At 45.7% G+C, this 72,089-nt stretch overlaps 1 protein-coding gene and 1 pseudogene across 1 annotated transcript; both read right to left on the bottom strand.

Moving 5' to 3' along the window:
* Positions 1–16,614: 16,614 nt before the first annotated feature.
* Positions 16,615–62,058, bottom strand: LOC114674803 (uncharacterized protein CXorf49-like; annotated as a pseudogene).
* A 2,419-nt stretch (positions 62,059–64,477) lies between these two features.
* Positions 64,478–68,116, bottom strand: LOC144338520 (uncharacterized protein CXorf49-like). Its single transcript, XM_077988409.1, has 6 exons — positions 66,743–68,116; positions 66,013–66,169; positions 65,394–65,470; positions 65,010–65,107; positions 64,719–64,822; positions 64,478–64,518 (listed from the first exon to the last, which is right to left on the bottom strand). The coding sequence occupies exons 1-6, from the start codon at positions 67,964–67,966 to the stop codon at positions 64,478–64,480; spliced, it is 1,701 nt and encodes a 566-aa protein (XP_077844535.1). The 5' UTR covers positions 67,967–68,116.
* Positions 68,117–72,089: the final 3,973 nt, after the last annotated feature.

The raw sequence follows: 72,089 nt of genomic DNA, 5'->3' as shown, positions 1-72,089 counted from the left end.
ATGGCATTGATCTGGGCAAAAATGTTTTGGCTATGACCCCAAAAGCATGAGCAACCAAAGAAAGAATAGAGAAATGGAATTATGTCAAACTGAAAGGCTTCTGCACAACAAAGGAAACGATCAACAGAGTGAAGAGACAACTATGTAGCAAGGGAAACTACAGCATGGGAGAAAATATTCACAAACTATACATCTGATAAGGAGTTAATATCCAAAATACATAAGGAACTCAACTCAATAACAAGAATACAAATCACCTGATTTTAAAATGTGCAAAGGATCTGAATAGACATTTCTCCAAAGAAGACATACGAATGGACAATAATTGTATGAAAATGCTCAACATCACTTATCATCAGGGAAATGTCACAATGAGCTATGACTTCACACCTGGTAAAATGGCTATTATCGGAAAGATAAAAGAGAACAAGTGTTGGCGAGGATGTGAAGAAAAGGGAACCCTCATACACTGTGGTGGGAATGGAAATTAGTACAGCCACCGTGCAAAACAGTATGGAGACTTCTCAAAACACTAAAAATAGAACCATCCAGCAATCCCACTACCGGGTATTTATCCAAAAGAAAGGAAATCGGTATATCAAAGAGATACCTATACCTCCATGTTTATTGCAGCACTCTTCACAATAGCCAAGTTATGGAATCAACCTAAGTGTCCATCAGTGGATGAATGGATAAAAAAAATGTGGTATATATACACAAGAGAATGTTATTCAGCCACAAAAGAGTGAAATCCTTTCATTTGCAGCAACATGGATGGAACTAGAGGTCATTATGTTAGGTGAAATAAGCCAGGCACGGAAAGACAAATACTGTACGTTCTCACTCATATGTGGGAGCTAAAAAAGTTCATCTCATAGAGGTAGAGAATAGAGTGATAGATATGAGATGCTGAGAAGGGTGTGGGGTTTGAGGGAGGTAGGGTTGGGAAGAAGAGAGGTTGGTTAATAGGTACAAACATACAGTTAAAAAGAAGGAATAATTACTAGTTACAAACATACAGATTATTCGTACAGTAATTGGTTCTTACAGTAATTGGTTAATAGGTACAAACATACAGTTAAAAAGAAGAAATAATTGCATGCCGGGCATGGTGGCTCATGCCTGTAATCCCAGCACTTTGGGAGGCCGAGGCGGGCAGATCACTTGAGCTCAGGAGTTCCAGACCGGCCGGGACAATATAGGGAGATCCTGTCTAAAAAAAAAAAAAGAAAAAAAATTAGCCCGACATGGTGGCATGTGCCCTTTGTCCCAGCTACTTGGTAGGCTGAGGTGGGAGAATTGCTTAAGCCTAGGAGCTTGAGGCTGCAGTGAGCTGTGATTGCACTGCTGCACTGTAGCCTGGGGTGACACAGTGAGACCCTATCTCAAAAAAAAAAAAAAAAAAAAAGAAAGAAAGAAAATTTCTAACGTTCAACACCAGAGTAGGGTGACTACAGTTAGCAGCAAAGTATTGTATATTTCAAAATAGCCAGGAGAGAGGACTTGAAATCTTCCCAATATATAGGAATGAAAAATATTCCCGGTGATGGTTACTCCAAATACCCTGACTTGATCTTCACACATCCTATGCTCGTAACAAAATATCACATGTACACCATAAATATGTGCAAATATTATGTATCCATTAAAAAGTAAAATTAAAAAATTATAAATGTTACTATCATTTCATTCAGCAATTCCACTACTGGATATGTGGCCAAAGGAAATGAAATCAGTATGTGAAAAATATCTGCACTAACATATTCATTGCAGCACAATTCGCAACAGCCGAAATGTGAAATCAACGTAAGTGCCCATTAATGGATGAATGGATAAAGCAAATGTGTATATGTACACACAAGAGAATACTGTTGAGCTTTTTAAAAAATAAGTAAATAAAAGGAAATCCTGTCATTTGTGGCAGCATGAGTGAATCTGGAACATATTATGTTAAGTAAAATAAGCCAGGCACAGCAAGACAAATACTGTATGATCTCATTGAGATGTGGAGTCTTAAAAAATCAAAATTTCTAGAAACAGAGAATAGAATGGCGGTTACCAGGGTCTGGGGCAGGCAAGGATTGGGGAGATATTGGTCAAAGAATGCAAAGTTTCATTTAAACAAGAAGTCTAAGTTAAAGAGATCTATTATAAACATGATGACAATAGTTAATAATAATGTATACTTGAAAATTGCTTATTTGGTAGATTTTAAGTGTCCTCACCACAAAAGATGAAAGGTGGCCAGGCACGGTGGCTCACGCCTGTAATCCCAGCACTTTACCAGGCTGTGGCGGGTGCATTACTTGAGGTCAGGAGTTTGAGACCAGCCTGGCCAACATAGTGAAACTCCATCTCTACTAAAAATACAAAAATTAGCCAGGTGCGGTGGCACACACCTGTAATACCAGCTACTGTGGAGCCTGAGACAGTAGAATCATTTGAAGCCGGGAGGCAGAGGTTGCAGTGAGCCAAGATAGTGCCACTGCACTCCAACCTGGGCAAGACTCTGTCTCGAAAAAAAAAAAAAACATGAAAGGTATGTGAGTTCATACATATTGTAGTTAGCCTAATTTAGCCATTGCACAATGTATACATATTTCAAAACATCATGTTATACACTTTAAAAATATACAGTTTTATCACTAAAAATAAACAAAAATAAAATACAAAAAATTGAAATCAATTCCATTTGTTCAATAAAACTGATGTGATCCTGGTGAAGATGTGCAGAAACTGGAAACTCTGTGCACTGTTGGTGGGAATGTAAAATGGCACAACTGCTGTGGAAAACCATGTGGCAGTTACTCAGAAAATTAAAAATAGAATTACCATATGATCCAGTAATTCCATTCTGTGTCTATATCCAAAAGAATCAGAGAAATCAGAGTCTCAAAGTGATGTTTGTACACCCCTGCTCATAGCAGCATTATGCATGAGAGCCAAGAGATGGAAGCAATCCAAGTGTTCACTGATGGATGAATAGAGAAACAAAGTATGGTACATTATTATTTGGCCTTTAAAATGAGTTATGATTTGGCCGGTAAATGGATGGAATTGTGATACATGCTACAATGTGGATAAAATTTTAGGACATTATGCTATGAAATGAGTCAGTCACAAAAGGACAAATACTACATGATTCCACCCTATATGAGGGATCTAAAATATTCAAACTCAGAAAAGGAAGGTAGAGTGGCGGTTTCCAGAGGCTAGGGGGCAGGGGAAAATGAGGAGTTGTTTAATGGGTATACATTTCAGTTTCGCAAATGAAGACATGCTGGAGATTGGCTGCACAGCAATGCAAATAAATTTAACACTACTGAACTGAACACTAAAAAATGCTGAAGATGGTAAATTTTATGTTATGTGTATTTTAACATAACTCAATAGAAAAGTGGTGTAATTTCTGTCTCTGGAGTGGACCCCGAAGAAAAATATCGATACTACGATGACTCCCATATGTATTTCTTCAGTCCAGAGCCAGGCCTTTGTCTAGTCAACATCTCTATGTGGATACCTAATAGGCATCTCAAATTTAAATATCTAAAGCCAAACTCCTGACCTTAAACACAAGAAGCAAAAAATATGAACATATTTTGTGATTCCACTAATATAAAAGTACATAACAGTCAACACCAAACCATATTATTAGTATTTCTTGAATTTAACTTTTAAGTTCAGGGCTACATGTACAGGTTTGTTACATAGGTAAACTTGTGTAATGGGGGTTTCTTGTAGAAATTATTCCATCACCCAGTGATTAAGCCTAGTACCCATTCGTTATTTTTCCTGGTCCTCTCCCTCCTCCCACTTTCCATTGTCCGATAAGCCCCAGTATGTGTTGTTCCCCTTCTTTGTGTCCCTGTGTTCTCATTATTTAACCTGCACTTGTAAGTGAGAACATGCTGTATTTGGTTTTCTTTTCCTGCATTAGTTTGCTAAAGATAATGGCTTCCAGCTCCAACCATGTTCCTGATTTCATTCTTTTTCATGGCTGCATAAAATTCCATCGTGTATATGTACCACCTTTTCTTTATCCAGCCTACCGTTGATGAACATTTACATTGATTCCATGTCTTTGCTATTGTGAGTAGTGATGCAATGAACATACACGTGCACTTGTCTTGATAATAGAATGATTTATATTCCTTTGGGTATATGCCCAGTAATGAGATTGCTGGGCCGAATGGTATTTCTGTCTTTAGGTCTTCGACGAATCACCACATTGTCTTCCACAACGGCTGTACTAATTTACACTGCCACCAACAGTGCGTAAGTGTTCCTTTTTTTCTGCAACCTCGCCAGTATCTGTTATTTTATTACTTTGTAATAATAGCCATTCTGATTGGTGTGAGATGGCATCTAATTGTGGTTTTGATTTGCATTTGTCTAATGGTCAGTGATGCTGAGCTTTCTTTCACGGGATTGTTGGTGGCATGTATGTCTTCTTTCGGAAAGTGTTCATGTCCTTTGCCCACATTTTAATGGGGTTGTTTGGTGTTTTTCTTGTAAACTTGTTTAAGTTCCTTATAGATGCTGGATATTAGACCTTTGTCAGATCCATAGATTGCAAAACTTTTCTCCCGTTCTGTAGGTTGTCTGTTCACTCTGCTGTTAGTTTCCTTTAGTGGGCAGAAGCTCTTTAGTTTAAGTAGATCCCATTTGTCAATTTTTGCTTTTGTTTTCATTGCTCTTGGTATCTTCGTCATGAAATCTTTGCCCATTCCTATGTCCAGAATATGATTGCCTAGGTTGTCTTCCAGGGTTTTTATAGTTTGGGGTTTTACATTTAAGTCTTTATTCTATCTTGAGTTAATTTTTGTATATGGTGTGATATAGTTTGGCTGTGTGCTCACCCAAATCTCATCTTGAACTATAGCTCTCAAAATCCCCACGTGTTATGGGAGGGATTCAGTGGGAGGTAATTGAATCATGGGGTGGATTTTCCCTGTGCGGTTCTCGTGATAGCTAATAAATCTCACAAGATCTCATGGTTTCATAAAGGGCAGTTCCCCTGCACATGCTGTCTTCCCTGCCACCATGTAAGACATGCCATTGCTCCTCCTCCACCTTCTGCCACGACTGTGAGGCCTCCCAAGGCATGTGGAACTGTGAGTCCATTAAACTTCTTTTCTTTATAAATCACCCAGTCTGGGGTATGTCTTTATTAGCAGCATGAGAACGGACTAGTTCCTGGTGTAAGAAAGGGGTCCAGTTTCAGTCTCCTGCATATAGCTAGCCAGTTATCCCAGCACTATTTGCTGAATAGGGAATCCTTTCCCCATTGCTTGCTTTCGTCAGGTTTGTCAAAGATCAGAGAGCTGTAGGTGTGCGGCCTTAGTTCTAGGTTCTCTATTCCGTTCAATTGGTCTCCATGTCTGTTTTTGTACCAGTACCATGCTGTTTTGGTTACTGTAGGCCTGTGGTATAGTTTGAAGTTGGGTAGTGTGATGCCTCCAGCATTGGTTTTTTGTTTGTTTGTTTGTTTTTGTTTTGTTTTGCTTAGGATTGCCTAGGTCATTCAGGCTCTTTTTCGGTTCCATATGAATTTAAAATAGTTTTTCTAGTTCTGTGAAGAATGTCAATGGTAACTTAATAGGAATCGCATTGAATCTGCAAATTGCTTTGGGCCGTATGGCCATTTTAATGATATTGTTTCTTCCTATCCATGAGCATGAATGTTTTTCCATTTGTTTGTGATGTGTCTGATTTCCTTGAGCAGTGTTTTGTAGTTCTTCTAGTAGAAATCTTTCACCTCCCTGGTGTGGTGTATTCCTGGGTATTTTGTGTGTCTGTGGCATTTATGAATGGGACTATGTTCCTGATTTGGCTCTCCGCTTGACTGTTGTTGGCATATAAGAATGTTAGCGATTTTTCACATTGATTTGGTATCCTGAGACTTTGCTGAAGTTGTTTATCAGCTTAAGGAGCTTTGGGGCTGAGACTGTGGAGTTTTCTAGATTTAGGAACATGTTGTCTGCAGGCATACTGTACTATTAAAAGAATGTAATATAGGACATGGGACCAAAAATTATAGAGAAAACTGAGGAAAGAATGATCACAAAAGTAAATGTGTCAGTTTCCTCTTGAAGGAGGAATGAGGCTGAGATGAGGCAGAGACACCCCAGGAACTTTGCAGAATGCTGGCGGTGTTCTCCCCTGTGACATGGGGGCATTTCTGTAGAGGTGCCCTTGATAATCACTATTAAACAACCCACACATATTGTGAAGTTCTCTCTATGTATGTTACATTTCAACATAAAGAATGGTGAAATTGCTAATAACAAATAACACGCATTTGTAGTTAAACACTTCTCACAATCCACAGACCGGAAATGACTGATCTGTTTTCTGAATGTGTAGTTTTCCAGTTTTAAGAATGTCCTACAAGTGGAATCATACATTATGTAGCATTTCATATTTGGTGTCCTTAGCACAATGAAATAAATGTAAGACCTCTAGAACTGCATTGGTACTCTTTCTTGACCTCGGTACTCAATAAGTGCTTTCATCACTTCACAATAGTTCATTCACAGTCTACTGGTTTTCTCAACTTGTATATATGTGTAGTATGCTTTATAGATATCATATGACATTTAACGTTATGTAATATGTTATGTCTTGGTAATGGACTTTTCTTAAAAACAGATAGTATCTATAAGAATACCCCATACATTTCCACTGCAAAAAAAAAAAAGGTATTTCATCATATGGATATACCACAATTAACTGATACAAACATGAAAGTAAATATTTGCATTGTTTCCCCTTAGTGTTATTGCCTTAACTCCTTTTTCTCAAGTCCTAAGTCCTCCACCTCTGAGAATAAGTGAATGGCAAGCTGACAAATCTCCCCTGAGAAATCACACCCAGTGCATAGGGTTCCAGCACAAAATCACAAATTCTGAATGAAAAATTACTACCCGAATATAAAATATTTACCAAAACATTGAAATTAGTATCACAATTATGTAAGCATCATTCCTATGAAGTTTAGTGAAATCTATGAGAATTTGAAATCAAGCTATCACTATCAAAAAATGATATTACTACTCTCTAGGAGATCTGCTATAAATAGAGAAAATAAATTTGGTTATCCTTCTGGTTATAAAATACTTACATGTTTAATGCAATGTTACTTCCCTTAGCACTATTTTTTCTCCACTTATGGTGGCAGGGAACTTACAGAAAGAAAACATCACAATCTATGTGCATAGTTTAATAAATGATTATCAAGTACACCTGTATTGGAATGTTCCCCTAGGTCCCAGAGGAAAACATTGCCAGCATCCCCCAAAGCCTAGGGTGTCCCTGCCTGATCTTAGCTCCACTCCTACTGTAAGGGGAAACCAACATCCTGACTTTTCTGATTGTCCTTTCCTTGCTTTTCTCTATGGTTTTATATACCCTAAGTATGCATTCTTCAACAAAGTAAGTTAATATTGCCTGTCATTTGAAGTTATAGGAATGGAATCATTAAACATGTCCATGTTGTTACTTGCTTCTTTCATTTGATGTTATCTTTGTAAGATTCACACCTATTATTTCGTTCTACTTTTCTGCTGTTGAAATAGTATACCATTATATGAACAGTATTGATCCCATCCCATGAAAGTTGCAATTTTCATTGTTTCCCATATTTGAGACTGGATGATTAAAAACATACTACTCATAAACCCTTGTTGGCACAAGTAAAGGAGTCCAGAGAGGGACGTGTAGGCTGCTAAAAGCACATATTTAAAAGAGTGTATTAGTCTGTTTTCACACTGCTGATAGACACGTACCTGAAACTGGGAAGAAAAAGAGGTTTAATTAAACTTACAGTTACACATGTTGGGGAAGGCCTCAGAATCATAACGGAGGTAAAAAGGCACTTCTTACATGTTGGCAGCAAGAGAAAAGGAGGAAGACCCAAAAGTGGAAACCCCTGATAAACCTGTAAGATCTCGTGAGACTTACTCACTATCACAGGAATAGCATGGGAAAGACTGGCCCCCATGATCAAATTTCCTCCCCCTGGATCCCTCCCACAACACGTGAGAATTCTGGGAGATATAATTCAAGTTGAGATTTGGGTGGGGACACAGCCAAACCATATCATTCTTCCCCTGGCCCCTCCAAATCTCATGTCCTCACATTTTGAAACCAATCATGCTTTCTCAACCATCCCCCAAAGTCTCAACTCATTTCAGCATTAACCCAGAAGTCCACAGTCCAAAGTCTCAGCTAAGACAAGGCAAATCCCTTCTATCTATGAGCCTGTAAAATACAAAGCAAGCTAGTTACTTCCTAGATACAGTGGGGGAACAGGTATTGGGTAAATACAGCCATTCCAAATGGGATAAATTAGCCAAAACAAAGGGGTTATGGGGCCCATAGAAGTCCAAAACCCAGCAGGGCAATCAAATTTTAAAGCTCCAAAATGATCTCCTTTGACCCCAGGTCTCACATCCAGGACATGCTGATGCAAGTGATGGGTTTCCATGGTCTTGGGCAGCTCCGCCCTGAGGCTTTGCAGGATACAGCCTACATCCCAGCAGCTTTAATGGGCTGGCGTTGAGTGTCTGAAGCTTTCCAGGCACACAGTGCAAGCTGTCGATGGATCTACCATTCTGGAGTCTGGAGAACAGTGTCCCTCTTCTCACAGCTCCACTAGGCAGGCCCCCAGTAAGGAATCTGCCTGGGGGCTTCGGCACCAGATTTCCCTTCTGCACTGCCTTAGCAGAGGTTCTCCATGACAGACCTGCCCTGCAGCAAACTTCTGCCTGGGTATCCAGGAATTTTCATACATCTTCTGAAATCTAGACAGGTTCCCAAAATTCCATTCTTGACTTCTGTGTGGCCACAGGCTCAATACCATGTGGAAGCCGCCACGGTTTAGGGCTTCCACCCTCTGAATCCACAGCCTGAGCTCTACATTGGCCCCTTTCAGCTATGACTGGAGTGGCTGGGACACAGGGCACCAAGTCTCTAGGCTGCACACTGCATGGGGACCCTGGGCCCGGCCCACAAAACCACTTTTTCATCCTGGGCCTCCAGGCCTGGGATGGAACGGGCTGCCGTGAAGGTCTCTGATACGGCCTGGAGACATTTTCCCCAGGGTCTTGGAGATTAACATTAGGCTCCTTGCTCCTTATGCAAATTTCTGCTGCCGGCTTGAATTTCTTCTCAAAAAATTGTTTTTTCTTTTCCACTCGATGGCCAGGCTGCAAATTTTCTGAACTTTTATGCTCCATTTAAAATGGAATGCTTTTAACAGCACCCAAGTCACCTTTTGAATCCTTTGCTGCTTAGAAATTTCTTCAGCCAGATACCCTAAATCATCTCTCTCAAGTTCAAAGTTCCACAAATCTCTAGGGCAGGGGCAAAATGACACCAGTCTCTTTGATAAAACATAACAACAGTCACCTTTCCTCCAGTTCCCAACAAGTTCCTCATCTCCATCTGAGACTACCTCAGCCTGGACCTTATTGTCCATATCACTATCAGCATTTTGTACAAAGCCACTCAACAATCTCTAGGAAGTTGCAAACATTCTCACATTTTCCTGTCTTCTTCTGAGGCCTCCAAACTGTTCCAGCCTCTGACTGTTACCCAGTTCCAAAGTTGCTTCCATATTTTCACGTATCTTTTCAGCAACGCCTCAGGCTACTGGTACCAACTTGCTGTATTAATCTGTTTTCACACTGCTGATGAAGACATGCCTGAGACCGGAAAGAAAAAGAGATTTAATAGGACTTACAGTTCCACATGGCTAGGGAGGCCTCAGAATCATGGTGAGAGGTGAAAGGCACTTCTTATGTGGTGGCGGCAAGAGAAAAATAGGAAGAAGCAAAAACAGAAATCCCTGATAAACCTATCAGATCTCATGAGACTTATTCATTATTATGAAAATAGCACGGGAAGACTGGCCCCCATGATTCAATTACCTCATACTAGATCCCTACCGCAACATGTGGGTATTCTTGGAGATACAATTGAAGTTGAGATTTAGGTGGGGACACAGCAAAACCATATAAAATAGGATAACAGACAATTAACGAGAAAAAGTTTGAAAAACAAGACCAATATAAGACCAAGGAAAGTAGGTGGAAGTCATCAACATAAAAGCAGAAATCAGTGAAAGTGGAAACAAGCATAAGGATCACAAAACCAGAAGTTGGGTGTTTGGAAGAGGAATGAAATTGGTAAAACTCTTGTGAGACTCGTCAAGAAAAAAAGGGAGAAGGGAACCGCTATCAGGAAAGAAAAGAGAGAGACAACCACAAACAATGATACGTCCACTCTCGTGTTGCTATATAGAAATATCCAAGACCGAGCCATTTATAAAGAAAAGAGCTCATGGTCCTGCAGGCTGTACAGGAAGCATAGAGGCTTCTGCTTCGAGGAGGATTCAGGAAGCTTGCAATCATGGCAGAAGGCAAAACAGGAGCAGGTACTTGTTACATGGTAGGAGCAGTAGCAAGAGAGAGAGCAGAGGGAGGTGTCACACACTTTTAATCAATCAGACTTATGACAACTCACTCGCGACCATGAGGACAGTACCAAGTAGATGCTGCTAAACCATTCCTGAGAGACAAAGCCTCATGATCCAGTCACCTCCCACCAGGCCCCACCTCCAACATTAGAAGTTACAGTTTGACATGAGACTTGGTGGGAACACAGATCCAAACCATATCATATGCAGACATCCAAAATATAGAAAGAGGATATTGTAGGGGAATTGGATATTCACAGAGTGCCCATGCAATAACAGCACATAGCTAATTAAATACAAAGAAAAGATGGTACCTTCACAATGGAGTAATTTGGAACAGTGCCCTGATCACATGGTCAAGATAAACATCGCTAGTCATAAGACAAATCAACATGGAGAATCCGCTGATGTCATGCACCAAGAAGAACAGCACATCTGCTATGCAAAAATGTTAATCCTACCTGAGTCTAATCACAAGGAAGTCATTCGACAAACTCAAGTTCAGGGGCTTCCTGACAACAACTGCACTGGTTTAAAGCACACTTTAAACACTGCTTTAAAGGACACTGAAGAGGCTTGACAGGCCGGGAACCATGGCTCACGCCCGTAATCTCAACACCTTGGGAGACCTAGGCAGGTGAATGACTTGAGCTCAGGAGTTGCAGACCAGCCTTGGCAACACGGTGAAAACTTGTCTCTACAAAAAATATGTTAAAAATTAGCCGGGCATGGTGGCACGTGCCTGTAGTCCAAGCTACTCCGGAAGCTGAGGCGGTAGGATGTCTTTTGACTGGAGGTCGAGGCTACAGTGAGCCGGGTTTGTGACACTGCACACCTGCCTGGGCTACAGAGGGAGACCCTGTCTCAAGAGACTCAACAACTAAATGCAAAGCATGATGTTTTGTTGGTAAGAGAATTTTGTTAGAAAGCAGTTATGAGGGATACTATGGGACTGTGGGGACAATTGAAAATGTCTCATGTGATCATACAGTAGAAAATTGTGTGGTCTCAATGTTACATTTCCTGAGTGTGATAATGGCATCAAGGTTTTGTGGGAGACCATGCTTTCTCATAGGTGATACATGCTGCAATATTTAGGGATGATGGATCTTAATGATTCAAATGAATCTCAAATGATTCCACAAAACTATGAAAAATATAATCACACACACATAGAGAGAGAGAAAGACAGGGGACAGGTTAGAGGGAGGGATGAAGCAAATGTGAGAAAATGGTAACAACTGGAGGATCCAGTAGAAGAATCCACGTATGAGTGCTCCTTGCGCTTTCTCTGCAACTCTTCCGTGGCTCCAAAATTTAAACAAATGCAATCTAGGATGAAGGGGTATATTATGGACCATTTTATTCCAGTCAGTTTGAAAACAAAGACAAAGGTCACCAATCGCTAGGAAACAAAACCCTCCAAAACTGACACAAGAAGGCACAGGCAACATGTACCGTTCCAGAATCATTACAGAAAGATACCAGTAGTCAAAGGCTTTCCAGGAATAAACTCCTGAATTCCCCACCACATTCTGACAAACATCTTAGGAATACATATCTTCCATTTGACACAAACTTGTGCAAAAAAATTGAAAGAAAAGAACAACCCTCCACTCACTGTATGAGCTTGGCATAACCTCGATACCAAATCCTGCAAGGACACTTGGAGAAATATTGCAGATCAACCACAGGCTCATGACATAGAAACAAAAATCAGAAACAGAATCTTAGCACATGTAAGCCTACAGGATATAAAAAGGAAAATACCTAACATGGCATGACTAATATTGGCTTCATCCCAGAAATACAAATTTAATTTCCCTTCAGAAAACACTGTGGTATAATTCTCCACATTAACAGATTTGGGGAGAGAAACATGCCTTTCGTAGTCACAAAGGGTATTGACTAAATGTCAATATCCATTCGAGATGTATTGTTGACATTTTTTTTCCTAAAAAGTTAGGACTATTGGGCTATAACTTACTCAGAGATCTATGGGATTTTGTAAATGCATACGGCTGTGGAAACACCAGCACATTATATATAGACATAGAGCATCAGCATCCCCCCCAGGTTCCCTCACGCCCTCTGGTAGTGAACTCCTGGTCTTAACCCTCAGACCCTGGCAACCACCAATCTGTTTTATGCTCCTAGAATTTTGCCTTTTCCAGAATGCCATATAAATGGAATCACACAGTACGTATCATGTGCATTTGGTTTCCTTCAGAGAAAGACATTCTGACCGCAACTCTCTAAAGGTTCAATGTACAGTTTCATGACCTGGGTAGTAGGTACCTGGCTTGATCACCTTATAACTGTTTATCAAATGACTGGCTTCTGAGTTCTCTCTCTGTGTGCATGTGTGTGCGAGTGTGTGTTTTTGCACGCACGTGTGTGTATTATGTTTCAAAAATATAATTTTACATTTAACTGCCTCTAACTTTTATATCTTGATGAGGGTTATTAACTGGGAATTATTAATCCTTTAAAAGAAAGTGAGTGATTATTTGAAAAGTCAGCAGAGTGATTACCTCTGGAGGAGTGTGCAAAGGGAGAAGTAGTGATCGGGGTGGGGCAAACAGGATGATTCTAACACCCTACCAACCTTCTGTTCCTTGCTCTGCGTGGTAGTGACCTGGACTTCAACATTGCACAACCACATGGGCGCCGTTCAGGCTGGATCATGTGAACGGGGCACCCTGGGATCCCGCAGACAGTGTTTCCACAGCCACCCTGGCGGCCACAGCCTAGGCGGCCGTACCTGTTAAACACCAGTGTTGACTTCCTCCTTTGAGGAAATGGATGATGAGAAAATATGTGGGGCAAAGGAGGAGTTCTTGGCATGGAGATTGAGGACAGATGGGCATATGGTTGTCCGAGTTCACCCAGGAGTGTGTTCCAGGGGGACTAAAGTTCATGGCTGTTACTCACCATGACCACTATGATCCTACGATTTCCATCTCACATCTCCGAGTACGGTGCAAGACCCTGAGCCTCTGCCATAGCCTGGACAGCCACCCTTCCAGACTCTGGCTGGCGGGATTATGAGGAGACTCACACACCATCGGCCTTAGCTGGATTCTGAAGAGGAGACGCTCTTTTCTGCCCACAGAATAAGAGGCCTCATATGGAAATGTACCTGTGGCAGCCCTGGCAGCGGATGTAGGTGGGATTCTGCTCAGGGCTCTGCCACTGTGGCTGCATCAAGGGCGAGCACGCAGCTCGGCAAACCTCCGGTGCCCTTCTGAGCTAAGTGGCAGGACAAGGCAGCAGGGGGCCTAAGGCTTTCCAGGCTGGGTCCCACATTCTTCTTGGTGGGAGAGGAGGCTTGAAGGAAAACAAAAGCTGGGTGCTGAATGCACTGAATGAGGGAGGGGCTCGACCTCCTCCTCTCCACTGGGGCCAGATGGATTCCTCTAATCTGAGGAGCTTCAGACTCTGCACTTATTTCCCCCAGAACCGGAAGGCTCCGCCGTAACTATGGCCTGGACTATACATGTTACAGCTCCATTATTGTGCGGGAGGTGGCCTGAATATGGAAATGTGGTGTGCTGAGAGATGGGGCTGGCAAATTCAGCCACCGAGGAATGGGTTCACGCCTTCCACGACTCCATCCACGGGCTTCTCCCCTTCCACACCCTGTCGACCACGGCCCATGCCCCCCTGCCCTGGGTAGTGCCTGGAGCTGGAATTCTCACCCTTCCAGAACCTGCATAGATGTCTCTGGTGGCAAAAACCCAAGCTAGAGAGTTCCTGACACAGGTCCTCCCCAGACACCAGCCCGCTGTGTTATCCCCACAAGAAACAACCATCAGGGTCAAAGCCTTGGCCCAAGGAATCAAGCCAACCCTCTCAGGCGAGGGGTTGGATTCGGATGGGATAGGTCCCCACCAACATTAGTTTCCAGGTCTGAGGCCTGTGATTGGTCCACCACATGTGTGATGGTGCCCCTCACTGAGCTCACACCACGGGCCTGGCAGGGATACACAGAGAGAGTATGGGGGAAGGCGCTACCGAGCCCGACCAATTGTCCCAGGGGAGTCCCTCTTTCTTGCTTTCCACCCTCATTGGGTCCGTCCTGCCCGTGTCTCTGTTAGCTGGCATTGGGGCACCCTTCCATGGGAGCTCTCCACTTCCTACATGAGGTACCAACCAGCGACTGAGGTGTTATCACTGCACCCACACAGGGGAGTGCTGAGACATCCCATCCATCCCGTGGAAGATCAGGAGCCTACTGTGGCACCTCCAGCATTCTGAGAGCCCCGACACTCGTCCCTGTGTTTGGGGACGTCCCATTCGTCCCACTCCACGCCCTCCTAGGTGTTAGAATTGAACAACACCTCTTGTAAAAAGTGGATCCCAGCCCCACTTTTGTGCATTCCATCCTTCAGGTATCCTTCACCACTGCCTCCACTCTGTCAATTAGCCCTTTCTCCCTCAAGGAAGAGCATCCCCGATTAATTTGATTCCCAAACAGGTGCATGCAGGGGCACGCACACACATACACACAATAACCTTGAATGGTATCTGCATTTCTATTGTCTTCGTTTGTTCAACGCCCAGTCTCTTGACGATGGGAGCTGGCAGAACCTACACACACCTCCTCATTGGAACCAGAATCTGTGCCCGAGTCCGGGGCCCGCCCAGCCCAGGATTCCAGCTGAAGGAAGTGGGTGACCCCAATTGTCAAGGAGGGTGAAGGCAGAACAGGGAGCTCAAGGAAATCTCGTGTGACCTCGAGAGGCGATCTAGAAGACTGAGCAGGAACATGGAAATATCATGTCCACAAAACCCTGCGGCCTTGGGGATGATTGAACGGTATTTGACGGAAACCCTCAAAGAACAGCCAGGCCTAGCATCCACATTTGCCCTAGAAGCAGCTGGCCATTTTCAAATCAAGGGTATGGAGTCGACTGGCTGCAGAAGGGGCTGTTGGCCACCTATAGCACACTAAGGAGGTGGAAGTCGTTTTCTGTGTAGCTGCCGGTGGGCAGTTTCCACCAAGTTGGCCCACAGGCATAAGAACAGAATCAGCATCCCCACCTCCAACGAAGAGTCCACCCCTCCCTTTTCTTCTGTGCTCCCTGTACCTTCCCTTTTGCTTGGCCACCCACCGGGATGTGGCTTCTGCCTCCACCTGACTACTGAAACTAAGGAGGAGTCCTGATGGGATTTGGCAACTGAGGTTCAAAAGTGAGGCCTAAGAGAGGAGCTGAGTATGCCAAGCGGGTTTCTGGTCCAGATGACCTGACTGTGTGTGTGATGGCACCTGAGGGACATAATGGCTCCAGAAAGAGGACTGGGCCCGTGAAGGGGAGGATGTGCTCCGTCATGTTCCTCAACAGCACGGAAATAACCATGCAGGTTATTTCCTGCATGAAATAACCTCCAGCATCAAGCCATGGGGGAGAGCAAGGAAGGTCATGAAGGAAAGGACAGTGACAGGGCAGAACCAGGACAGTGAACCGCAGGAGGAAAACAGACAGAAACTGGGGTTCTGGAAGGAGGGCATCAGTTCCTGCTGAAGTGGAGGGAGAATAGCGCTGAAGATGGGGACCTGTGAGACCCCAAAGTAGGAGGAGAAGAGGAGGGACCATGAGCAAGGTGTATAGGGGAAAGGCAGGAAATACTTCTGTGGCCAAGCAGAGCCCCAACAGCACCTAGACCCAGGGCACTATGGTGAGCCTGAGTGCAGGGGCTGCTGCTCAGAGGTCGGCCCAGGCGCCCCGCAGGGAGAGGCCCCACCACAGAGCATCAGGGGAACTGTTCTTCAAGCACCAGGAAACTGAGTAGCACCCCGCACCCCTCAACACTCCCAACAATCACAGAGAGGGCAGACAACAAACCATAGAGTATGAGAACGACTTTATCTGAAACTGTTGTGAACTGCATTGGGAAGGGGGCAAATGCAGCAGAAGAGAGGAAGCCCTGGCTGAAGAGGATACGGAGGGAACTCGCTTGGCTGCAGCTCCAGGGCTCCAAAGGTGGCAGCTGCTCGTCTTGTAGGAAGATGCTGGCTCCAACCTGTGAAACAGAGCAGGCTCAGGGACGGGCCCCCAGCCAGGGCCAGCCCACAGCCCTCCTAAGCTACCGGGACTGTGGGAAGGGGGATGGTGTGTGCAACACTCACTTCAAAGGTCCTGGAGCTTGTCAGTGAAGAACTGCATGGCCGCTGAAACAAGAGAGGCAGAACTGGGCACTCCAGACCCAGGGAAACAGAAACCCACCTCCCCCCTGTGGGGAACTGCGTAGCTCTGCAACCCAGAACCTCACCAGCCCTGGGACTGACTCACCCACCTGTCACCTGAGTTAAACGTGGAAATGCCTTCTAAGGGGGAAAGTGGTTCTCAGGTGTTGGGCCATCCCAGAACCGTTCATTCAGAACGTGTTTCAAAGACAGATAAGCCAGCCAGCAAGCAAAAACCGTACAAGCTGTACCAGGCGGGAGTTAAAGGAAAACACATGCAGTATCTCTAACCGTCCTAAGAGAAGGAGAGTTCTGGGACTCGTGGACAAAGTATACACAGAGTTCAGATGACACATTGCTGTCTGTGCACATCCCTAGCTGGAAAGACACAGAAGGCTCCAGGGTCAGGCCTGCTTGGTTCTCTTCCCCAGAGGAAATCAGTCCCAGTGACGCCACCTGTACCTGCAGCCAACCCCCACCCCCCACACCTGCAGAAAGACACTGCTGTCCATCCCTGCCCCAGCCAGGGCTCCGTCATACCTAGCTACTGTGTAAGTTCATCAATTTCCCTCTGCAGCAGGATGCACTAGACCAGCAGACACCGGGGAAAGATAAATGGTTAGTCAACTCTGGCCTCCTCTCTCCCTGGCCTCCCTCTCTCCCTCAGCCCTTATAGCCCCCATAGCCTGCAGCATGGTGGTGAGGTGGGCTGGCACAGAACCCTCGATGGAAAGGAGGCACCCACTCTCCATGGGGTATGGAAGGTGGAGAGGTCGGGGGTACACCGAAATCAGTTTAACCTGGACATGAATCCCACCATCTAGTGTGGACCTGGATTTCTAGGAGCCACACAAAGCATTATTCAAGGACAGCCCTGGGTTCCTGGGGGCTGCTGCTGCCTTTCCAGTCTTGGGGGATGGACAGGTGGCTGCTAGTCACCTGAAAGAGAACACATAATCCAGCTTCCAAGTCTCCCAATGAGGTGGAAAGGGCCTGGGCCCTTGAGCAGCAGTGGGGCGGGGGGGCAGGGGGATGAGCTCCCCTCAACAGCATGGAAATAAACTGCTGGCGTCAAGTCACGGGGGAAAGCAAGGATGCTCAACAGAAAGGACAGTGACAGGGCAGAACCAGGACAATGAACCCCAGGAGGAAAGAGGAGAGAGATCTGGGCTCTGGAAGGAGACTAAGGTGAGGCAGCATCACCCTCTGCTGGCAACACGTTGCCCCTGCTCTGTCCAGCAACTCCAACTCTCCCTCTGGGACTGTTTTCCCTGTTACCCAGTGTGAGCCCATCTTCACCTGTGGCCCCTATCACTGTGGCTCCGTGTTGGACGCCAGCAGCGGGGCAGCCACCGGCAGGCCCTGGGAGGGGCAGTGTGGCTGGGCAGGACTTAACAGAAAAGGGCTCAGTACCGCTGAAAGTCTCCTTCCAGAGTTGGAGTTTGGGGCACTGCTCCAAATCACCCCCCCCACCACACAAATCCCACTCAGAGAGGACAATGTGGCTTAAAGCCAGCCCTGTTGACACCCCGTTTCCTGTGGGACAGCTGCCCGGGTGGGCAGGGAAGCCTGGGAACAAGGCTGAGGCCCCAGAGGTGACAGAGCCAGAGGTTTCGCCCCCCACCCCTATTAAACCCTCAAGATCACTGGAGGGTGTGGGATGTCTGGGCACAAGGTGTCTCAGGTTCAAGGCCAAGTGCTGTGAGGTTCCTGAACTTGGGGAGCTCTGATATTGGGGTCAGCACTGCTGTACTCTCCATGACACACAGACAGGGAAATCAGCTCTGGTTTGTGTGTGGGAAGCTAAAACAGAAATTTCTGAGTCAGGCTGGCAGTGGGGGTGGATGGTGAGTACACATGGGGAGGGGCTGTGTTAAGGTGGAGACTCCAGAGTAATCTCATTAGCACTTTCTCCCTCAGTCAGCCCCAAGACAGGAGGGCTTGCTTAACAGCTAGGGAAGGAGGAATTGGGAAGCTGATGAGTCTACACACCCAAGCTTTGCACCCCACACATTAAGGAGTCCCCCAAACCAAACCAGCTGCCAGCCCTGCCTTCTATCCCAGCTCCTCTATGGGGGAGGGGGCAGGACAACTGCAGAGTGTCCAGAGTCAGGCCTGGCACACACAAAGTGCTCCTTTTAATGTGTGCCCCTAAGAGGAGGACCCCAATCTGGCATCCTAATGTCCCTGGGCTCCCGACGACAACCCTCGAGCAAGGGATAGAAAGGGCATGGGCAAAGAGGTGTGTGCTGGAAGAGAGGTGGGTTGGGGGAGACAGAGGAGAAAGAGGAGGAGGAGAGCAAGGAGGAAAAGGAGGAGAGCACGAAGAGAACCTACTTACTTGGGCCCTTGGGACCTCATCTCTATTTGGGTCATTATCTTCTCTGGCCACAGCCTGGGACTCCCTGGTTTTCCTTCCTGGAGGTTTCTTCCCAGGGCTGCTGTGCTTGGGCTCCTTGGATCTTGCGGAGTTCCCCAGGAGCCCCACACCAGACACTGGCGGGAAGCTGGCCGGATCAGGTGGAACTGCTGAGAGTCTCTGCCCCCAGGCAGGAAAGGCTCCCCCCAGGGCCAGTTTGGTTGCACCCCCTAGGAATTTCTTCTCCTGGGCCACCTTCCTTCCCAGAGGGCCCCGGGGTAGGGGCCCTGTAACTGCAGCTCCTGAGCAGCTGGGCCTGATCCCCACCTTTCCCCATACCATACTCTGCATTTTCTTCAAGGAAGACGTGTCCAGCTCTCCCACAGCCGGCCTCTCCATGGCTGGGGTGAGACTGCAGGGAGCAGAGGTCAGGAGAGGGCCTTAAACGTGAAAGTAACTCTCCTTGTGGTGCATACTTGGGCGTCTGCCAAGTGTCTGCTGGCTTCTCGGGACTTCCAGGCTTGGCCTGGCTTCCTTCTTTGGTGCGAATGATCACCGTAATCACAGGTAAGCCGCTGCTCTCATCTGCGGAATCAGAGTGGTGGGTAGACAGCCTGTCGGGGCCTTCCGCGGAGATCGCGGGGATCCGCCTTCAATCTGCTCTTCGAGCCCCTTTCCCGGTTCTACCAGGCTGGTCCTGACCCAGGGCTACTGAGGTGGAGAGGGCCGACGGAGTCCTGCTGCCATTCTCCCGGGCTGGGGCTCAGCGCGCCTCTCCCACTGGAACGGACCTCCAGGTCCACGCGGATGTCAGCGGACCCTTCAGCAGCGGAGCCTTCTGGGCACAGGTGTTCCTGGACGCTAGGCGGCAGCAGGATAGAGCAGGATAGAGGTTCGTCAGCCAGGTAGGACGAGTAGTCCACACTGTCCCCTTTGTCATGGACCGGGGTGCCAGGTCGGCCTTCCTGGCCCCAGAGCACCACTCTTCCCTGCTCTATCATTTCCCTCTCAGGCTCGAAGCTGAAGCCCTCGGGATCTGTAAACCCGCCCTTGCCCTCACAGCTGCGCTTCGTCCCCAAATGGAGGCATCGGCAGTGGCCTTGGCCACGTGGGGCTCTGAGGCTGGCGGTGTGGCGGCCGGCCTGCTTGCCACCCTCTGGGCGGAAACTAAGCCTCGCAAACGGACACCTCATCAGGGGAGCTCCTGGCGGCATTCCAGATAGCCTGGGCTGTGGGGAGACGGTCGTCCTGGTAGCCGAGGGAGGGGAGAGCCAAGCCCAGCCAAACCCAGCCGAGCGGGCCATGAGACAGGAACAGCGAGGCCTTTGGGCCACTGCCGCCCTCACCAAAGTCTGCTCACAATGTCCCTGACCACGCGTGGCTTCTGGGCACCCTCGAGGCCTACGCCTTGCCTTCTCACTGTCCCACGCCTTCTCATCGGTCCACCCACCACCAACCAGCATGCCCCTTGTTGGGAGAGGCCTCTGGGATTTACCCAATCATGAGACACACTCTTGGATTGCCCGGAGGCCTGTCATTTGACTGAGTGGGTGTGCTTGGGTCCTATCTTCGGGCCAGTGCCCACTGGAGCTCTCCATCCACCTCTTTCTTCCTGTCCTGCCACCTCTGGCTGGGCAGTGAGAGCCATGTCTCTGAGCCCCAGTGTCCCATTTGTAAGGTGGAGGTGGAGAGGAAAGCTGCCCCCAGCTCATCAGCTTGGGAGAGTAAATGTCATGATGCACGCAAAGCACCCAGAGCACAGAGGAGCTGCAAGCCTCCATTCCACACCAAGAGCCAGCCCCAATGGGAACATGGTCAGGGAGGCCCACAGACAAGAAGCAAGGGGTTTAGGGTTGTTTCTGCTAGTGCTGCAAAAATCACCATTGTCGTTTTCCTAGGAGCTCACTGTGCTGAACCTGTAACGGCTTGGGGTAGCACAGACGTGTTGACCATGCTTCCATCCATGAACGTGGGATGTGTCTCCATTTATTTGTCTTCTGTATATTTCATTAGTGTTTGATCAGTTTCAGTACGCACACCTTACACCTCCCTGGATAAGTGTGTTCCAAACAAAGTGTTTTGTTCTTGTCCTGGTATTCTAAATACGTTGGTTTCCCGGGTGTCTTTTCCGGATACTTTGTTGTTGGAGCATAGAAAAGTCAGTGATTTTCGCATGTTGCTTTTCCATTCTGCAAGTTTGCTGACTTTGTCTATTGGTTTTGATCGTTTTTTGGTGCAGTGTACATTAGGGTGTTCTCTATGTGAAATCATGTCATCTGCAAGCAGAGATAATTGAGCTTCTTACTTTCCAATTTAGACTCCTCTTATTCCTTTTTTTACACTACATGATTAAATCGGCATGTGGCTGTGAGTCCCACGTGTGTGTGTGTGCGTGTGTATGAGCGCGTGCGGGCTGGCACCCCTGTATGCCCCAACTTGGAAATCAAATTAATCAGGGGTGCTCTCCCTTGAGGGAGAAAGGCCTGATTCACGGAGTGAAGGCAGTGGTGAAGGATCCCTGAAGGCTCCAGTGCACAAAAGCAGGGCTGGGATCTACCTTAAACAACAGATGTTTTTCAGTTCTAAAACCTAGGAGGGCATGGAGTGGGACAAACTCTTAGAAATAAAAAACTCCAACCTGCCAAACCACCACACCCACGTGCCAATCAACCCTCGTGGGCACAGCCACTTGCCATTTGATCACCTATTCTAAGAAAAATAGGAAGCAAATTGGAAACAAAGAAGCTCAATTATCTCTGCCTGCAGATGACATGATCATACATGGAGAAAACACTAAGGTACACTGCACCCAAAAACGGCCAAAACCAATAAACAAAGCCAGCAAAGTTACAGAGTGCAAAAGCAACGTGAAAATCACTCACATTTCTATGCTGGAACAATAAGGTATACGAAAAAGACACCAGGAAACCAACGTATTTAGAATATCAGGGCAAGAACAAAACCCTTTGGAATACGTTTATCCACGGAGGTGAAAAGTGTGCACACTGAAACCAATCAAACACTGATGAAACACGCAGAAGACCAATAAATGCAGACATATCCCGTGTTCATGGACGGGAAGACAGTTAACAGGTAGGTACTACCCAGAGCCGTTACAGATTCAATGTGGTGAGTGCCTAGGAAAATGAGAATAGTGCTTTTCACAGCACTAGCAGAAACAACCCTAAAGCCCCTGCTTCTTGACTATGAGCCTCTCTGCCCATGTTCATATCAGGTGCTGGATCTTGCTGTGGAACAGAGGCTTGCAGTTCCTCTGTGTGACCGGTGCTACTCATGCATCACGAAGAGGGCCGTCACCAGACATTGAATCTGCCAGCACCTTTACCTTGAACTTCCCAGTCTGCAGAACTGTGGGAAACAAACATTTGTTCTTTAAGCCACCCGGTCTATGGTACTTTGTTATAGCAGCCTGAACTGATTAAGATCCTAGTCATCAGGGAAATACAAATGAGAATCACAATATCGCATCACACCTGTTCGGGTGACCACTATTAAAAACAACAACAACAAAAAAAAAAAACCAGAAACTAGAACCCTTGTACACTAGTGGGGATGTGAAATGGTGTGTCCACTATTAGAAACAGTATGAAACTTTCTCCAAGATATAAAAATAGAAATACTTAAATATGACCCATCAATCCCACTTCTGAGTATATATCCAGAAGACCTGAAAAAGGATCTTGAATATATATTTGCACACCCATGTTCACGGCAGTATTATTCACAATAGCCTGGAGGTAGAAACAACCTGACTCTCCATTAATGAATGCAGGGATTTTTACAATGCAGCATATACATCCAGTGAAATATTATTTGGCCTTTTAAAAAGGAAAATCCTGTCATATGATACAACATGAATGAAACTTCAGGACATTATGCTAAGTGAAATAAGCCAGTCACAAAAAGAAAATCATTGCATGGTTATACTTATATGAGGTACTTTAAAAAGTCAAACTCTTAGAAACAAAAAGTAAAAGGGTGATTGCCAAAGGCTGTGGAGAGCAGGGGAAAGGGGTGTAGTTGTTCACTGGGTGTAGAGTTTCAGTTTCGGAGGATGAAAAAGTTCTAGAGATCAGTTGCACAATAAGATTCATATAGGGAATACTACTATACTGTACACTTAAAAATGATTAAGATGATATGTTTTATGTTATTTTTTACCACAATGAAAAAAGTTCTACCTAGAGAAATTAGGTAAGAAAAAAAAAATCAAAGAGCATCTCAAACTAGAAAGAGAGATGTAAAATTATCTCTATTCACAAACGACACAATTCTGTACATAGAAAATCCGAAAGAATCTAAAAACCATTACTAAAGTTAATGAACAAATTAATGCACAAATTCAACAAGGTTGCAGAGAATAGGATAGATCAAAAGGCAAAAAATATAAAAGTACTGTATGATTCCATTTATATGAGGTACCTAGAGTAATCAAATTCATATCGACAGAAAGTAGAATGCTGTGTGCCAGCATCTGAGTGGGGGAAGAGGAAATGAGGGGGTCGTTATTTCATGGGTACATAGTTTCCATTTGGGAAGATGAAACAACTTGTAGAGATAGACAGTGGTGATGGTTGTACAGCAATGGGGATGTAGTTAACACTACTAAACTGTACGCTTAACAATAGTCAAAACTGTAAACTTCTTTGTAACAAGAAAACAGATTTACTGCTTTTAAGAGAAAAGACACTATTTTGTTCTGAAAAAGACAAGAAAGTTAGCCCGAGTACACATCTGAAATACTCAGAAAAATCCTACTCATATCTTCAGTATGTTCCAATAGCTTGTTTAAACAACACACTAAAAGTTAATAAATATTTTTATAATTCTAAAAGTCTCACAGTTATTGTACAATGCAAATCACCCACACACTACTATTTGGCTCATGCCAATTTTGTGAGGATATGATTTACAAAAGATTTAGCGTTTCTCACAAAACTCACATCAGGAAATATGTATTTACAAAACCAAATACATTATACAAAAAACCATCATGTTATTCAGTAAAAATGTTTTTAAATCGGACGGGCGCGGTGGCTCAAGCCTGTAATCCCAGCACTTTGGGCGGCCGAGGCGGGCGGATCACGAGGTCAGGAGATCGAGACCATCCTGGCTAACACGGTGAAACCCTGTCTCTTCTAAAAAAAAAAATACAAAAAACTAGCCGGGCGAAGTGGAAGGCGCCTGTAGTCCCAGCTACTCGGGGGGCTGAGGCAGGAGAATGGCGTAAACCCAGGAGGCAGAGCTTGCAGTGAGCTGAGATCTGGCCACTGCGCTCCAGCCTGGGCGATAGAGTGAGACTCTGTCTCAAAAAAAAAAAAAAAAAAAAAGTTTTTAAATCATTAAAAAGCTTATTCGACTGTAGTCCAAACTTGGAAAAGAATATTACATTATCACACACCTACTATCTCTACAAAAGTTGCTTACCACATTTATAAAATGTAGCCAGTCAACTGTAAATTGTGTTCAACTATCTCCTAGTGTTACTATGTTTCTGTGCTTGCGGGAATGAATAATGCAATATGCCTAATTTAAATTAAATTTAAATAATGGCACTTTAAAAATACAGTATCTTAAAAAAACACAATGTAAGAAGTTTTGGTTGCTGGCTTTGAAATGGTGGCATAGGTGCAAGCTCGCTTAACTCCACCTCACAGAAAAAAAAATACATATATATATATAATGCCAAGATTATCACCTGCAATGTCCCTGAACTCAACTATGACGAAGAGTCAGTTGCCAGGGCCACAGAGAAGTGAAAAAACTCCAAGCACACAATAAGAGAATTGGATTTCCATATCTGCAACACCCTCCCCCTGAATCTGCTTGGCACCACGTGTGCAGAAAATTTCTCTTGAGCCACAGTTTCTTCACTGGAAAAAGTGATACTGAGGTGACGGTCAGCTTCCACACCATCTTGGGTTCCCTGGCAGGAGAACTGTTCCTGACTCAACCCACGGGAAGCATCGTGAGTGCCTGAGGGGAGAAATGTCCCAGAAGATAGCCAGAGACAAAACAGGGAGGCAGAACTATCATCCTCAGCCCTGGAACCTCTGCTCTGTAACTCAGCCAGAGGAGATGCTAAATCAGAGTGGCTGTTCAGCAGCACCACACTGTTAGTGGGATGTTCCACGGGCCCCTAGGCATGGACCCTTAGCCAGGTCTTCCAAACTGCCAAGATACCACTTTTGGGACCTTCCCCTTTCTGGATGGGCAGCACTCCGATCATTTGCTTGAGATGAGGCAGACTTGGGCTTAAGGAACCGTCTAATGCTGTAAAGGAGTCAGTGGCCTGGCAGAAAAAAATAAGACATCCAACAGGTAAATTACAAAGGATCTCTAAGCAAACATAAAATTTCAGACAAGCCAGACAGAGAAGACTGGAATAAATAATGAATTTTTTCGATATTTTATTTCATTTGTAGCTGTTGTGAAGGAGATTCTTGATTTTTTTTTCAGAGTGTTCACTGTTGGCATATAGAAATGCTAGATTTATGTGTGTTGATTTTCTATCCTGCAAAGTGCTGAATTTGTTCATCAGTTCGAAGAGTTTATTGGTGGAGTCTTAAGGTTTTGCAAATACAAGATCATGTCATCTACAAACAAGTAGAAGGATAATTATCGGAGGCTGGAAAGGGTAGTGAGAGGTGAGGGAGAGGTAAGAATGATTAATGGGCCCCCAAAAAAAGATATTTGAATGCACTGTTGGCTTCCCTGGTTTTGAGACTTTCAGACTTGGACTGAACCACTCCAATCTTCTCCCTTTCCCCAGCTTTCAGTTCTTCCCCATTCAGTATGATACTAGTTGTGGGTCTGTATGTTCCTTCTACACCCAGTTTTGTGAGGGCTTTCACCATGAAGGAATTTTGAATTTTATCTAGTGGTTTTTTTCAGCATTAATTGAAATTATCATATGGTTGTTATCCTTCATTCCATTGATATGGTGTATCACATTGATTTGCGTATGTTGAACTGTTCTCGGATCCCTGGGATAAATCCCACTTGGTCATGATGATGACTGAACACCTTTCCTGTACGATTTGGAACACAACAAGGTGCCCACGTTCACCACTTTTGCTCACCATGGTACTAGAAATCCTACCTGGAACAATCAGACAAGAGAAAGAAATAAAAGTCATCCAAATTAGAAAGAAAGAAGTCAAATTATCAATGTATTCTTGAATTTGATTTGCTAGTATTTGCTGAAGATTTTTGCATCAATATTCATGAGAGAAATTGGCCTGTAGCTTTCTTTCTTTCTTTTCTTGTTTAATGTGTCTTTGTCTGACTTTTGGTATCAGGGTATTACTGGCCTTGTGGAATGAGTTTGGAAATATTCCCGCCCCATCTGTTTTTCAGAAAAGTTTGAGTAGGATTAGTACTAGTTCTTCTTGAAGTTTTTGTTCTTTTCTGATGTAAGTGCTTTTAGATATAGACTTCTCTCTTAGTACTGCTTTTGGTGTATCCCATAGGTTTGGATATGTTGTGTTTCCATCGTCATTCGTTTCAAGAAATTTTTAAATTTCCTCCTTAGTTTCTCCCCTGACCCACTGGCCATTCAGGAGCATTCTGTTTAATTTCCATGTATTTGCATAGTTTCCAAAATGTCTGTAGTTATTGATCTCTAGTTTTATTCCATTGTGGTCAGAGAAGATGTCTGATGATATTGCAATTTTTGGAATGTTTTAAGATTTGTGACCTCACGTGGTGTATCCTTAAGAATGATCCATGTACCGAGGAAAAGAGCGTGTATTCTGCAGCCGTTGAATGAAAAGTCTTGTAAATATCTATTACATCCATTTGCCCTATAGTGCAGATTAAGACTGATGTTTCTTTGTTGATTTCCTGTCTGGAAGTTCTCTTTAATGCTGAAAGTGGGAAGTTGAAGTCTCCAGCTATTATCGTATTGGGGTCTATCACTCTCTTTAGCTCTAGTAATATTTGTTTTACATATCTGGGTGCTCGAGTGTTGGGTGCATATATATTTACAATTATTTTATCCGCTTACTCAATTGACCACTTTATCACTGTATAATGACCTTCTTTATCTCTTCTTATACTCTCTGTCTTGAAATCTATCTTGTCTGACGTAAGTATAGCTACTGGTTCTCTTTTTTGGTTTCCATTGGCATGGAATATTTCTTTCCTTCTTTTTATTTTCTGTCTATGTTTGTCTTTATAGGCAATGTGTGTTTCTTATAGGAAACAGATCATTGGGTCTTCTAAAAATATTTACTCAGCTACTTTATGTCATTTGACTGGAGAATTTAGTTCATTTACATTCAATGTTACTATCGATAAGTAAGGACTTGCTCCTTCCAATTTGTTATTTCCTTTCTGGTTGTTTTGTAATCTTCTTTTCCTTCTTCTTTTCCTCCTGTCTTCCTTTTACAGAAGATGATCTTCTCTGGTGGTAAAATTTAATTTCTTGCTTTTCATTTTTTATGTATTCATTTTATGTTTTTCCACTTGAGGTTACCATGAGGCTTCCAGATACTACTTTATAACCCATTATTTTAAACTGATGACAACTTAGCACTGATTGTATACACAAACAAACAAGGGAAAAGATAACTTATGAAAATTCAACACTTTAACTTCATCTGCCCACTTTTAAACTTTTGTTGTTTCTCTTTGTGTCTTATTGTACAAAGTCTTGAAAAGTTCTCATAGTTATTAATTTTTTACACAGTGTTTTTCTGTGTGTAGTTCGTTGTTAAAATTTGGTGTTCCTGCAGGGGGAGCAATCAATGGAGGTTTCCATTCCAACTTCTTGCTCCACCCTCCCAACTGCATTCCTCAACTTCACAATTTCAGCTTGATTCCTTTTAAATACTTCAATATCATTGTTAAATTTATCTGATAGATTTCTGAATTCCCTCTGTGTGTTATTTTGAATTTCTTTCACTTGCCTCAAAACTGCTATTTTGAATTACTTGTCTCAAAGGTCACATATCTTTATTCTCCAGGCCTGAACCCTGGTGCCTTCTTTAGCTCATTTGGTGAGGTCATGTTTATCTGGATGGTCTTGATGCTTGTGGATGTTCATCGGCGCCTGGGCATTGAAGAGTTCGGTATTCATTGTAGTCTTTGCAGTCTGGGCTTGTTTGTACCCATCTTTCTTCGGAAGGCTTTCCAGCTATTCAAAGGGAGCTGGGTGTTGTAATCTAAGTTGTATCTGCATTAGGGGTACCCCAAGCCCAGTAACACTGTGGCTCTTGCAGACTTGTAGAGGTACTGCCTTGGTGGTCTTGGATAAGATCCAGAAGAATTCTCTGAATTATCAGACAGAGACTCTTGTTTTCTTCCCTTATTTCTCCCAAACAAACTCTCAATCTCTCTCTCTCTCTCTCTCTCTCTCTCTCTCTGTCTCCGCCTCTCGCCCCTGGCATTTCTACCTATCGCTCTTGCTCTCATTCTATCTTGCTCTCTCTTGCTCTTGCTCTCTCTCTGTGCCGAGACACCTGGAGCTGCAGGTGGGGTGACACAATCCCCCCTGTGGCCACCACCACTGGGGCCTTGCTGGGTCAGACCTGAACCCAGCACTGCACTGGGTCTCGCCCATTACCTGGCTGTAACCAATACCCGACTATTGCCTATGTTTACTCAAGGCTGGAGGACTCTACAATCAGCAGGTGGCAAAGCCAGCCAGGCCTGAGTCCTCTTCCGGAAGGCGAGTTCCCCCAGATCCCAGGTGGGTCCAGAGATGCCCTCCAGGAGCCAGGGACTGGAGTCAAAAACCTTAGAAATCTACCTTGTGCTCTACACTATTGCAGCTAAGCTGCCACTCAAAAGACAAGACAAAGTCCTTCCCACTCTTCCCTACCCTTTCCACAGGCAGAGAAGCCTCTCACTGTGGCCACCTCTACTGCAGGCCCACAGCAAGTATTGCCAGGCTACTGCCTGTGTTCACTTCAGACTGAAGTGTTCCTCAGTCATCTGTGGTGAATACTGCTAGGCGTGGGACTCACCCTTCAGGGCAGTGGGCTCTCCTCTGGCCCACGGGAGGTCCAAAAGTCCCATGCAAGAACCAGGACCTGAACTCAGGGACCCCAAGTGCTCACTTGCTGCTCTGCCCCACTGTGGTCAATCAAGCTGGCACCTAAGGTACAACACAAAGTCCCCTTTACTCTTCCCTCTGCTATTCTCCCAGAGAAACTGTCTCTGCCCATAGCCACCGCAGCTGGGAATGTGCTGGGTCTCCCCTGAAGCCAGCATGTCTCAGAGTCTCACTCAGGGCCCGTGGTAAACTACCTGAGTATCATTGCAGGTTGGTCAGGGCCCAAGGGCTCTTTAGTCAGCAGGTGATGGATCCTGTCAGGGCTGAGTCCTTCCCTTCAAGGCAGCAGACTCCCTTCTGGCCCAGGGTGTGTCTAGAAATGTCATCCGTGAGCCAGACCCTGAAACGGGGGCCTCAGGACTCTGCCCAGTGCTGTATCCTACTGTGACTGAGTTGGTGTCCAAGACGCAACACAAAGTCTTCTTTATGCTTCCCTCTCCTCTCCTCAAGTGAAGGAAGGAGTCTTTCCTGGAACTCTGAGCTGTGCTGCTGGGGTTGAGGGAGCCGTGGTGCATGCATTCCCTCAGCCACCTTGGCTGGTGTCTCACTAGCTGGTGGGTTCCCTATGTTCTCTGACTCTGAGCCGAGCACAGCACTAGGAGTTGCAGTCCTTGTGGCCTAGACCACCTCTCAAGTTTATTTAGAACCCCAGATCCTGCAGTGGCGAGGCTTCCCAAAACCCAATTCCCAAAATCCAAGTTCCGACCTCTGTGATGTGTAAATCCCCTCTGGCTAGGGCTGGTCTAAATGCTCCCTCTGTGGGCAGGCATCAGCCGACTTCACACCAGTTTTGCTTTCTGCTGTGATAGGGCAGCACTGAGTTCAATGCAAGTCCCATAGGCACTGGGTCATGCTGAACAATCCTTTAATTAAGCAGCAGAAAAACATGCAAAAAATTAATGTGCTAGGAAATTTGATTTGCTAGTACTTTGTTGAGGATTTTTGCTTCTATGTTCCTCAGGCATATGGGCCTATAATTTTCTTGTAGTGTCCTCATCTGGCTTTGGTATTAGGGTAATGTTGGCCTTATAAAATGAGTTTGGAAGTATTCCTTCTTCTTCAGTTTATTGGATGAGTTTGAGAAGGACTGATCTTACTCCTTCTCTAAATGTTTGGTAGAATTCAACAGAAAGCCATCAGTTCCTGGGCTTTCCTTTGATGGGTGACTTTCCACTACTGATTCAATCTCCTCACCCACTTTTTGTCTGTTCAGATTTTTTATTTCTTTATAATTCAGTCTTGGTATGTTGTATGGATAAAAGATATTTATTCATTTCTTCTGGGTTATCCTATTTGTTGGCATACAATTGTTCATAATAGTCTCTTATAATCCTTTTAATTTCTATAGCATTGGTTGTAATGTCTCTGCTTTCATTTCTGCTTTTGGTCAGTCTTTCCTTTTTTTCCCTTAATCTAGCTAAGCATTTGTCAATTTTGTTGATCTTTTCAAAAAACCATCCCAGATTTGTGGCTATTTTCTATTGTTTTCCAAGTCCCCATTTTATTTATTTGTGTTCTGATGTTTATTATTATCTTCCTTCTACTATCTTTGGGCATAAACTCTCTTCTTTTTCTAGTTCTTTGAGGTGTAACATTTGGTTGTTATTTGAAATCTTTCTTGTTTTTTGATGTAAGCAATTATTGCTATAAACTTCCCCTTAAAACTGTGTTTTTCCTGCATTTCTCATGTCTTGGTATGCTGTGAGTCCATTTTCATTTGTCTCAAGATAGTTTTTAATTTCCCTTTTAAGTTGTTCTTTGAACAATTTGTTGTTCTGGAGCATGTTGTTTCATTTGTGTGTATTTGAGAATTTTCTGAAATTCCTCCTGTTATTGATTTCTAAGTTCATAGCATTGTGGTCAGAAAAGATATTTGATATGATTTCAATCTCCTTAAATGTGTTGACTTGTTTTGTGGCCTAACATATAATCTGTCCTGAAGAATGTTCAGTGTGCACTTGAGAAGAATGTGTCTTCTGCTGCTGTTAGGTGGAACATTCTGTATACATCTGTTATGTCCGTTTGCTTTATAGTGTTCATACCCACCGTTTCCTTATCAATTTTCTCTCTGAATTTCCATTGTTGACAGTGGGATAGTGAAGTCTCCTCCTACTGTTGTATTGCGGTGTATTTCTCTCTCCAGATGTATAATTATTTGCTTTAAATATTTAGGTGCTGTAATGTTGCATGTATTTGTGTTTATAATTATTATAGCCTCTTGATGAACTGACCCCTTTATCATCATATAATGACCTTGTTTGTTTTGTTTTGTAGTTTTTGACTTAAAGTCTATTTTGTCACATACAAATATGTCGACTCTGGCTCTCCTTTGTTTCCTATTTGCATGACATGTGTTTTTCCATCCCTTCACTTTCAGTCTATGTGTGTCCTAAAGGTGCAGTGGGTCTCTCACAGACATCATATGCTTTGGTCTTATTTTTTGTTTGTTTGTTTGTTTTTGTTTTTGTTCTTGTTTACCCCATTCAGCCTCGCTATGTCTTTGACTGGAGAATTTTAATCCATTAACATTCAAGTAAATTCTTGATAGATAAGGACTTACCGTTGCCACTTTGCTTTTTGTTTCTGGTTGTTTTGTGGATTCTTTGTTCCTTTCCTCTTTTGCTGTCTGCCTTCATGATCAAGTGGTTTTCAATAGTGATATGCTGTGATTCTTCACTTTTTATCTTTTGTGTATCTACTATGGATTTCTGTTTTATGATTACCATGAGGCTTACATAAAATATCTTATGGTTTTAAGAGGCTATTCTGAGCTGATAACAACTTAATTTTGATTACACACAAAATTATAATTATGCTCCCTAACTCTCCTTATATTTTATGATTTGGATGTCACTATTTACATCTTTTTATATTCTGTATCCTTTAACACATTTTTGTAGCTATACTTTTACAAATAGTTTTCTCTTTTAACCTTCATACTAAAGATACAAGTGATTTATACATAACCGTTACGGTAAGAGTATTCTGGGTTTGAACAGGTACTTATTTTACCCATGAATTTTCTTTTTTCATATTTTCTTATTACCAATTGACATCGTTTTCTTGGCCGGGTGCAATGGCTCACGCCTGTAGTCCCAGCACTTGGGGAGGCTGAGGCAGGCTGATCACTTGAGCTGAGGAGTTTGAGATCAGCCTCGGCAACATAGTGAAACACTGTCTCCACAAAAATACAAAGAAAAACAAAATTAGTTGGGCGTGGCAGTGCAGGTTTGCATCCCAGCTTCTTGGGAGGCTCATGTAGGAGGTTTGCTTGAGCCTGGGAAGTCAAGTTTGCAGTGAACCACGATCACAACACTACACTCCAGCCCAGGCGATAGAGTGAGACCCTGTCTCAAAACAAACAAACAAACATACAAAGAAACAAAACCCAAAGAACAAGCAAACTCAATAACCAGATCGTTTTCTCTCAGCTTGAAGAATTCCCTCTAGCATTCCTTGTAATGCAGTGAACTACTTCAGGAAGATTATTTTTAATTCCTTCTTAGAAAGTTTCTAAATCTCTGCTTCTTTAGGGTTAGTCAGTGAAGCATTACTTTGTTCCTTTGGTAGTGTCATGCTTCCCTGATTGATCGTGACCTTTGTGGCTGTGCATTGGCGTCTGTGCATTTAAAGATTCAGGGACTTGGGCCGGGCTCGGTGGTTCATGCCTGTAATCCCAGCACTTTGGGAGGCAGAGGTGGGCAGATCACTTGAGGTGAGGAGTTTGAGACCAGCCTGGCCAACATGGTGAAACCCCGTCTCTACTAAAAATACAAAAAGTTAGCTGGATGTGGTGGTGGGCACCTGTAATCCCAGCTACTCAGGAGTCTGAAGTAGGAGAATCACTTGAACCCGGGAGGCGGAGATTACAGTGAGCTGAGATTGTGCCATTGCACTCCAGCTGGAGCAACAATAGGGAAAATCCGTCAAAAAAAAGAAAAAAAAGGAAAAGAAAAACAAAAAAGAAGTAGGGACTTACTCCAGTGTTTGATGACTGCTTCTGGCTGGAAAAGCCCTTCACGGTTCGGTCCATCCAGAGATTCTGGGAAGACCATCTGGCATGGTGCGTGGATGGGTTTGCTGCTGGATTTCTTGGGAAAGCTGGCTTGGTGAGCAGGTAGGGTGGACCTGGAACCTGAGTTCATGGATTTGGGCCTGGGTCCTGGTGCCATGGGGACCAATCTGGCTATGGGGGCCAGTCTTGCCCTGGAGTGGGCCTGAAGCCCGAGGCCATGTGGGTCAGACTTGCTCTTGGGCTGTCTGGCGCCTGGGGTGGGCCTGGAGCCTGAGTCTGAGAGGGCCAGCCTGGGGTCTGAGGCCAAAGGCGTTAGTGTAGCACTGGACAAGTGTGGAGACTTTAATTCTTGGGGGCTGGCCTGGAAGCTGGCTTTGCAGGTGCTGGCCTGGTGCTTGAGGTCACAGGGGTCAGCCTGGAGCTGGAATGGATACAGAGGCTAGGTCTATGCGTGCCAGCCTGAAGTCTGAAACTATAGAAGCCAGCCTATCATTGAAGCAGACCAGGTCCAGGGTCAGTAGGGATTGTGCTGACACTGGGGAAGATCCGGAAGCTGGGTCCACAAGTCCAGGCCTGAAATCTGGGGCTGTAGAGACCGGTCTGCAGGTGATATCTGCATGTGCCAGCCTGGAGTCTGGGGCTCTGGAGGCTGGCCTGGAGTCTGAGGCTGCAGGGCCAGCCTGGCCCCATGGCAGGCCTGGCGACTCATTCCATGGGTGCCAGCCCAAAGCCTAGGGCTATGAGGCTAGCTTTGCCCCAATGCAGGCCTGGAGGCTTGGTTCATGGGTACACCCAGAGTCTAGGGCTGAGGGAGCGGCCCGGCCATGGGGCCAGTCTGGAGCCTGGGACAACCAGGGCCTGCCTGGTGATGAGGTGGACCTGGAGCCTGAGTCTATGGGGACTGGACCAGCACTGAGGTGGAGCTGAAGGCAGTGTGCACCGGTGACCTGGAGCCTGGGACTGGAAGGGCAAGCCTGGAGCCTGAGTCTGTGGGGGTCAGCCTATGCTAAATTGATTTACAACAAAAGCGCCAAGGCCATTCATGGGGAAAGAATCGTTTCGTAAAGAAATGGTGCTAGGATAACTGGTTATCCACATGCCAAAGAATGAAGTTGGACCCCTACTTCATACCATATACCATATACAAAAATTAACTCAAAATGAATCAAATACATAAATGTAAGAGTTAAAATTAATACTTTTAGAACAAAACACAGGGGTAAATCATGTCTTTGTATTTGGCATTGGATTCTTAGAATATGACACCCAAAGCACAGGCAACAAAACTAAAAATGATAAATGGGACTTCACTGAAATTGAAAACTTTTGTGGATCAGTGGACATTATCAAGAAAGTGAAAAGGTAACAGAATGGAAGGAAAACCTTTGCCAATTATATATCTGATCATGTAACATCTGGAATATATTAAAACTTACAAAAAACCATCAAGAAAAGGCAAACCCATTTTTGAAATAAGGAAAGGATTTGAATAGACATGCCTCCAATGAAGATATACAAATAGTCAAGAAATGCATGTAAAGATACTCAACATGATTAGCTCTTAGGAACATGCAAATCAAAACAATAAGGTACTGTTTCACATCTACTAGAATGGCGATACTTTTTTCAAGATGGAAAACAGGAATTGTTGAATAGGATGTGGAGAAATTAGAACCTTCATACATGGCTGATGGGAATGTAAAATAATTCGGCCACTGTGGAAAACATTTTGGTGATTCCTAAAAATTTAAACATATGATTAACATGTGACTTGAGCATTACACTCCTGGGTATATAGTCAAAAGAACTGAAATCAGGTGCTCAAAGACATACTTGCACATGCATGTTCATAGCAGCATTATTTCAAAAGTCAAAAGTTGAGAATAATCCAAATACCCATCAACTGATGAATGGATAAACCATCTGTGTTCTATGCGTACACTGATATGTTATTCAGCCATAAAAAGGAATGAAATACTAATAGATGCTACAATGTGGATGGGCCTTGAAAACATCATGCTAAGGAAAGAAGCCAAGGCCGGGCGCAGTGGCTCACGCCTGTAATCCTAGCACTTTGGGAGGACAAGATGGGTGGATCACTTGAGGCCAAGAGTTCGAGACCAGCTGGGCAACCTGGTGAAATCCTGTCTCTACAATAAATACAAAAAATTAGCCAGACATGGTGGTGCATGCCTGTAGTCCCAGCTACTCGGGAGGCTGAGGTGGGAGGATCCTGTGAGCCCAGGAGGTCGAGGCTGCAGTGAGCCTCGTTTCCACCACTGCACTCCAGCCTCAGTGACAGAGGGAGACCGTGTCTCAAGGAAAAAAAAAAAAAGAGTGAGAGAAACACGAAGGTCACATATTGTGTGATTTTATTCATATGAAATCTCCAGAATAGGTAAACCCATAAAGACAGAAACTAACTTAGTGGGTGCCTGAGTCCAGGAAGAAGAGGATGGGAAGTAGTTTCTTAATGAGTATGCAAATTTCTATGGAAGTGATGAAAATGTTCCAAACTAGATAGAGGCAGTACTTGCACAACATTATGAAAATACTGAATGCTGCTGGACTGTTCATTCTGAAAGGTTAATGTTATGAAAACTCCTCAAAAAATAAATTTAAAAATTTATTGGCAATACCTCTAAGGTCTATTTCTGGAATCTCTATCTTTTCTGCTGACTTATATCTACCCCATTGCTAATAACACCCTTGTTGTATTTAGTGTAGTATTCTCCTGAGTCTTAGAAGTCAGGTTTGGGAGGCCAAAGCAGGAGGACCACTTGAGCTCAGGAGTTCAAGACCAGCCTGGGCAACATAGTGAGACCTGGGAAACATAGTGAGACTCCATCTCTACAAAAAAATAGATATATTAGTCAGGTGTGGTGGTGCACACCTGAAGTCCCAGCTACTCAGCAGGTTGAGGCGAGAAGATCATTTAGGTCCGGGAGTTAAAGGCTGCAGTGAGCCATGATTGTGTCACTGCACTCCAACCTGGGAACAGAATGAGACTCTGTCTAAAAAAAAAAAGGTAAGTAAACTGATTCCTTCAACTTTATGCTTTTTAACTTTTTTTTTTTTTTTTTTTTTTTTGAGGTGGAGTCTTGCTCTGTCATCCAGGCTGGAGTGCAGTGGCATGATCTCAGCTCACTGCAACCTCCACCTCCCGAGTTCAAGCAATTCTCCTGCGTCAGTCTCCCGAGTAGCTGGGACTACAGACACACACCATCACACCCAGCTAATTTTTGTATTTTTAATAGATACAGGGTTTCACCATGTTGGCCAGGATGGTCTCGATCTCTTGACCTCATGATCAACCCGCCTCGACCTCCCAAAGTGCTGGGATTAGAGGTGTGAGCCACTGCACACTGCCCAAAATTGTTTTAATGATTGTAGTTCTTCTGATTTTTAGTATAATTTTAGAATCATGTTGTGTATGTCTTCAAAAAATCCTACTATCATTTTAATTGTATTGCGTTAAATATATAGATCAATTCATGGAGAACTCATATATTTGTTGAGTGTTTCCGTTTATAAACACAGTACACTCATGTGTATTCCATTCATTTAGGCCTTCCTGGATTTCTTTCATTAGCATTGTGTAATTTTCAGAACGTAGAATTTCTTTGATTCATGCCTAGGTATTTCATTTTTGCAGTTATTGTAAATGTCACTGGTTTTTAAATGTTTTGTTTCTATTTCTATACTTACTTTATATAGAAATACAATTTATTTTTGTGTATTGAGCTAATACGCTTTACCTTTAGTAAACTCGCTTATGAGTTCTAGGAAATGTTTTGTAGATTCCATGGAATTCTAGGCATAGATAATAATGTCATATGTGAATACCAGGCAGTTTGATTTCTTCTTTTCCTATCTGAAAGTCTTTTAATTCTATTTCTTGAATTATTAAAATAGGAAGGACTTCTAAGTATGATGTTGAATAGAAGTGGCAAGAGTAGATATCCTTGTATTGTTCATGAACTTAGGAGGAAAACGTTCAGGTGTTCACTATTAACTATGATATTAGCTGTGGTTTTTCTTGATAAAGATTACCCTTATCAAGCTGAGGAAGGTCTTTTCTGTTCTTAGTTTACTGAGAGTTTATGTCTTGAATGGATGTTGAATTTTGCCAAAGGCTTTTTCTACGTCAATTCATATGATCATGTATTTCTTTCTTTTATTGACCATTAATATAATGGAATAAATTTATTGTTTGTTTTTAACATTCAACAAGCCCTGCATTCCTGGGATAAGCCTCACATGGTTGGACTATATACATACATATTTTAGACATTGCTGGATTCAATTTGCTAATATTTTGTGACGATTTTTGCATTTATGTTCATAAGAGTTGGTGGTCTGTTGTTTCTTGCTTGCTTGCTTCTTTTATACAGTCTTTACTGGTTTTGGTATCAGGGTAATCCTGGGCTCATAAAATGTGTTGGCAAGTAGTCTTTACGGTTCTATTTTTGGGAAGAGATATTGTAGAATTGGTATTAAATCTTCTTTGAATGTTTGGTGGAATTTGCCAGTGAAACCATCTGAGTTGGAATATCTTATTTGGAAGGTATTTTACTATGAATTCTATTTCTTTTTATATATACATTTTTTGTAGAACTAGGGTCTCACTTTGTTGCCCAGGCTGGTCTCAGTCTTCTGGGCTCAGGCGATTCTCCCAGCTTGGCCTCCCAAAGTTCAATGTCTTTATAGGACTATTCAAGTTATTTCATATTGGGTGAGTCTTGATAATTCGTCTCTTTAAAACATTTAGTCCATTTCATGTAAGTTCTTGAATTGAGTTGTTTGTGGTATTGGGTTGCTGCAGAAGTTTTTGCTATTAAAAGTAACGACAAAACCCGCAATGACTTTTGCACCAACATTATACCATCTCTCCCTCTTTTGGGCCATTGTTAGTATGTGTCTTAGTCTGTTTTGTGTTGCTGTAACAGAATACCTGAGACTGAATAATTTAAAAATAAAAGAGGTTGATTTAGCTCATGATTCAGCAAGCTGGGAAGTAGGAGGAGCATGGCACCAGTAACTACTCAGCTTCTGGTGACAGTCATCTCCTAGGCCAAAACATAGTGGAAAAGGCCAAAGGGGAAGCAGACACATGCAAAGAAAGAAAACCCGAGGGGCATGCTGGCTTTATAACAAACTCACCGTTATGGGCACTAATCTGGTCTCACCAGAGCCAGTACTCACTCACTACCTCGAGAATGGCAGCAGCTGTTCATGAGGGATCTGTCTCCATGACCTAAACACCTCCCACAAGGCCCCACCTCCCAACACCACCACACTGGGGATCCAATTTCCACATGAGTTTTGGAGGGGACAGACCAATCATATCCAAACCATAGCAGTGTATTTCTGTATTCCCAGGATCTGGAAAGATCTCAATAAGACAAAGTTTTTTTTATAATGTTCATTTTTCTGTGCCCTTCATGTGTAATAAAGAATTTTCCTGGACTTTGTCCCTGAGTCCTGGGAGATAACCTCTAATCCCTTGCAATTTCCTGAGTGATAGTGTCATTCTGGATGAGTCCCAAGGACCACACTTCATGGTTTATGCTAACGAGGTGAATCATGGGAGGCCCCTAGATAGTTCATGTAATGAGATGACTCAGACTGGAGGCTGGCCATACCTGAAAGTCCAACCATATAGCTAGAGGGTTGGGGCACTGAACTATGTGATACCAGCCCAGTCACCAGAGAGAGGGAGGGAGGCTGTAGATCGAGTTAAACCAGATGACCAACTAACAGATGGCCAACACAGAGGGTTTATCTGAATTATCTCATCTGCCATTACCAGGAGAAGACATTGGGTTTATTCCCATCTCAGTGATCACTCCTCAGTCTTTACTGGTTCTTCATCTTCTCTCAAAATTCTCTTTTCGGGGATGCAGAGATGTTGAAAATGTTCTATATTTTGATCTGGATGGTGGTTACATGGGGGTATAACTGTGATAAAATTGTACACTTACGTTTCTGTGATTTACTGTATGTATGTAACGCCTCAATTTTTAAAAGATGTCATATAAAAGTGGAAATATATGGTATAAGCTGGAAGAAGATATTTATCCTATATACAACTGACAAAAGATTGGTATCAAGAATATGTTTTTAGAACTTGTAGAAATCAATAAGAAAGACAAACAGCCCAGTAAGAAAATAGGCAAAAATCATGAATAGAAATTCCATAGAAGAAGGAACCTATGCAGCCAATAAACACATGAAGATATGCTCAGCTCATCAGTAGTCAGGGAAATGCTAAACATGACCTCAAGATAAATATTGTACCCGTTTGATTGGCAAAGAATGAGAAACCTAGCAACATCAAAGGTTAGAGATAACGCAGAGCAGTGGGATCTCATACAGCTTGAAACATGTTGGGAATATAAATGAACACAACAAGTTTGGAAAACAATGTGGCATCAATATATAAAGTAGATCATTGACAACTCAGCAATTCCTATCAATGTCCTCTGGACAAGAATTTCACAGCAGCATTGGCCACAGTAGCAATAACCTGGGACCAATGCAAATGCTCATGAACAAGAGAATGCCTAAACTGTGGTATATGAACACCATGATATACTATGTAGCAAGGCAAATGGGTGAATTGCAGTTCTATACTCAACAGTGGATAATGTTAATATAAGTATGAAAATAGTAATTCCCACAGGACTACATACCATGTGACACCCTTGTCATAAAGTTCAAAATCAAGCAAAACTGAAGAGTATAATGGCCGAGCGCAGTGGCTCATGCCTGTAATCCCAGCACATTGGGAGGCAGAGGTGGGTGGAGTGCTTGAGTCCAGGAGTTTGAGACCAGCCTGTGCAACATGGCTAAACCCCGTGTCTCCAAAAAATTAGCCAGATGTCACGGTGCGCGCTTGTACTCCCAGGTACTCGTGAGGCTGAGGTGGGAGGATCACCTGAGCCAGGGAGGTCGAACCTGCAGTGAGCCAAAATCATGCTGCTGTACTCCAGACTGAACGATCAGAGTGAGACCCTGTCTCAAAAACAAACAAACAAAAAGAGTATATTGTTTCATATATATACTTATTGATTCAGGAGGTTACGGTGAGGGGAGCTCAGAGGTAGATATACAGGTTTCTACTAATAGTCTAGTTCTTGGATTGGGTAATAGGTAAATGGGGGCACATTGCATTTTAAAATAAACAAATAGGGCCTCATATCAATCACAGGTAGCATGTTATGAAATAAGGATTATGATTAACTCAATTCTATATTACCAAAGTCTCCTCTCAAAAATCAAATGCTGCATTGACCTACTTAGACCCAGGCCTGAAATATTTGTTCTTCTCTCCTTCCAGGCTTCACACATGCTCCCCCAGCTCTTTGATCAGGCCAGAAAGCATTTGAGTTCGACATCTCTCTTTGTATCTATTTGAGCAGGAGGCACTAGAGCAGGGCTGCAGGTCTTGCATCTGACACTGTTTAACCCCAAAGTTAGCTGGGACAGAAAGAATCCCCCAGAACCCTGGAATAAACGGGGTCCCGATGATTAATACGAGTTCTACTCAGCAAATGCAGATTACAGCAAACCAAAGAAAGAATGTCCAGACTTCTAAATGAAATGTTTCCCTACGAAGCAGTTTAGAATGAAGGTCTTCCAGAGGCCTTTTGTACAATTTCCCACTTAACTAGGAAATATTCCTCCTGTAAGTGCACAAAATCATGTTAGCGTATGGTGTTGGGTTTTATCACTGATTCATAAACCTGTTACCCATTTATTATGAAGAACATGACAAAGGATACAGACAAAGGACAGCCAGATGAAAGAGATGCATAGGGCACAGTATGTGGGAAGGGGTATGGAGCTTCCATGACCTCTCCGGGTGCACTTCCCTCCAGGAACTTCCACGTGTTCAGCTATCTGGAAGCTCCCTTCCCCCCAAATTCTTAAAAATATAGAGCCCCGGGGCTCAATTTTTGGTCTGATTCTTTTCTTTAACTACATTCTTGCCACAGCTGATGGAAGACGCTGGTTTCAGTACTACCTATATCAGGAACAAGACAAAGATGTCCCCTTTCACCACTGCTATGCAACGTAGTACTGCAACGTTTAGTCAAAAATCTTAGGCAAGAGAAAAAAATGAAAGACACACAAAACAGAAAGTAACAAGTTTGCTGGGCTCATGCTTGTAATCTTAACACTTTGGGAGACCAAGGCAGGTGGATCACACGAGGCCAGGAGTTTGAGACCAGCCTGGGCAACATGGCGAAACCCTGTCTCTACCAAAAATACAAAAGCTAGCCGGGCCTGGTGGCACCCAACTCTGGGCCTGAGGCACGAGAATCGCTCGAACCCAGGAAGTCGAGGCTGCAGTGAGCCGAGATCGCACCACTGCACTCCAGCCTGGGTGACAAAACGACACTCTATCTCAAAAAAGAAAAGAAAAAAAAAAAAGAAATTAAATTACCTCTCTCTGCAGATAACATGATCGTACATATATGAAGTCTTAAAATATTTTACAAAAAACAAAATCAACATATACAGTAGCACTTCTATACATTAATAACAAAGTATCTGAAAATAAATCAAGAAAACACTCCCATTTAAAAGAGTTCTCGAAAATAACATAAAATACTTGGGAATAAATTCAATCAAGGAGGTAAAAGATGTGTACACCGAAAACTATAAAACATTGATGAAAGCAATTGAGGAAGCTGCAAACAAATGGAAAGCTAACCCATGATCAGGGATTGGAAGAATCAATGCTGTTAAAATGTCCATACTCCTCAACGCAATTAACAGATTCAATGCAATCCCTATCAAAATTCCAATGCTAGTTTTACATATATAGAAAAAGCAATCCTAAAATTCGCAGCAAACCACAAGAGACTCCAGTTACCCAAAGCAATCTTGAGCAAAACGAACAAAGCTGAAGGAATCACAACCTGATCTCAAAACATAATAAACGCTAGAGTAATCAAAACAGCATGGTACTGGCATACAAACAGACACATGGACCAATATAATAGACTAGAAAGAATTCTTGCATTTATGGTCAAGTGATTTTCAACAAAGATGCCAAGAACACACAATGTGGAAAGGACTGTCTCTTCAATAAATGGTCTTGGGAAAACGGAAATATCCACATGCAGAAGAATGAAATGGGACCCTTGTCTCAGACCATACACAAAAATCAAGGCAAATTGGACTCCGGATTTAAATATAAGACCTGAAACTGTAAAACTACCAGAAGAAAACATAGGGAGAAACACCATGGCATTGACCTGGGCAATCACTTTTGCGCTATGACCCCAAAAGCATGAGCAACCAAAGAAAAAATAGAGAAATGGGATTACGTCAAACTGAAAGGCTTCTGCACAACAAAGGGAATGATCAACAGAGTGAAGAGGCAACCTACAGAACGGGAGAAAATATTCACAAACTATACATCTGATAAGGAGTTAGCATCCAAAATATATAAAGAACTCAACTCAATAACAAGAAAACAAATCACCTGATTTTAAAATGTGCAAAGGGAGGGCGGAGCAAGGTGGCCGAATAGGAACAGCTCCAGTCTCCAACTCCCAGCGCGAGTGACACAAAAGACCGGTGATTTCTGCATTTTCAACTGAGGTACTGGGTTCATCTCACTGGGGAGTGCCGGACGATCGGTGCTGGTCAGCTGCTGCAGCCCGACCAGCGAGAGCTGAAGCAGGGCGAGGCATCGCCTCACCTGGGAAGCGCAAGGGGGAAGGGAATCCCTTTTCCTAGCCAGGGGAACTGAGAAACACAACACCTGGAAAATCGGGTAACTCCCACCCCAATACTGCGCTTTAAGCAAACAGGCACACCAGGAGATCATATCCCACACCTGGCCGGGAGGGTCCCACGCCCACGGAGCCTCCCTCATTGCTAGCACAGCAGTCTGCGATATCGCGGCAAGGCAGCAGCGAGGCTGGGGGAGGGGCGCCCGCCATTGCTGAGGCTTAAGTAGGTAAACAAAGCTGCTGGGAAGCTCCAACTGGGTGGAGCTCACAGCAGCTCAAGGAAACCTGCCTGTCTCTGTAGACTCCACCTTGGGGACAGGGCACAGTAAACAATAACAAAAACAGCAGAAACCTCTGCAGACCCAAACGACTCTGTCTGACAGCTTTGAAGAGAGCAGTGGATCTCCCAACACGGAGGTTGAGATCTGAGAAGGGACAGACTCCCTGCTCAAGTGGGTCCCTGACCCCTGAGTAGCCTAACTGGGAGACATCCCCCACTAGGGGCAGTCTGACACCCCACACCTCACAGGGTGGAGTACACCCCTGAGAGGAAGCTTCCAAAGCAAGAATCAGACAGGTACACTCGCTGTTCAGCAATATTCTATCTTCTGCAGCCTCTGCTGCTGATACCCAGGCAAACAGGGTCTGGAGTGGACCTCAAGCAATCTCCAACAGACCTACAGCTGAGGGTCCTGACTGTTAGAAGGAAAACTATCAAACAGGAAGGACACCTACACCAAAACCCCATCAGTACATCACCATCATCAAAGACCAGAGGCAGATAAAACCACAAAGATGGGGAAAAAGCAGGGCAGAAAAGCTGGAAATTCAAAAAATAAGAGCACATCTCCCCCGGCAAAGGAGCGCAGCTCATCGCCAGCAACGGATCAAAGCTGGACGGAGAATGACTTTGACGAGATGAGAGAAGAAGGCTTCAGTCCATCAAACTTCTCAGAGCTAAAGGAGGAATTACGTACCCAGCGCAAAGAAACTAAAAATCTTGAAAAAAAAGTGGAAGAATTGATGGCTAGAGTAATTAATGCAGAGAAGGTCATAAATGAAATGAAAGAGATGAAAACCATGACACGAGAAATACGTGACAAATGCACAAGCTTCAGTAACCGACTCGATCAACTGGAAGAAAGAGTATCAGCGATTGAGGATCAAATGAATGAAATGAAGCGAGAAGAGAAACCTAAAGAAAAAAGAAGAAAAAGAAATAAACAAAGCCTGCAAGAAGTATGGGATTATGTAAAAAGACCAAATCTACGTCTGATTGGGGTGCCTGAAAGTGAGGGGGAAAATGGAACCAAGTTGGAAAACACTCTTCAGGATATCATCCAGGAGAACTTCCCCAACCTAGTAGGGCAGGCCAACATTCAAATCCAGGAAATACAGAGAACGCCACAAAGATACTCCTCGAGAAGAGCAACTCCAAGACACATAATTGCCAGATTCACCAAAGTTGAAATGAAGGAAAAAATCTTAAGGGCAGCCAGAGAGAAAGGTCGGGTTACCCACAAAGGGAAGCCCATCAGACTAACAGCAGATCTCTCGGCAGAAACTCTCCAAGCCAGAAGAGAGTGGGGGCCAATATTCAACATTCTTAAAGAAAAGAATTTTCAACCCAGAATTTCATATCCAGCCAAACTAAGTTTCATAAGTGAAGGAGAAATAAAATCCTTTACAGATAAGCAAATGCTTAGAGATTTTGTCACCACTAGGCCTGCTTTATAAGAGACCCTGAAGGAAGTACTAAACATGGAAAGGAACAACCGGTACCAGCCATTACATGCCAAAATGTAAAGACCATCGAGGCTAGGAAGAAACTGCATCAACTAACGAGCAAAATAACCAGTTAATATCATAATGGCAGGATCAAGTTCACACATAACAATATTAACCTTAAATGTAAATGGACTAAATGCTCCAATTAAAAGACACAGACTGGCAAACTGGATAAAGAGTCAAGACCCATCAGTCTGCTGTATTCAGGAGACCCATCTCACACGCAGAGACATACATAGGCTCAAAATAAAGGGATGGAGGAAGATTTACCAAGCAAATGGAAAACAAAAAAAAGCAGGGGTTGCAATCATAGTCTCTGATAAAACAGACTTTAAACCATCAAAGATCAAAAGAGACAAAGAAGGCCATTACATAATGGTAAAGGGATCAATTCAACAGGAAGAGCTAACTATCCTAAATATATATGCACCCAATACAGGAGCACCCAGATTCATAAAACAAGTCCTTAGAGACTTACAAAGAGACTTAGACTCCCATACAATAATAATGGGAGACTTCAACACTCCACTGTCAACATTAGACAGATCAACGAGACAGAAAGTTAACAAGGATATCCAGGAATTGAACTCATCTCTGCAGCAAGCAGACCTAATAGACATCTATAGAACTCTCCATCCCAAATCAACAGAATATACATTCTTCTCAGCACCACATCGTACTTACTCCAAAACTGACCATGTAATTGGAAGTAAAGCACTCCTCAGCAAATGTACAAGAACAGAAATTATAACAAACTGTCTCTCAGACCACAGTGCAATCAAACTAGAACTCAGGACTAAGAAACTCAATCAAAACCGCTCAACTACATGGAAACTGAACAACCTGCTCCTGAATGACTACTGGGTACATAACGAAATGAAGGCAGAAATAAAGATGTTCTTTGAAACCAATGAGAACAAAGATACAACATACCAGAATCTCTGGGACACATTTAAAGCAGTGTGTAGAGGGAAATTTATAGCACTAAATGCCCACAAGAGAAAGCAGGAAAGACCTAAAATTGACACTCTAACATCGCAATTAAAAGAACTAGAGAAGCAAGAGCAAACACATTCGAAAGCTAGCAGAAGGCAAGAAATAACTAAGATCAGAGCAGAACTGAAGGAGATAGAGACACAAAAAACCCTCCAAAAAATCAACGAATCCAGGAGTTGGTTTTTTGAAAAGATCAACAAAATTGACAGACCACTAGCAAGACTAATAAAGAAGAAAAGAGAGAAGAATCAAATCGACGCAATTAAAAATGATAAAGGGGATATCACCACCGACCCCACAGAAATACAAACTACCATCAGAGAATACTATAAACACCTCTACGCAAATAAACTGGAAAATCTAGAAGAAATGGATAATTTCCTGGACACTTACACTCTTCCAAGACTAAACCAGGAAGAAGTTGAATCCCTGAATAGACCAATAGTAGGCTCTGAAATTGAGGCAATAATTAATAGCCTACCAACAAAAAAAAGTCCAGGACCAGATGGATTCACAGCTGAATTCTACCAGAGGTACAAGGAGGAGTTGGTACCATTCCTTCTGAAACTATTCCAATCAATAGAAAAAGAGGGAATCCTCCCTAACTCATTTTATGAGGCCAACATCATCCTGATACCAAAGCCTGGCAGAGACACAACAAAAAAAGAGAATTTTAGACCATTATTCCTGATGAACATCGATGCAAAAATCCTCAATAAAATACTGGCAAACCGGATTCAGCAACACATCAAAAAGCTTATCCACCATGATCAAGTGGGCTTCATCCCTGGGATGCAAGGCTGGTTCAACATTCGCAAATCAATAAACATAATCCAGCATATAAACAGAACCAAAGACAAGAACCACATGATTATCTCAATAGATGCAGAAAAGGCTTTTGAGAAAATTCAACAGCCCTTCATGCTAAAAACGCTCAATAAATTCGGTATTGATGGAACGTACCTCAAAATAATAAGAGCTATTTATGACAAACCCACAGCCAATATCATACTGAATGGGCAAAAACTGGAAAAATTCCCTTTGAAAACTGGCACAAGACAGGGATGCCCTCTCTCACCACTCCTATTCAACATAGTGTTGGAAGTTCTGGCTAGGGCAATTAGGCAAGAGAAAGAAATCAAGGGTATTCAGTTAGGAAAAGAAGAAGTCAAATTGTCCCTGTTTGCAGATGACATGATTGTATATTTAGAAAACCCCATTGTCTCAGCCCAAAATCTCCTTAAGCTGATAAGCAACTTCAGCAAAGTCTCAGGATACAAAATTCATGTGCAAAAATCACAAGCATTCTTATACACCAGTAACAGACAAACACAGAGCCAAATCATGAATGAACTTCCATTCACAATTGCTTCAAAGAGAATAAAATACCTAGGAATCCAACTTACAAGGGATGTAAAGGACCTCTTCAAGGAGAACTACAAACCACTGCTCAGTGAAATAAAAGAGGACACAAACAAATGGAAGAACATTCCATGCTCATGGATAGGAAGAATCAATATCGTGAAAATGGCCATACTGCCCAAGGTAATTTATAGATTCAATGCCATCCCCATCAAGCTACCAATGAGTTTCTTCACAGAATTGGAAAAAACTGCTTTAAAGTTCATATGGAACCAAAAAAGAGCCCGCATCTCCAAGACAATCCTAAGTCAAAAGAACAAAGCTGGAGGCATCACGCTACCTGACTTCAAACTATACCACAAGGTACAGTAACCAAAACAGCATGGTACTGGTACCAAAACAGAGATATAGACCAATGGAACAGAACAGAGTCCTCAGAAATAATACCACACATCTACAGCCATCTGATCTTTGACAAACCTGACAAAAACAAGAAATGGGGAAAGGATTCCCTATTTAATAAATGGTGCTGGGAAAATTGGCTAGCCATAAGTAGAAAGCTGAAACTGGATCCTTTCCTTACTCCTTATACGAAAATTAATTCAAGATGGATTAGAGACTTAAATGTTAGACCTAATACCATAAAAATCCTAGAGGAAAACCTAGGTAGTACCATTCAGGACATAGGCATGGGCAAAGACTTCATGTCTAAAACACCAAAAGCAACGGCAGCAAAAGCCAAAATTGACAAATGGGATCTCATTAAACTAAAGAGCTTCTGCACAGCAAAAGAAACTACCATGAGAGTGAACAGGCAACCTACAGAATGGGAGAAAATTTTTGCAATCTACTCATCTGACAAAGGGCTAATATCCAGAACCTACAAAGAACTCAAACAAATTTACAAGAAAAAAACAAACAACCCCATCAAAAAGTGGGCAAAGGATATGAACAGACATTTCTCAAAAGAAGACATTTATACAGCCAACAGGCACATGAAAAAATGCTCATCATCACTGGCCATCAGAGAAATGCAAATCAAAACCACAATGAGATACCATCTCACACCAGTTAGAATGGCGATCATTAAAAAGTCAGGAAACAACAGGTGCTGGAGAGGATGTGGAGAAATAGGAACACTTTTACACTGTTGGTGGGATTGTAAACTAGTTCAACCATTATGGAAAACAGTATGGCGATTCCTCAAGGATCTAGAACTAGATGTACCATATGACCCAGCCATCCCATTACTGGGTATATACCCAAAGGATTATAAATTATGCTGCTATAAAGACACATGCACACGTATGTTTATTGCGGCACTATTCACAATAGCAAAGACTTGGAATCAACCCAAATGTCCATCAGTGACAGATTGGATTAAGAAAATGTGGCACATATACACCATGGAATACTATGCAGCCATAAAAAAGGATGAGTTTGTGTCCTTTGTAGGGACATGGATGCAGCTGGAAACCATCATTCTTAGCAAACTATCACAAGAACAGAAAACCAAACACCGCATGTTCTCATTCATAGGTGGGAACTGAACAATGAGATCACTTGGACTCAGGAAGGGGAACATCACACACCGGGGCCTATCATGGGGAGGGGGGAGGGGGGAGGGATTGCATTGGGAGTTATACCTGACGTAAATGACGAGTTGATGGGTGCTGACGAGTTGATGGGTGCAGCACACCAACATGGCACAAGTATACATATGTAACAAACCTGCACGTTATGCACATGTACCCTAGAACTTAAAGTATAATAATAATAAATAAATAAATAATAAAAAATAAAAAAATTTTTAAAAAAATGTGCAAAGGATCTAAATAGATATTTCTCTGCAGAAGACATACAAATGGCCAACAGTTATATGACAATGCTCAACATCGGGGCTGGGCGCGGTGGATCACGCCTGTAATCCCACCACTTTGGGAGGCCGAGACGGGCGGATCGCGAGGTCAGGAAGTTGAGGCCATCCTGGCTAACATGGTGAAAGCCCTTCTCTACTAAAAATACAAAAAAAATTAGCCAGGCGCGGTGGCAGGAGCCTGTAGTCCCAGCTACATGGGAGGCTGAGGCAGGAGAATGGCGTGAACCTGGGAGACGGAGCCTGCAGTGAGTGGAAATCACGCCACTGCACTCCAGCTTCGGTGACAGAGTGAGACTCCGTCTCAAAAAAAAAAAAAAAAGAAATGCTCAACATCACTTATCATCAGGGAAATGTCACAATGAGCTATGACTTCACACCTGGGAAAATGGCTATTATCAGAAAGATAAAAGAGAACAAGTGTTGGCGAGGATGTGAAGAAAAGAGAACCCTTATACACTGTTGGTGGCAATGGAAATTAGTACAGCCACCGTGCAAAACAGTATGGAGACTTTTCAAAACACTAAAAATAGAAGTATCCAGCAATCCCACTACTGGGCATTTATCCAAAAGAAAGGAAATCGGTATATCAAAGAGATACCTACACCCCCATACTTATTGCAGCACTCATCACAATAGCCAAGATATGGAATCAACCTAAGTGTCCATCAGTGGATGAATGGATAAAGAAAATGTGGCATGTATACACAGGGAATATGATTCAGCCACAAAAAGAATGAAATCCTTTCATTTGCAGCAACCTGGATGGAACTGGAGGTCATTATGTTACGTGAAATAAGCCAGACACAGATAGACAAATACCTTATGTTCTCACTCATATGTGGGAGGTAAAAATGTTGGTCTCACAGAGGCAGAGAAGAGAGTGATAGATATGAGAAGCTGGGAAATGTGTGTGGATTGGGGGAAGGGGCGTTGGGAAGAAGAGAAGTTGGTTAATAGGTATAAACATACAGTTAAAAAGGAATAAGTTCTAGGCTGGGCATGGTGGCTAACACCTGTAATCCCAACAGTTCAACAGTTTGGGATGCCGAGACTGGCAGATCGCATGAGCTCAGGAGTTCCAGACCAGCCTGGACAGTATAGCGAAACCCTGTCTTTAGGAAAAAAAAAAAAAAAATTAGCCCTGCATGGTGTCATGTGCCTGGCAACCTCCCAGCTACTCTGGAGGCTGAGGTGGGAGGATCACTTAAGCCCAGGAGGCTGAGGCTGCAGTGAGCTGTGATCACGCCACTGCACTCCAGTCTGGGGCCTGTCTCAAAAAAAAAAAAAAAAAAAAGGAATAATCTCTAATGTTCAACAGCAGAGTCGGATGACTACAGTTAACAGCAATGTATTGTATATTTCAAAATAGCCAGAAGAGAGGACTGGAAATATCTCCAATACTAGGAATGAAAAATATTCCAGGTGATGGTTACCCCACATATCCTGACTTGATCTTTACACATCCTATGCACGTGACACAATATCACATGCACAGCATAAATATGTGCAGATATTATGTATCCATTAAAGTTAAAATTAAAAAGATTATCCATAGCACTGTCATTTGATTTAGTAATCCCACTACTAGATATACGGCCAAAGAAAATGAAATGAGTATGTCAAAAATATCTGCACTCGCATATTCACTGCAGCACTGTTCACAAGAGCCAAGACGTGAAGTCAGCCTAAGAGCCCATCAGATGGTTGAATGGATAAAGCACATGTGTATATGTACACACAGTAGAATGGTATTGAGCGTTTTTTTTTTTTTAAAAAGGATATCCTGTCATTTGTGACAACATGAGTGAATCTGGAATACATGATGTCGAGTGAAATAAGCCAGGCACAGCAAGACAAATACTGCATAATCTCACTGGGATGCGGAATCTTAAAAAATCAAACTTTTTAGAAACAGAGAATAGAATGGTGGTTACCAGGGTCAGGGGCTGGGAGGGATTGGGGAGATATTGGTCAAAGGATACAAAACTTCATTTAGACAAGAAGTCTAAGTTCAAGAGATCTATTGTAAACATGGTGACTATAGTTAATAATAATGATTACTTGAAAAATTGTTAAGAGGGTAGATTTTAAGTGTTCTCAGCACAAAAGATGAAAGGTATGTGAGTTCATCCATATTGTAGTTAGCCTAATTTAGCCATTGCACAACGTATAACTATTTCAAAACATCATGTTTTACACTATAAATGTATACGATTGTGTCATTAAAAATAAACAGAGGCCGGGCGCGGTGGCTCAAGCCTGTAATCCCAGCACTTTGGGAGACCGAGATGGGTGGATCACGAGGTCAGGAGATCGAGATCATCCTGTCTAACACGGTGAAACCCCGTCTCTACTAAAAAATACAAAACACTAGCTGGGCGAGGTGGCGGGTGCCTATAGTCCCAGCTACTCGGGAGGCTGAGGCAGGAGAATGGCGTGAACCTGGGAGGCGGAGCTTGCAGTGAGCTGAGATCCGGCCACTGCACTCCAGCCTGGGCGACAGAGCGAGACTCCGTCTCAAAAAAAATAAAAAATAAAAAAATAAAAATAAAAATAAACAGAAATAAAATACAAAGAAATGAAATAAATTCCATTTGTCCAATAAAACTGATGTGATCCTGGTGAAGATGTGCAGAAACTGGAACCTTTGTGCACTGTTGGTGGGAATGTAAAATGGCACAGCTGCTGTGGAAAACCGTGTGGCGGTTACTCAGAAAACTAAAAATGGAGTTACCCGGACCTTATGCTATGAAATGAGACAGTCACAAAAGGACAAATACTACATGATTCCACCTATATACGGGATCTAAAATATTCAAACTCAGAAACGGAAGGTAGAGTGGTGGTTTCCAGGGGCTCGGGGGCAGGGGAAAATGAGGAGTTGTTTACCGGGTATACATTTCAGTTTTGCACTTGAAGACATGCTGGAGATTGGCTGCACAGCAATGCGAATATACTTAACACTACTGAGCTGAAAACTGAAAAACGCTTAAGATGGTAAATTTTGTTTTCCGTGTATTTTAACATAACTCAATAGAAAAGTGGTGTAATTTCTGTCTCTGGAGTGGGTGTGGGGGGGTGCACGACAACATATTCAAGCTTATGTACAAGGCGTTTGAGGTCGGGGCATGGAAACATACTGAGGCATTGTATGTATGTTATTTGTGCATAAGAATGAAACTCCTTGACCCTGAAAACAGGACGGGCAGTGGAGTGTGTGGTGTGATAAGGAAGGCTGAAAACAGCCTCCCGAGAATGCGGTTTGAGTGCTTTTACAAGGCCACAGGTGTCTCACGACCAGACCTCAAAAAAGCCATCTAGTGGATGTTTGTGGTTTAACAAACCCTTTCAATAAATACTTGGCGGACAGATGCTGGGCGGACTCTCTGAGAAGAGCTGCCCCTGGCCCCGCTCAGCTGGAATTGTCTGAGAACTCATTCTTGGCGTTCACTGCAAGCTATAAGCTCTGCAGTGGGCCCTGAAAAAAAAATATCGATACTACGGTGACTCCCATATGTATTTCTTCAGCCCAGATCCAGACCTTTGTCTGCTCAACTTCTCCACGTGGATACCTAATAGACATCTCAAATTTAAATATCCAAAACCAAACTCCTGACATTAAACACAAGAAGCAAGAAATATGAACATATTTTCTGATTCCACTAATACAAAAGTACGTAACAGTCAAGATCAAATCATATTATTATTTCTTGAATTTAACTTTTAAGTTCAGGGGTACATGTACAGGTTTGTCACATAGGTAAACTTGTGTCGTGTGGGTTCTTGTAGAAATTATTTCATCACCCAGTGATTAAGCCTAGTACCCGTTCGTTATTTTTCCTGCTCCTCTCCATCTTCCCACCCTCCACCGTCCGATAGGCCCCAGTGCGTGCCGTTCCCCTCTTTGTGTCCCTGTGTTCTCATCATTTAGCTCCCACTTATAAGTGGGAATATGCAGTTTTTGGTTTTCTGTTCCTGCATTAGTCTGCTGAGGATAATGACCTCCAGATCCAACCATGTTCCTGCAAAGGACCTTATCTCATTCTTTTTTATGGCTGCATAGTATCCCATGGTGTATATGTACCACATTTCCTTTATCCAGTCTACCATTGCTGGGCATTTAGACTGATTCCATGTCTTTGCTCTTGTGAATAGTGCTGCAATGAATATACACATGCACATGTCTTGATAATAGAATGATTTATTATATTCCTTTCGGTATATGCTCAGTGATGAGATTGCTGCACCGAATGGTATTTCTGTCTGTAGGTCTTTGAGGAATCACCACACTGTCTTCCACAATGGTTAAACTAATTTACACTCTCACCAACAGTGTATAAGTGTTCCTTTTTCTCTGCAACCTCGCCAGTATCTATCATTATTTTACTTTGAAATAATAACCATTCTGACTGGTGTGAGATGGTATCCGGTTGTGGTTTTGATTTGCATTTCTCTAATGGTCAGTGACGTTGAGTGTTCCTTCACAAGATTGTTGGCTGCATGTATGTCTTCTTTTGAAAAGTGACTGTTCATGTCCTTTGCCCACTTTCTTTTTTTTTTTTTTTTTTTTTGAGATGGAGTCTCACTCTGTTGCCCAGGCTGGAGTGCAGTGGTGCGATCTCCACTCACTGCAAGCTCTGCCTCCCGGGTTCACACCATTCTCCTGCCTCAGCCTCCTGAGTAGCTGGAACTACAGGTGCCCACCACCACACCTGGCTAATTTTTTTGTATGGTTTTAGTAGAGATGGGGTTTCACTGTGTTAGCCAGGATGGTCTCGATCTCCTGATCTCGTGATCCACCCGTCTCGGCCTCCCAAAGTGTTGGGATTACAGGCGTGAGCCACTGCACCTGGACTGCCCACTTTTTAATGGGGTTGTTTGGTTTTGTTCTTGCACACTTGTTTAAGTTCCTTATGGATGCTGGATATTAGACCTTTGTCAGATCCATAGTCTGCTAACGTTTTCTCTTATTCTGTAGGTTGTCTGTTCACTCTGTTGATAGTTTCCTTCAATGTGCAGAGCTCTTCAGTTTAATTAGATCCCATTAGTCAATTTTTGCTTTTGTTGTAATTGCTCTTGGTGTCTTCATCATGAAATCTTTGCCCATTCCTATGTCCAGAAAATGATTGCCTAGGTTGCCTTGCAGGGTTTTTATAGTTTTGGGTTTTACATTTAAGTCTTTAATCCATGTTGAGTTAATTTTTGTATATAGTGTGATATAGTTTGGCTGTATCCCTACCCAAATCTCATCTTGAATTGTAGCTCCCATAATCCCCACATGTTGTGGGAGGGATCTGGTGGGAGGTAATTGAATCATAGGGGCGGATCTTTCCTGTGCTGTTCTTGTGATAGCAAATAAGTCTCCTGAGATCTCATGGTTTTATAAAGGGCAGTTCCCCTGCACATGCTGTCTTCCCTGCCGCCATGTAAGACACAGCTTTGCTCCTCCTTCGCCTTCTGCTGTGATTGTGAGGCCTCCTAAGGCATGTGGAACTGTGAGTCCATTGAACTTCTTTTCTTTATAAATTACCCAGTCTCAGGTATGTCTTTATTAGCAGCAAGAGAACTGACTAGTACCTGGTGTAAGAAAGGGGTCCAGTTGCAATCTTCCGTGTATGGCTAGCCAGTTATCCCAGCACCATTTCCTGAATAGGGAATCCTTTCCCCATTCCTTGCTTTCATTAGGTTTGTCAAAGACCAGATAGTTGTAGGTGTGGGGCCTCATTTCTGGATCCTCTGTTGTTTTCCATTGGTCTCCATGTCTGTTTTTGTACCAGTACCATGCTGTTTTGGTTACTGCGGGCCTGCGGTGTAGTTTGAAGTCGCATACCGTGATGCCTCCATCTTTGTTCTTTTACGCTTAGGATTGCCTTGGCCACTCAGGCTCTTTTTCAGTTCCATATGAATTTTAAAATAGGTTTTCTTGTACTGTGAAGAATTCCAAAGGTAACCTAACAGGAATCGAATTGAATCTGCAAATTGCTTTGGGCAGTATGGCCACTTTAATGATATTGATTCTTCCTATTCATGAGCAGAAATGTTTTTAAATTTGTTTGTGACATCTCTGATTTCCTTGAGCACTGTTTTGTAGTTCTTCTTGTAGAGATCTTTCACCTCCCTGGTGCGGCGTATTCCTGGGTATCTTGTGTGTGTGTAGCAATTATGAATGGGACTGTGTTCCTGATCTGGCTCTCTGCTTGACTGTTGTTGGCGTATAGGAATGTTAGCAATTTTTCACATTGATTTGGTATCCTGAGACTTTGCTGAAGTTGTTTATCAGCTTGAGGAGCTTTGGGGCTGAGACCGTGTGGTTTTCTATATTTAGGAACATGTCCTCTGCAGGCAAACTGTACTATTAAAAGAATGTAATGTAGGACATAGGACAGAAAAACATAGAGAAAACAGAGGAAAGGATGATCACAAAAGTAAATGTGTTGGTTTCCTCTTGAAGGAGGAATGAGGCTGAGATGAGGCAGAGACACCCCAGGAGCTTTGGGGAATGCTGGCGGTGTTCTCCTCTGTGACATGGGGGTGTTTCCGTAGGGGTGCCTTTGATGATCACTTATTAAACAATACACACATATTGTGAAGTTCTCTCTATGTATGTTACATTTCAAAATAAAGAGGGGCAAAATTGCATAACAAATAACACAGATTGGTAGTTAAACACTTCTCACAACCCACTGACCTGGAAATGACTGATTAGTTTTCTGTACGTGTAGTTTTCCACTTTTAAGGATGTTCTACAAATGGAATCATACATTATACAGCATTTCGTATTTGGTGTCTTCAGCACAATGAAATACATATAAGACCTGCAGAACTACAGTGTACTGTTTCTAGATCTCAGTACTCAATACGTGCTTTCATCACTTCACAACAGTTCATTCGCAGTAGATTGGTTTTCTAAACTTGTATATATGTATAGTATGCTTTATAAATATCATATGATATTTAACTTCATGTAATTAGTTATATCTTGGTAACGGACTTTTCTTAAAAATGGATAGTATCCCTAAGAATACCCCATACATTTCCACTGCAAAAAAAAAAAAAAAAAAAGGGAATTCCATCATATGAATATACCACAGTTAACTGACAAAAACTACGAAGGTGAAAATTTGCATTGTTTTCCCTTACTGTTGTTGCCTTAATTTCTTTATCAGGTCCTAGGTCCTCCACCCCTGAGAATAAGTGGATGGGGAAGTGACAAATCTCCCGTGAGAAAAACGTAGCAAGTGCATGGGGTTCCAGCACAAAATCACAAATTCTGAATGAAAACTTACCACCCAAATATAAAATATTTACCAAAACATCAAAATTAATATCACAATTATGTAAGCATCATTCCTATAATGTTCGGTGAAGTCTATGAGAAATTGAAATCAAGCTATCACTATCAATAAACTGAAACTAGTACTCGCAAGGCGATCTGCTATAAATAGGGAAAATAAAATGTTGGTTATCCTTCTGGTTATAAAATACTTACCTGTTTAATGCAAGGTTACTTCCGTTAGCACTGGTTTTGCTTGGCTTATGGTGGTAAGCACCACACAGAAAGAAAACATCACAATCGATGTGCACAGTTTAATACATGATTATCAAGTGCACCTGTACGGAAACGTTCCCCTAGGTCCCAGAGGAGAACACCGCCAGCGTCTCCCAAAGCCTCCTGGGGTGGCCCTGCCTGAGCTCAGCCCCACTCCTACCGCAAGGGGTAACCAACATCCTGACTTTTCTGATTGTCCTTTCCTTGTTCTTCTCTATGGTTTTATACCCTAAGTACGCATTCTTCAACAAGGTAGGTTAGTGTTGCCTGTCATTTGAAGTTATAGGAATGGAATCCTTAAACGTGCCCATGTTGTCCCTTGCTTCCTTCACTCGATATTATCTTCGTAAGATTCGCACCTATTATTCCATGGAAGAGTACTCTGTACTTTTCCATTGCTGAAATACTATTCCGTTGTATTAACATACCGTGATATATTCATTCCGTCCCATGAAAGTTGCGATTTTCACGGTTTCCCGTGTTTGGAACTGGATGATCACAAAAATACTACTCCTAAACCCTTGTCGGCACAAGTAAAGGAGTCCTGAGAGGGACGTGTAGGCTGCTAAAAGCATATGTTTAAAAGAGGATCACAGACAATTAATGAGAAAATGTTCAAAAAAGAAGCCCAACATAAGACCAAGGAAAGTAGAAGGAAGTCATCAAGGTAAAAGCAAAAATCAGTGAAAGCGGAAAGAAGCGTAAGAATCACAAAACCAGAAGTTGGGTGTTTGGAAGAGGAATGAAATTGGTACAACTCTTGTGAGACTAGTCAAGAAAACAAGGGAGAAGGGCACCGCTATCACGAAAGAAAAGGGAGAGATAACCACAGACGATGTTACGTCTGTTCTCATGTTGCTGTATCGCAATACCCAAGACCCAGTCATTTACAAAGACAAGAGCTCATGGTTCTGCAGGCTGTATGGGGAGCATAGAGGCTTCTGCTTCTGGGAGGACTCAAGAAACTTGCAATCATGGCGGAAGACAAAACAGGAGCAGGTACATGTTACATGATAAGAGCAGGAGCAAGAGAGAGAGAACAGGGGGAGGTGTCAACACTTTTAAATGAGCAGACTTACGACAACTCACTCACGACCACGAGGACAGTACCAAGTGGATGCTGCTAAACCACTCCGGAGAAATCTAGCCCCGTGATCCAGTCACCTCCCACCAGGTCCCACCTCCAACATTAGAAGTTACAGGTTGACACGAAACTTGGTGGGGACACGGTTCCAAGCCATATCATATGCAGACATCCAAAATATAGAAAAAGGATATTGTGGGGGAACTGGATATTCACACAGAGTGCCCATGCAGTAACAGCACATGGCTAATTCAATACAAAGAGAAGATGGCACTTTCACAGTGGAGTAATCTGGAACAGCGCCCTGACCACATGGTCAAGATGAACATCACCAGTCATGAGACAAACCGACATGGAAAATCTGCTGATGTTATGCCCTGAGAAGGACAGCACGTCTGCTATGCAGTAGTCCTGCCAAAAATGTTAAACCTACCTGAGTCTAATTACAAGGAAGCCATTTGACAAACCTACGTTCAAGGGCTTCCTGACAACGACTGCACTGGTTTAAAGCACACTTTAAAGCAGGTGGATCACGAGGCCAGGAGATTGAGACCATCCTGGTTAACACAGTGAAACCCCGTCTCTATTAAAAAATACAAAAAATTAGCTGGGTGTGGTGGTGGGCGCCTGTTGTCCCCAGCTACTTGGGAGGTTGAGGCAGGAGAATAGTGTGAACCCAGGAGGCAGAGCTTGCAGTGGGCTGAAATCGCACCACTGTGCTCCAGCCTGGGCAACAGAGTGAGACTCCATGTCAAAAAAAAAAAAAAAAAAAAAAGTACTCCTTAAAGGACACTGAAGAGACCTGGTGGGCCGAGAACCATGGCTCACGCTCGTAATCGCATCACTTTGGGAGACCTAGGCGAGTGGATGGGGCTTGCCTGTAGTCCAAGCTACTCAGGAGGCTGAGGTGGGAGGATGCCTTGAGCCTGGAGGCCAAGGTTGCAGTAAACCGGGTTTCCGACACTACATGCCAGCATGGGCGACAGAGGGAGACCCTGTCTCAAAAGAGACTTCACAACTAAATGCAAAGCATGGTGTTTGGTTGGAAAGAGAATTTTGTTAGAAAGCAGCTATGAGGGATACTATGGGACCATGGGGAAAATCGAAAATGTTTCATGTGATCATACAGTAAAAAACTGTGTGGTCTCAATGTTACATTTCCTGAGTGTCATGATGTCATTAAGGTTTTGTGGGAGACCATGCTTTCTCGTAGGCGATACATGCTGCAGTATTTATGGATGATGGATCTAAATGATTCAAATGGATCTCAAATGATTCCACAAAACAATTTCAAAAAAAAGTACACGCATGTGGCCGGCGCGGTGGCTCAAGCCTGTAATCCCAGCACTTTGGGAGGCCGAGACGGGCGGATCACGAGGTCAGGAGATCGAGACCATCCTGGCTAACATGGTGAAACCCCGTCTCTACTAAAAAATACAAAAAACTAGCCGGGCGAGGTGGCAGGCGCCTGTAGTCCCAGCTACTCGGGAGGCTGAGGCAGGAGAATGGCGTGAACCCGGGAGGCGGAGCTTGCGGTGAGCTGAGATCTGGCCACTGCACTCCAGCCTGGGCGACAGAGCGAGACTCCGTCTCAAAAAAAAAAAAAAAAAAAAAAAAAAAAAAAAAAAAAACAAGCATGCACACAGGCTCAGAGAAAGATGGGGGCACGGGATGGAGGGAGGGATGAAGCAAATGTGAGAAAGTGGTAACAACTGGAGGGTGCAGTTGAAGAATATACGTAGGGGTGCTCCTTGTGCTTTCCCTGCAACTCTCCTGTGGTTCCAAAATAAAAACCAATGCAATCTGGGATGAAGGGGGTATTATGGACCATTTTATTCCAGTCAGTTTGAAAACAATGCAAAAGGTAACCAATCGGTAGGAAACCAAACCCACCAAAACGAACGCAAGAAGGCACGGCCAACGTAAACTGTTCCAGAATCATTACAGAAAGATATCAGTAGTTAAAGGCTTTCCACGAATAAACTCCAGGATTCCCCACCACATTCTGACAAACATCCTAGGAACATATATCTTCCATTTGACACAAACTTGTTCAGAAAATTGAAAGGGAGGGGCAGGGCGTGGTGGCTCACGCCTGTAATCCCAGCACTTTGGGAGGCCGAGGTGGGTGGATCATGAGATCAGGAGATCGAGACCGTCCTGGCTAACACGGTGAAATCCCGTCTCTACTAAAAATGCACACACACACACACACACACACACACACACACACACACACACAAATTAGCCGGATGTGGTGGCAGGCGCCTGTAGTCATAGCTACTTGGGAGGCTGAGGCAGGAGAATGGCGTGAACCTGGGAGACGGAGCTTGCAGTGAGCCAAGATCGTGCCACTGCAGCATTCCAGCCTGGGCGACAGAGCAAAACTCCATCTCAAAAAAAAAAAAAAAAAAAAAAAAAAAAGAAAGAAAAAAAGAAAAGGAAATTGAAAGGGAGGAACAATCCTCCACTCACTGTATGAGCTTGGCATAACCTCGATACCAAATCCTGCAAGGACACCTAGAGAAATATTGCAGATCAATCACAGGCTCATGACATAGAAGTAAAAATCAGAACCAGAATCTTAGCACACGGAAGCCTACAGGATATGAAAAGGAAAATACCTAATGTGGCATGAGTAATATCGGCTTCATCCCAGAAATACTAACTTAATTTCCCTTCAGAAAATACAGTGGTACAATTCTCCACATTAACAGATTCCGGGAGAGAAACACGCTCCTCGTAGTCACAAAAGGTATTATCCATTCAAGATGTCATTATCCATTCGAGATGTATTGCTGACATTATGTTTTTCCTAAAAAGTTAGGACTATTGGGCTATAACTTACTCAGAGGTCTATGAGATTTTGTAAATGCATACAGCAATGGAAACACCAGCACATTATATATAGATACAGAGCATCGCCATCCCCCCCAGGTTCCCTCACGCCCTCTGGTAGTGAACTCCGGGTCTTAACCCTCAGATCCTGGCAACCACCAATCTGTTTTCTGTTCCCAGATTTTTGCCTTTTCCAGAATGTCATATAAATGGAATCACACAGTACGTAGCATGCGTATTTGGCTTCCTTCAGAGAAAGACACTCAGACCGCAATTCTCTAAAGGTGCAATGTACAGTTTCATGACCTGGATAGTAGTTACCTGGCTTGATCACCTTATACCTGTCAAATGGCTGGCTTCTGAGTTATCCTCATGTGTGTGTGTGTGTGCGTGCGTGCGTGTATGTGTGAGAGAGAGAGTGTGTATGTGTGTGTGTCTGTGTATTATGTTTCAAACATACATATAATTTTGCATTTAACTGCTTCTAACTTTTATATGTCGGTGAGGGTTATTAAATGGCAATTATTAATACTTAAAGGAAAGTGAATGATTATTGGAAAAGTCAGCAGAGTGATTTCCTCTGGCGTGTGCAAAGGGGGAGGTAGTGATCGGGATGGGGCAAACAGGAGGGTTCCAAAACCCTGCCAACGTTCCGTTCCTTGCTCTGCATGGTAGTGACCTGGACTTCAACATTACACAACCACACGGGTGCCGTTCACGCTGGATCACGAGAACGGGGCATCCTGGGATCCCACAGATAGAGTTTGCACGGCCACCCTGGCGGCCACAGCTTACGCGGCTGTACCTGGCAAACACTGTTGGCCTCATCCTTTGAGGAAAAGGATAATGAGAAAATGTGTGGGGAAAAGGAGGAGTTCTTGGCCTGGAGGCTGAGGACAGATGTGCGTGAAGTTGTCCGAGTTCACCCAGGAGTGTGTTCCAGGCGGGCTAAAGTTCATGGCTGTTACTCACCATGACCACCATGATCCTATGATTGCCATCTCACATCCCCGTGTGCGGTGCCCTGGGCCTCCGCCACACCCTGGAAGGCCACCCTTGGGGACTGTGGCTGGCGGGCGTGCTAGGAGACTTGCACACCTTCGGCCCTAGCTGGAGTCTGAGGAGGAGACGCTCTTTTCTGCCAACAGAGTAAGAGGTCTCATATGGAAATGTACCTGTGGCAGCTCTGGCACCGGGTGTAGGTGGGATTCTGCTCAGGGCTCCGCCACTGTGGCTGCATGGAGAGCAGGCACGCAGCTCACCAGACCTCCAGAGCCCGTCTGAGCTGAGTGGCAGGACAGTGCAGGAGGAGGTCTAAGGCTCTCCAGGCCGGACCCCACATTCCTCTTGGTGGGAGAGATTGAAGGAAAAGGCAAAGCGGGACACTGAATGAGGGGAAGTGCTGGACCTCCTCCTCTCCACTGGGGCCCAGGTGGATTCCTCTAATCCGAGGAGCCTCGGATTCTGCACTTATTTCCCCTAGAACGGGAAGGCTCCGTCTGACCATGGCCTGGGGTGTAGACGTTACAGCTCCATTATTGTGCGGGAAGTGGTCTGACTATGGAACCGAGGTGGTGTGCTGAGAGGCGGGACTGGCAAATCCAGCCACCGGGGGATGGGTTCACGCCTTCCACGACTCCGTCCACGGGCTTCTCCCCTTCCACACCCTGTCGACCATGGCCCATTACCCCCCGGGGCAGTGACCGTGGCTGGAGTTCCGCCCCTACGAGAACTTGCGTAGATGTCTCTGGTGGCAAAAACCCCAGCTGGAGAGTCCCTGACACATGTCTTCCCCCAGACACCAGCCCACTGTGTTATCCCCCAAGAAACAACCACCTGTGTCAGGGTCAAAGCCTTGGCCCGGGGAATTAAGCCAACCCTCTCAGGGGAGGTGTTGGATTCCGATGGGGCAGGCCCCCACCAGCGTTCCTTTTCAGGTCTGAAGCCTGTGATTGGCCCACCACCTGCGTGATGGTCCCCCTCACTGAGCTCACACCATGGGCCCACAGGGAGACACAGAGGGAGTATGGTGGAAGGCAGATACCGAGCCCGACCAGCTGTCCCAGGGCAGTCCCTCCTACCCGCTTTCCATCCTCTCTGTGGGCGTCCTGCCCATGTCTTGGTTAGCGGGTGTCATGGCACCCTCCCATGGGAGCTCCCCACTTCCTAGATGAGGCGCCAACCAGCGACTCTGAGGTATTATCACTGCACCCACACACGGGAGTGCTGAGATATCCCATCTGTCCCACGGAGGATCAGCAGCCTACTGTGGCACCTCCAGCATTCCGAGAGCCCCAACACCCGTCCCTGTGTTTGGCGATGTCCCCTTCGTCCCACTCCACGACCTCCTAGGTGTTAGATTGAACACCTCTTGTGAAAGGTAGATCCCAGCCCTGCTTTAGCGAATTCGATCCTTCACGGATCCTTCACCACTTCTTCCACTCCGTGAATCAGCCCATTCTCCCTCAACAGAGAGCACCCCCGATTAATTTGATTCCCAAGCGGGTGCTTGCAGGTGCATGCACACACACATACACACGCTAACCTTGAATGGTATCTGTATTTCTCCTGTCTTTGTTCAACACCCTGTCTCTTGGCGATGGGAGCTGGCAGAACCTACACACACCTCCTCACTGGAATCGGAATCTGTGCCCAAAGCTGGGACCTGCCCAGCCCAGGATTCTGGCTGAAGGAAGGAGGCAATCCCAACCGTCATGGAGGATGAAGGCAGAACAGGGAGCTTGAGGAAACCTCCTGTGGCCTCGAGAGGTGGTTGGGAAGACTGACCAGGGACACAGAAATATCATGTCCACAAAAACCTGTTGGCCTTGGGGGTGGTGACATGGTATTTCATAGGGACCATCAAAGAGCAGCCAGGCCTAGCATCCACACTTGCCCTGGAAACCAGCTGGCCATTTTCAAATCAATGGTATGGAGCCCACCGGCTGCAGAAGGGGCTGCTGGCTGCGAATGGACACCAAGGAGGTGGAAGCCACCTTCCGCGTAGCTACCGGCGGGCAGTTTCCACCAGGTTGGCCCACAGGCACCAGAACAGACTCAGTGCCCCTGCCTCCAACCAAGAGACTATCTTGCCCTTTTCTTCCGCACTCCATGTATCTTCCCTTTGGCTCAGCTTCCCACCAGGATGTGGTTTCTGTCTCCACCTGGCTACTGAAGCTAAGGAGGAGATCTGACAGAATTTGTTAACTAAGGTTCAAAGGTGAGGGCTAAGAGGAACTGAGGATGCCAAGCGGGTTTTTGCCCCAGATGACCTGACCCTGTGCATGGTGGCACCGGAGGGACATAACGGCTCAAGAAAGAGGACTGGGTCCCTGAGGGGCGGCGAGGAGGATGAGCTCCGTCGTATTCCTCAACAGCATGGAAATAACCATGCAGGAAAGGCCACCGGCATCAAGCCACGGGGGAGAGCAACGATGCTCACGATGGAAAGGATGGTGAGAGGGCAGAACAGAAACAGTGAACCGCAGGAGGAAAGGTGAGAGAGACAGGGGTTCTGGAAGGAGGCCATCAGTTCCTGCTGAAGGGGAGGGAGAATAGCACTGAAGAAGGGGACCTGTGAGAACCCAAAGTGGGAGGAGAAGAGGAGGGACCATGAGCAAGGCGTGTAGGAGAAAGGCAGGAAATGCTGCTGTGGCTGGGCAGGGCCCCCACAGCACCTAGACCCAGGGCACTATGGTGAGCCCGAGTGCAGGGCTGCTGCTCAGGGGCCGGCCCTGGTGTCCCGCAGGGCCCTGGGGAACAGTTCTTCAAGCGCCAATGAACCGGGCAACACCCTGCAACCCCCAACACTCCCAACAATCGCAGAGAGGGCAGACCACAGGCCACAGAATATGAGAACAACTTTATTTCAAATTGCTTTGAACTGCGTTGGGAAGGGGGCAAATGCGGTGCAAGAGAGGAAGCCCTGGCTTAACAGGCAGCTCCGGAGCTCCAAAGGTGGCAGCTGTTTGTCTTGTAGGAAGATGCTGGCTCCAACCTGTGAAACAGAGCAGGCTCAGGGACGGGCCCCCAGCCAGGGCCAGCCCACAGCCCTCCTAAGCTACCGGGATTGTGGGAAGGGGCATGGTGTGTGCAACACTCACTTCAAAGCTCCTGGATCTTGTCAGCGAGGAACTGCATGGCCGCTGAAACAGAGAGGCAGAAGCGGGCACTCCAGACCCAGGGAAACAGAAACCCATCCCATGCCCCGGTGGGGAACTTCCTAGTCCTGCAACCAGAAACCCCACCAGCCCTGGTACTGACTCACCCACCCGTCACCTGGATTAAATGTGGAAATGCCTTCTAAGCGGGAAAGTGGTTCTCAGGTGCTGGGCCATCCCAGTACCGTCCAGAACATGTTTCAAAGACAGATAAGCCAGCCAGCAAACACCAGACAAGTGGTACCAGGCAGTAGTTAAAGGGGAAACACCGGCAGTATCTCTAACCGTCCTAAGAGAAGGAGAGTTCTGGGACTCGTGGACAAAGTGTACACGGAGTTCAGATGACACATTGTTATCTGTGCACACCCCTAGCTGAAAAGGCACAGAAGGCCCAGGTTGGCTTGATTCTCCTCCCCAGAGGAAAGTCAGTCCCAGTGATGCTGCCTGTACCTACAGCCCACCCCCGCCCCCCACACCTGCAGAAAGACACCGCTGTCCATCCCTGCCCCAGCCAGGGCTCCATCATACCTAGCTGCTGTGTAAGTTCATCAATTTCCCTCTGCAGCCAGATGCACTAGACCAGCAGACACCGGGGAAAGATAAATGGTTAGTCAACTCTGGCCTCCTCTCTCCCCAGCCTCCCTGCAGCCCCCATAGCCTGCAGCCCAGTGGCGACGTGGGTTGGCACAGAACCCTCAATGGAAAGGAGGCACCCTCTCTCCGTGGGGTGCAGAAGGTGGAGACGTGTGGCGGTGGGAGCGGGGGGGGGGGGGCGGCGGACGCAGAAATCAGTTTAACCTGGACACGGATCCCACCATCTAGTGTGGACCTCTATTTCTAGGAGCCACACAAAGCATTACCCGAGGACAGTCCTGGGCTCCCGGGGCCTGCTGCTGCCTTTCTGGTCTTGGGGGATGGACAGGCGGCTGCTGGTCACCTGAAAGAGAACACAAAATCCAGCTTCCAAGCCTCCCAGTGAGGTGGAAAAGGCCTAGCAGGGTCTAAAGTGAGGCAGCATCACCCTCTGCTGGCAACACATTGCCCCTGCTCTGCCCAGCAACTCCAACCCCGCTCTGGGACTGTCTTCACTGTTCCCCAGTGTGAGCCCATCTGCACCTGTGGTCCCCTAGCGTTGTGACTCCGGGTTGGACTCCAGCAGCGCGGCAGCCACAGCCAGGCCCTGGGAGGGCCAATGTGGCTGAGCAGGACTTAACAGAAAAGGGCTCCGTACCGCCGAAAGTCTCCTTCCAGAGTTGGAGTTTGGGGCACTGCTCCAAATCGCCCCCCACCACACAAACCCCACTCAGAGAGGACGATGTGGCTTAAAGCCAGCCCTGTCGACACCCCGTTTCCCATGGGACAGCTGCCTGGGTGGGCAGGGAAGTGTGGGAACAAGGCTGAGCCCCCATAAGCGACAGAGCCAGAGGTTTCCCTCCCGACCCCTCTCCCCTCCACCCCTATCAAACCCGCAAGACTCACCGGAGGGTGCATGACGTCTGGGCAGGAGGCCTCCCAGGCTGTAGGCCGAGGGCTCTGAAGTTCCCGGAACTTGGGGAGCTCTGATGTTGGGGTCACCGCTGCTGAGTTCTCCACGACGCATGGACAGGCGAGGCAGCCCTGGCCTGTGTGTGGGAAGCTAAAACAGAAATTTCTGAGTCGGGCTGGCGGTGGGGGCAGGCGGTGAGTACATGTGGGAAGGGGTTGTGGTAAGGTGGAGACTCCGGAGCCTAATCTCATTAGCACTTTCTCCCTCAGTCAGCCCCAGGCCAGGAGGCAGAGCCCAGCCAGGGAAAACACTGGGGATACTGAGATAGCCCGGGCCGCCTGCCAGGTGGGTCGGGCAACAGCTAGGGAAGGAGGAATCAGGAAGTTGATGATCCTAGACACCCCAGCTTTGCGGCCCACACTTTAAGGCATCACCCGATCCAAACCAGCTGCCAGCCCTGCCTTCCATCCCAGCTCCTCTCTGCGGGCGGAGGCAGGACTCCTGCAGTGTCCGGAGGCATGGCCATCACACAAGAAGTGCCCCCTTTAACGTGTGCCCCTATGATGAAGACCCCCATCGGGCATTCTAGTGTCCCTAGGCTCCCGACGACAACCCTCGAGCAAGGGACAGAGGGGACATGGGTGAACAGGGGTGTGCTGGAACAGAGGAGGTGTGGGGGGAGGAGGGTAAAGAGGGAGAGGAGGGCGAGAAGGGCCTACTTACTTGGGCCTTCGGGACCTCATCTCGATTTGGGTCATTATCTTCTCTGGCCGCAACCTGGGACTCCCTGGTCTTCCTTCCTGCAGGTTTCTTCCCAGGGCCTCTGTGCTTAGGCTTTTGTGGTTTCTTGGACATCCCGTGTGGCTGCACACCGGAGAATGGCGGGAAGGTGGCCGGCTCCGGGGGAGCGGCTGAGAGTCTCTTTCCGCAGGCAGGAAAGGCTCTCCCCGGAGCCAGTTGAGAGGCACCTCCTGGGGACTTCTTCCCCTGGGCCATCTTCCTCCTTGAAAGGCCCTGGGGCAGGGCCCCTGCAGTGGCAGCTCCTGAGCAGCTGGGCCTGGCCTCCACCTTTCCCCAGGCCCTGCTCTGCATTTTCTTCTGGGGAGAGTCCTCCAGCTCTCCCACAGCCGGCCTCTCCACGACTGGAGTGAGTCCGCGGGGAGCAGAGGTCAGGAAACGGCCCGGCACGGGCCGGTAACTCTCCTTGCAGTGGAAGCCTGCGTGTCTGGATGTGTCTGCTGCCTTCTTGGGGCTGCCGGGCTTGGCCTGGCTTCCTTTGTTGCGGCGAATGCCCACCCTCATCAGTGGTAAGCCGCTGCTCTCATCTGCGGACTCAGAGTCGTGGGTAGACATCCTGGTGGGGCCTTTCGCAGAGGGCTGCTGGGGATCCACGCGGAGGCTCCATCTGCTCTTCGAGCCCCTTTCCGGGTTGTTCCAGGCCTGCACTGGCCCAGGACCACAGAGGTGGAGACGGTCGGCAGAGGCCTGCTGCCGTTTTCCGGGGCTGGGGCCCAGTGCGTCTCTCCCACTGGGACCCACCTCCAGGTCCGCCCAATTGTCAGCCGACCCTTCGGCAGGGGCGCCTTCTAGGAACGGCTGTCCCTGGACGCTGGGCGGCGGCACAATGGCGGCTGGTTCTTCAGCCAGGTAGAATGAGTAGTCCACAACGTCCCCTTGGTCATCGATCGGGGTGCCTGGCCGTCCTTCCCGGCCCCAGAGCACCACCCTTCCTTGCTCTATCAGTTCGCTCTCAGACTCAAAGCTGAAGCCCTCCGGATCTGTGAACCCGCTCTCTCCGTCGCCATCGCGGCTGCCCTGCACCCCCAAATTGAGGCCGTGGCTGTGGTCCCCTGGGGCTCCGGGGCTGGCCGTGAGGGAGCCAGGCTGCTCGCCACCCTCCAGGTCGAAACCGGCCCCACAAACAGATACCTTGTCGGGGGAGCTCATGGCGGCAGTCCCGGCAGCCTCGGCTGTGGGGAGATGGTCGTCCTGGTAACGGCTGGAGGAGAGAGCTGAGCCCAGCCAAGCCCAGCTGAGCAGGCCACGCGACAGAAACAGTGAGGCTTTCGGGACACCGCCACCCTCACCCCAGGCGGAAGTACCAGATGTCCCCGGCAGCCAGTGGCTTCCTCGTGCCCTTGACGCCAGCACCGAGCCTTCTCATTGGTCCCCGTCTGCCAACCAGCGGGCCCTTTGTGGGGCGAGGTGCCTGAGCTTTAACCAATCGGGACACAGGCTCTTGGTTTGCCTCGACGCCCGTCATTTGACTGGGTGGCTGCACTCTGCTTGGGTCTTGGGGCCAGGGGGCACTGTAGCTCTTGATCGCCTCTTTCTTTCTGTCATTCCACCTCTGGCCGGGCACCTACTTTCCAAGGAGAGCCACATCTCTGAGCCCCAGTGACCCATCTGTAAGGCGGGGATAAAGGGGAGAGCTTCCCCCAGCTCATCAGCTTGGGAGAGTAAACGTTGTGCTGCACGCAAAGCACCCGGTGCACAGAGGAGGTCTCATTGCAAAGTAGGTTCCTGGCCAGAGGCGGCAGGAGAGCAAGAAGGAGGTGGATCGAGATCTCCAGTGCACCCTGGCCCCAAGACAAGACCAGAGGGCAGACACCCAGTCAAATGACCGGCATGGGGCAAACCAAGAGTCCGTGTTCCGATTGGTTGAAGCCCAGAGGCCTCTACCAACAAAGGGCACGCTGGTTGGTAGAGGGGGACCAATGAGAAGTCGCGGCACTGGCGTCAAGTGCGCGTGCAGAAGCCACGCGCTGTCGGGGACATCTCCTACTTCCGCCTGGGATGAGGGTGGTAGTGTCCCGAAGGCCTCACTGTTCCTGTTGCGTGGCCCAGTCCGCTGGGCTTGGCTGGACTCGGCTCTCCCCTTCCGCCGTTACCAGGACGACCGTCTCCCCACAGCCCAGGCTGCCCTGACTGGCGCCATGAGCTCCCCCGACAAGGTATCCGTTTGTGGGGCTGGTTTCGACCTGGAGGGTGGCGAGCAGGCTGGCTCCTGCATGGCCAGCCCCAGAGCCCCACGGGGCCGGGGCCACGGCCTCGATTTGGGGGCACCAGGCAGCCTCGAGGGCCAGAGTGGGTTCACAGATCCCAAGGTTTTCAGCTTCGAGTCTGAGAGCGAATTGATAGAGCAGGGAAAGGTGGTGCTCTGGGGCCGGGAAGGCCGGCCTGGCACCCCCGTTGACGACCAAGGGGACGTTGTGGACTACTCGTCCTACTTGGCTGACGAACCAGCCGCCATCGTGCCGCCGCCCAGCGTCCAAGGACAGCCGTCCCCAGAAGGCGCCGCTGCCGAAGGGTCGGCTGACAACTGGGAGGACCTGGAGGTCGGTCCCGGTGGGAGAGGCCCCAGCCCTGGAGAATGGCAGCAGGCCTCCGCCGGCCCCCGGGAGCCCAGGGTTGTCCTCGGGTAATGCTTCGTGTGGCTCCTAGAAATAGAGGTCCATGTTAGACAGTGGGATCCGTGTCCAGGTTAAACTGATTTCTGTGTGCCCCCCACCGTGCCCCATCACCATCTTCTGCACCCCACAGAGAGAGGGTGCCTCTTTTACATTGAGGGTTTCATGCCAACCCACCTCGCCACTGGGCTGCAGGCTATGGGGGCCCTCAGGGCTGAGGGAGACAGGGAAGACGAGGAGAGAGGAGGCCAGAACTGACTAACCGTTTCTCTTCCTCCGGTGTCTGCCGGTCTGGTGCATCCGGCTGCAGAGGGCAATTGAGGACCTTACACAGCAACTAGGTATGATGGAGCCCTGGCTGGGGCAGGGATGGACAGCGGTGTCTTTCTGCAGGCATGGGGGGCGGGGGTGGGCTGTAGGTACAGGCGGCGTCACTGGGACTGACTTTCCTTTGGGGAAGAGAACGAAGGAAAGCCCGGCCCTGGAGCCTTCTGTGCCTTTCCAGCTAGGGGTGTGCACAGACAGCAGTGTGTCGTCTGAACTCCGTGTACTCTTAGTCCACGAGTCCCAGAACTCTCCTTCTCTTGGGAGAGTTAGAGATACCACATGTGTTTTCCCTTTAACTGCTGCCTGATACGGCTTGTACGGTTTTTGCTTGCTGGCTGGCTTATCTGTCTTTGAAACACGTTCTGAATGAACGGTTCTGGGATGGCCCAGCACCTGAGAACCACTTTCCCGCTTAGAAGGCATTTCCACATTTAATTCAGGTGACGGGTGGGTGAGTCAGTACCAGGGCTGGAGGGGCTTCTGGTTGCAGGGCTAGGTGATTCCCCACGGGGACAGGGGGTGGATTTCTGTTTCCCTGGGTCTGGAGTGCCCGGTTCTGCCTCTCTGTTTCAGCGGCCATGCAGTTCTTCAGTGACAAGTTCCAGGACCTTTGAAGTGAGTGTTGCACATACCGTGCCCCTTCCCACAGTCCGGCAGCTTAGGAGGGCTGTGTGCGGGCCCTGGCTGGGCTGGCCCTGGCTGGGGGCCCGTCCCTGAGCCTGCTCTGTTTCACAGGTTGGAGCCAGCATCCGGGGCTGCAGCCAAGCGAGTTTCCTCCTTATCCTCCTTAGCCAGGGCTTCTGCTCTTCCACTGCATTTGCACACTTCCCAAGGCAGTTCAAAGCAGTTTGAAATAAAGTCGTTCTCATATTCTGCGGTCTGTGGTCTGCCCTCTCTGTGATTGTTGGGAGTGCTGGGGTGTGCCGGGTGTTGCTCTGTTCCCTTGCGCTGGGAGAACAGTTCCCCTGGCGCTCTGTGGTGGGCCCTCTCCCTGCAGAGCGTCTGGGCCGGCCTCTGAGCAGCAGCCCTGCACTCGGGCTCACCATAGTGCCCTGGGTCTAGGTGCTGTGGGGACCCTGCCCAGCCACAGCGGCATTTCCTGCCTTTCTCCTACACGCCTTGCTCTTGGTCCCTCCTCTTCTCCTCCCACTTTGGGGTCTCTCAGGTCCCCTTCTTCAGTGCTATTCTCTCTCCCCTTCAGCAGGAACTGCTGGCCTCCTTTGAGAACCCCTGTCTATCTCACCTTTCCTCCTGCAGTTCACCGTCCCTGTTTGTCCTGTCACCGTCCTTTCCATCATGAGCGTCCTTGCTCTCCCTCGGGGCTTGACACCGGTGGCCTTTCCTGCATGGCGGTTTCCGTGCTGTTGAGGAACACGACGGAGCCCAGTCCTCTTTCTGGAGCCATTATTTCCCTCCAGTGCCACCATGCACACGGTCAGGTCATCTGGGTCAGTAACCTGCGTGACATTCTCGGTTCATCTTAGTCCTCACCTTTGAACCTCAGTTACCAAATCCCGTTAGGTCTCCCTCTTGACTTTCAGCAGCCATGTGGCGGCAGAAGCCACATCCCAGTGGGTGGCTGAGTCAAAGGGAAGGTCCATGGAGTGCGGAAGAAAAGGGCAAGATAGTCTCTTGGTTGGAGGTGGGGGCACTGAGTCTGTTCCAGCGCCTGTGGACCAACCTGGTGGAAACTGCTCGCAGGCACCTACACAGAAGGTGGCTTCCATATCCTTGTTGTTCTATAGGTGGCCAGCAGCTCCTTCTGCAGCCGGTGAGCTCCATACCCTTGATTTGAAAATGGCCAGCTGCTTTCCAGGGCAAGTGTGGATGCTAGGCCTGGCTGGTCTTCGATGGTCCCTGTGAAATACCATTTCCCCACCCCCAAGGCTGCAGGTTTTTGTGGACGTAGTATTTTCGTGTCCCTGGTCAGTCTTCCAGACTGCCTCCTGAGGTCACACGAGATTTCCTCGAGCTCTCTCTTCTGCCTTCACCCTCCCTGACAGTTGAGATCACCTCGTTCCTTCAGCCGGCATGCTGGGCTGGGCAGGCCCCAGATTCGGGCACAGATTCTAGTTCCATTGAGGAGGTGTGTGTAGGTTCTGCCTGCTCCCATTGCCAAGAGACTGCGTGTTGCGAACAGACGAAAAGAATAGAAATGCAGATACCATTCAAGGTTAGCGTGTGTGTGTGTGTGTGTGTGCGTGTGTGCATGCCCGCGTGTGAGTATGCCCCTGCTAGCACCTGCTTGGGAATCAAATTAACTGTGGGTGCTCTCCCTTGAGCGAGAATGGACTGATTCATGGAGTGGAAACACTGGTGAGGGATCTGTGAAG

The sequence above is a fragment of the Macaca mulatta genome, chromosome X (assembly GCF_049350105.2).
Source record: "Macaca mulatta isolate MMU2019108-1 chromosome X, T2T-MMU8v2.0, whole genome shotgun sequence".
Lineage (NCBI taxonomy): Eukaryota > Metazoa > Chordata > Mammalia > Primates > Cercopithecidae > Macaca > Macaca mulatta.
Note: the sequence above shows the minus strand (reverse complement) of the source record. Positions and strands in the feature narration are given on the sequence as shown.

What these genes read in the sequence shown, in the direction of transcription:
- LOC144338520 (XM_077988409.1), bottom strand. Translation starts at nt 67,966, where the DNA reads ATGAGCTCCCCCGACAAGGTATCTGTTTGTGGGGCCGGTTTCGACCTG. An exon ending in CAGACGTCATGCACCCTCCG is followed by an intron (nt 65,471 to 66,012) that starts GTGAGTCTTGCG and finishes GTTCTCTTTCAG; the next exon opens with GTGACCAGCAGCCGCCTGTC. An exon ending in ACAGCGGTGTCTTTCTGCAG is followed by an intron (nt 64,823 to 65,009) that starts GTGTGGGGGGCG and finishes TCCTTCTCTTAG; the next exon opens with GACGGTTAGAGATACTGCCG.